This window comes from Coffea arabica, chromosome 10e (genome assembly GCF_036785885.1).
Source record: "Coffea arabica cultivar ET-39 chromosome 10e, Coffea Arabica ET-39 HiFi, whole genome shotgun sequence".
Lineage (NCBI taxonomy): Eukaryota > Viridiplantae > Streptophyta > Magnoliopsida > Gentianales > Rubiaceae > Coffea > Coffea arabica.
The window spans coordinates 32,196,422-32,268,510 of record NC_092328.1 but is presented as its reverse complement, the minus strand read 5'-3'; positions in this window follow the sequence as shown (position 1 = coordinate 32,268,510).

The window sequence follows — 72,089 nt, the reverse complement described above, 5'->3', positions numbered from 1 at the left end:
CGTTTTTTGTTGTTATAGAGTAAGGAGAGACAAAACACGCAAATAATCTGATTAGGGCTGCATTTCCTTTAGCTTTACATGATGGCTGTCTCTATTTTTCTATCCTTCCCCTTCGCTGTTGCATTCTGTCCAAAGGTTTGTCTTTTTTATTATCCGTGAGTGGAGCGCCCAGATGATGCTTGGCAATCTTGTTAGTAGATTGTATAGCTTTTAGGTTCAGTGCGTTTGTAGGAGCTTTAACCAGAAACTAAGAAGGAACTTGAGATTTTGATGTCTTCCTTGTGTTTCTGAGCTTATATTCTGCTATACTTTCGGGTTGGGATTCATCTTGATTCAAGTTGAAGATGCATGCCTTTGGTTTGTGTTTAGATTTGGTCTTCAACCTCATTAGAATGATTGGATTAGGCGCTTAAATTACTTGGCTTCTAACAAAATGGATAACGCTGATTTTTCTGTGCTTGATCAAGAAACCGAGAATTGCAGAAATTTTATTTCCAGTTTTGCACGCTTTCTCTTCCTGAATTTTGTGTTTCAAATCCAAAAGTTTTATGTTGAAAAAATAGGAGAAATGTTTGATAATCCTGTTGCCTGGATTCAGTTTGCATTGCGCTTAAATTTTCGCATACAAACCTGCTGCAACAAGCCACGCTTGAAGCTCTTGGTCCTGTTGCAGCAGCGTGCGCAGCCCCTTTTCCTTTTCCTTAGAGTGCCACAAGTTTCACCTTCTCTTTTGCTGCATTTCATGCCCTGCTGTTTCAATCAGTTTATGGGGGGTTAGATGATTATGCTTGGGGATGTTACATGACAATAAGTTGAAGCTGCAAAAATTTGCAGCAGAACAGAAAAAAAAAAAGAGCTCTCGCATTCTCTTTGCTGTTTTCTTACCTGCACTTGCTCACCAAAGTTTCGGCCATCCAGTTTGCTGGTTGACCTTATGTTGGAAAGAGGAATTAGATAAGGGGTGTTGGGTTTGCATTTTTGGGGGCTGGAATGCTTGAATCATGTTCGAATGCTTACCAAAAGAGTGAATTTCAGGTTGCCAAACCATTTTACATGAATGTTTTGTCCAGAATTTTTTTTTGCATCAGTTCCTTTACTGTTTCTTGCTTGTTTGGAGTTTGAAGTTATGTTGGTGTTGTTTAGTTTGAAGTTGTGATGTTGGTTGAAAGAATTTGGATCAAATGCTTGCATGTTGGGTCGGAAATATGCATCCGAAAAGTGAAAGCACAGCAATTTGTTGCAGAAGGTGTCTTCATAGTGGTTTGCATGGCATTTGCATGAAAATCTTTCAATAATTTCACTTTGACCCCTTGGCTTCTAACTAATGCTGCTATGACCCAATCAACTGAATAATCTCCTCAATTTGGTCCTTGGTAGTTTTAATTTTACAACTTCATTGCTTGTTTGCTTCAATTAACTACTATGCTTTGTTTCAATTGCAGTTAAGTCATGACTTTAGGGGCTTCATGATCAAGTGAGCTTTGTATTTGCACATTTCTTTTAATTTTTCTTAATTAAAGTGGTACCTTGACCCTTTTATTGTCTTGAAGCCATTTTGTCCTTCCTTTGGTTACCATTGCGAGGGAGGTACACTCTATCCTTCATTTCTTGACTTTATTTGACCCTACATGCATATATGTGTCTTATGTGTGCAATTGCATGACTTTAAGTGTTTATTTCATTTTTACCTTATTTATTTCTTTAGTTGCTTAGTTTTGCTTCAATTTTAGTTCAATTTCGTCATTTGGGAGGCATTCGAATGCCAAAATTGTAATAGTTAGGGATTTAATTGTTTTATTCCTTCTATTTTCCCTTTTAGATTGTAGTAGGCCTTCCCCAAAAAAATGTAATAGTTAGGGCCTTAATTACCTTGTGTGTTTTGCATGTCTACGTGCTATGTGTTTAATCGCTTTCTTAGGTTTTGGCATCTAGATATGCATGCTTATGTGTTATGTGAATTACGTGCTCACATGTCTACTTGCTTTAATTATGCACATTACTTATATATGTGTATGATGGATGCAAATACACGTAGTCGTGGCTAGTCCAATGCTAGTCATGATTGTCCCCTCGAGCTCTTGCAAGTCTAATGCTTGTGAGAGAGCGTTAGTGAAGGACTAGTCCAACGCTAGACCATTAGGAGCCCTTCGCGCGTTAGATCATGATTGCATGATAAAAACACTTCATTTCACGCATATTTGCACTTTTTAGGGCCTTTTATCATTTTGTATGATATTCCCCTTATACGTATAACCCTTATCCCTAATTTCCCTATATATATACCCCTATGTATGATACATGACATTAGAATTGTATTTCATTCTAGAAATAGGATTAGGGTAGTGCATTTGCTTGATTAGATTAGGGAATAACCCCTTGAGTATGGGATATGGACGAGTTTGGCTTTTCTAGCCTTAGCACGCTCGTATTCCCTCTATTAAAAGGAAAAATTGAGTCACGAACATTAGTCCCCCGTACCCGACATGATGCATTCCTTTAAGACATGTATATTTGTATAATTATTTTATTTCTTTTCTTTTCTTAGAGTCTCATATTTTTTGCATTATTCGTGACTTCTCCAAAGGGTCATTATTGGGCATCACAATTAATGTGATTGGCACCATTCAAACTTTGAAGAGAAATTTTGCCCCCCAATGCCCCCTAGGTCTAGGGTTTGCATTCATATAGTACATCCAAATGTGATGAACCTTAAGGTTAAAATGAGAAAATCTTTGACTAAATCACGAAACTAGGCTTGGCTAGGTCGAAGGGGTGCCTTGGATTTTTATCCTTGCCTTCCCTTTCGTCAAATGTGACTCCCGAACCTTTCCTTTGATTTTCGTAGACTAGGAGTCGTTTAAAAGGGGTTTCTTCTACTTTTTCCTTCGAAAACTCATTTTTGGTGACTTGGTACACCTTAACTCAATACCAAGTGGCGACTCCGATTTTTATTTCAAAAACCCTTTTTAAACTATATTTTGGATCAAATCGTCGCATTTTCAAGTCCCATTTAGGCCCATTTCATTTTCTTTACCCATTTTCTGTTTAAATAAAAAATTCATTTTTTTAAATCAAAATTCACTTTTCTAAACTATTCATTTATTTATTTTTCTTATAAAAAAATGGGGCGCGACAAGTATCACTGAAGGATCTGTAGTAGCACAATCAATTTGCAGAAATACAAAGTTGAATAATGTGTTGATCGAAGTATCATCATCGACGAATGGAATGTTCATTGAATTTGGTATTTGAATTTGATCTGCATCAACTGTTTCTTCAGTTCCTTTCCCAACTCTGAGCAAGAATTTGGAAACATCTGGATCATATTTCGCTATCATATTTTGCTGTAGGTGTATCTTTTGAAATTCCTTCCATAATGGTGACATTGTAAGAGATGTTTTTATGACTTCATCTCTTGTACCATGTGTAATAATTGGTAGTGTATGGTGAAAATCACCATTGAAAACAACTACCTTTCGACCAAATAAAGCAAGATTAGTCATGATATCTTGCAACATTTTGCTAAACACTTCAATTGAATTTCTTTTCACCATTGTTGCCTCATCCCATATATTGAGTTTTGCATCTCTAATCAATTGAGCAAGTGTAATTTGTTTACTAATGTTGCAAGATATGTTTTTATTATCATGAATAAGAATTTTGAACCTTGAATGGGCTGTACGGCTACCTGGCAAAATAGATGCTGCTACACCTGATGTAGTAGTAGCTAAAGCTGTGAGGACCCGAAATTTTTTTTATTTTATCTCATATTACTGGCTTATCTAAATGTTTATTCACCTGTTTTCTCCGAACAATTTATTTCAACCCTCTTAAATTCATTTTTATGGAACCATGTCTTATTTATACTTTTAAAACATCTCGCTAACAAATTTAAATTTTTGGAAGGCTCGTTTATTAAGGAATAACAAATACACACCTTCGAAACGATAGTCGATCTGAGAGTACAATGATTTTGGAGAATTAAGGATGATCAATAGGGGACTAAGAAGAGTTAATTGAGAGATTAGATGTGATTAAGTTAAATAAAGTTTTTATTACGCGTACGTTGATAATTTCTCGAAAGTTGTACCGCACGACAAATTGGAGACTTGAGAAATTAATACTAGACTCGTATGAGGACTCGCAAATTTACTTATTTTAAATTTCTATTACTAGCTTATTTAAATATTTAATTACCCGTTTGCTCCGAATATTATATTCCAATCTTTTTAGACCCAATTACATGGCACTATGACTTGCATATATTTTTAAAATGACTTGTTACAAAATTTAATTTTGGAAGCTCGTCTAGTGAGAATAGTGGACATGCGTTTGGAGGCAATAATCGATTTGAGGGTACAGTGAGTTTGGAGATTGAAGACCCATACATTAGTCTTAAAATAGGTATTTTTATGTTTAAGTACTCAAGTATTAGTTAGTAATACTATCGTTGCAAGAATTCCCTAGAAATTTCGCTCTATCGCGCACAAATCGGAAGTACGCGTTTTCGCGCGTGCGATTAAGCGAGGGACTTTAGACGTTTATTTTTAGACTATTAAGAGTGAATAATAATAGTATCAATGGAAGTGCATTAGAGGTTTAGTGCACAAGTGAATCAAACCTGAGAAGAATCGAGCACGAAACGCGCGCGTACGCACACTTTTCCTAGTTGACTTTTGGAGCATTGTTGGCCACACATTCTTAAGCTTCCTCAAGAAGCTTTTGCAGCTGCAACAACTCTCTCTTTCTCACTCAAACAACCGTGCACCACCTTGGAGAAGAAGACCAAAAATTTTCTTCATTTCACCTCACTTTCTTGCACCACATCACCTCAAATTCACACTACATCTTACAAACAACTTGGAGATCAACTTAAGCTAGGAAAGGTGTGAGACCCCGTAAATTTTCTCATTTTCTTGGTTTTATTCTATTTAATTGCATGCTTTTCCGCATTTTCTTTATTAGGAAAATTTTCTAGAAAATTTTTATGACTAAATAGAGTTTTTAGATGATTTTTCTAGTATCGGTTAGTTTTTGAGAAATTAAGAGCAAATACCGGAGGTGGGACCCGCTAGTGCGGAAAGTTCGGTAAAATTCGGCCATTTAGGTTAAGTGTTGGATACCGGGTTTATTTTAGCAGGTGTTAAGAGATAACTAGAGACTATTAAATGAGTTGGTGTGAGAGGAACAAAAGGATAGCCATGCATTAAATGGAGTGACAAGTGTCACTTGGAGATTCAATCTTGGATTTTGACCACTATTCACCATTTTACCAAATAAACCAAAAATTGACCAAAAATCACCTTCATTTCAAGCTCCTTGTGGCCGGCCCTCTTAAGGAAGAAATGAAAAGAAAAGCTCTCAAATTTCTTGTACCAATCTTGCTCAATCCAACAAACCAACCGTTTAATCTTGAATTTTCTCCATAAAAACCCTTAGTTTAGTGATTGTGAGGTGATTAGTGAAGTGGTTTGGAAGGCTAAGATGCTAAATGGTCTCCTTTCTTGAGTTGATAAGGTAAGTAGCTAAGGAACTCCTCTTTTGTTCTTGATGATGTTTAATTAGTGGCTTATGGTAGTCTAAGAGGTGATTTTGTGGGCTATTTCATGATTTTGGTTGAGATTGGTGAATTTTTCTATTTATTCATGATTTTTCTGTTTTTATATGTTTAATATTGATTGGCCATGGATGATGGTTGGGAATGATCTAGAATGAAGCTATGGTGCATAAATTGTGGCTATTTGCGGAAAATTTCCGCTTTGAAAGGAAATTTCGGAGTTAGGGTTTCAATTAACCCCATTCTGCCCGGTACTGTTTTCCCTTGTTAGAGGCCGAATTTGCCTTGGGTTAAAACATTAAAGTTGTATAGAATTATGTTTTAGAGTTGTCTGCAAAATTTTAACCCAATCGGAACAACGTAGCCTGTGAAAAGACCGAAATACCCCTGCTGCCCTGTGTTTGTGAAGAAGAAGGACGGGGTTCTGCGGATGTGTATAGACTATTGGGGGCTAAACAATGTGACGATTAAAAATAAGTATCCACTGCCCCATATTGATGAGTTGTTCGACCAGTTGCAAGGAGCAGTGGTCTTCTCGAAACTAGATCTTCAACAGGGGTATTACCAGTTATTGATTAGGAAAGAAGATATTCCGAAAACAGCTTTCAATTTGAGATATGGGCACTACGAATTCGCAGTGATGCCCTTTGGACTGACCAATGCCCCTGCCGCCTTTATGGATATAATGCATAGAGTTTTTAAACCCTACTTGGACCGATTTGTCGTTGTCTTCATTGATGACATCTTGGTCTACTCCAAGACTCGTGAGGAGCATGAACAACACCTAAGAATTGTTTTGCAAACCCTAAGAGAGCGTCGGTTATACGCCAAGTTCAGTAAGTGCGAGTTTTGGCTGGAGAAAATCTTTTTCCTTGGGCACGTAATTTCGCAAGAAGGCATCTCAGTTGACCCGGCGAAAGTAGAGGCCGTGACCAATTGGAAACGGCCAGAAAACCCCACGGAGATTCGTAGTTTTCTAGGGCTGGCTGGGTACTACCGGCGTTTCATTAAAGATTTTTCCAAACTAGCTGGTCCTTTAACCGACTTGACAAAAAAGCATGGTCGGTTTGTGTGGGATACCAAATGCGAAATGAGTTTTCAAGAGCTAAAGAAAAGATTAACTATGGCTCCAGTTCTAGTCTTGCCTAACGGAGTAGACGGGTTTGCCGTTTATACCGATGCATCGCGAGAAGGCCTGGGATGCGTTTTAATGTAGAACCGGAATGTGATATCTTTTGCTTCTAGGAAGCTAAAACCCCACGAGCAGAACTTCCCAATTCATGATCTTGAACTAGCCGCGGTTGTCTTCGCTTTGAAAAAGTGGAGACACTACTTATACGGGATAACGTTCGAGGTGTACTCAGACCATAAAAGTCTTAGATACCTCTTTTCACAAAAGGAATTGAATATGAGGCACGAGAAAAAGTCAAGTTGATACGAGACAAAGGCTCCAAACAGCTCAAAGCCGACAAAAGAGCTATGCGGACAATCGAAGAAAGACTTGGAGTTCGAAGTCGGGGACCGTGTTTTCCTCAAGATCACACCGTTACGGAGCGTCATAGCGGGAAGAGGAAAGAAGCTCCAATCGAGGTTCGTTGGACCTTTCAAGATTCTCCAAAGGATTGGTAAGGTAGCGTATCGCCTTGAGCTATCGTCCAGTCTCTCTCGAATTCACGACGTCTTCCACGTCTCGATACTTAAGAAGTACTATCCCGACCCATCCCATATTTTACAGTCAGAGGCAATCGAAATAGATGAATCACTCGCTTACGAAAAGAAACCTGTACAATTGCTTGACCGGAAAGTTAAAGAACTGAGAAACAAGCAGATTCCGTTGGTTAAGATACTGTGGAGAAACCATGGGGTTGAGGAAGCTACCTGGGAAGTGGAAGAAGAAATGCAAAAGAAATATCCTGAACTTTTCATAAGTCAAGGTGAGAAATTTCGAGGACGAAATTCTTTTAAGGGGGAGAGGGTGTGAGACCCCGTAAATTTTCTAATTTTCTAGGTTTTATTCTATTTAATTGAATGCTTTTCCGCATTTTCTTTATTAGGAAAATTTTCTAGAAAATTTTTATGACTAAATAGAGTTTTTAGATGATTTTTCTAGTATCGGTTAATTTTTGAGAAATTAAGAGCGCATACCGGACGTGGGACCCGCTAGTGCGGAAAGTTCGGTAAAATTCGGCCATTTAGGTTAAGTGTTGGATACCGGGTTTATTTTAGCAGGTGTTAAGAGATAACTAGAGGCTATTAAATGAGTTGGTGTGAGAGGAACAAAAGGATAGCCATGCATTAAATGGAGTGACAAGTGTCACTTGGAGATTCAATCTTGGATTTTGACCACTATTCACCATTTTACCAAATAAACCAAAAATTGACCAAAAATCACCTTCATTTCAAGCTCCTTGTGGCCGGCCCTCTTAAGGAAGAAAAGAAAAGAAAAGCTCTCAAATTTCTTGCACCAATCTTGCTCAATCCAACAAACCAACCGTTTAATCTTGAATTTTCTCCATAAAAACCCTTAGTTTAGTGATTGTGAGGTGATTAGTGAAGTGGTTTGGAAGGCTAAGATGCTAAATGGTCTCCTTTCTTGAGTTGATAAGGTAAGTAGCTAAGGAACTCCTCTTTTGTTCTTGATGATGTTTAATTAGTGGCTTATGGTAGTCTAAGAGGTGATTTTGTGGGCTATTTCATGATTTTGGTTGAGATTGGTGAATTTTTCTATTTATTCATGAATTTTCTATTTTTATATGTTTAATATTGATTGGCCATGGATGATGGTTGGGAATGATCTAGAATGAAGCTATGGTGCATAAATTGTGGCTATTTGCGGAAAATTTCCGCTTTGAAAGGAAATTTCGGAGTTAGGGTTTCAATTAACCCCATTCTGCCCGGTACTGTTTTCCCTTGTTAGAGGCCGAATTTGCCTTGGGTTAAAACATTAAAGTTGTATATAATTATGTTTTAGAGTTGTCTGCAAAATTTTAACCCAATCGGAACAACGTAGCCTGTGAAAAGACCAAAATACCCCTGCTGCCCTGTTTCTGTCCGAAACTGATAATCTGCTTCTGTAATTGGTTAGTTTGACCAGGAATACTACTGATTTGGTTGTCGATGTCTTCTTAAGAAATATAGCCTGGTATCTGAGCTTTCGGATGGCTTTGGAATCACTTGAATTGGACTTTGGTAGCCTGAATTATGGTTATTTAACCAGAATACAGTTCGCTAACCTGTTTATGCGGTTCTGGTTTGGTACATTGAAATTTTGACTTAGTTGCACTACAAACAGGACTGAGTGGCCTTCTTCAACATTGTAGCCCTTTCTTTTAGCTTCGAAATGGTGCATATTTTACTTCCATCCGATAATCATGGTGCCGGTTGTGTCCAATACGCTAAACGACATCAAAACTATTTTTGGGTTTTAGGGCTTAACTTTCATTTCCGGACTTTCCCTAGCTTACTTTGGTACTTATACGTTCTAATGGCTCCTTATTTTTGGTTGTATGTGGAATTGGTTTATGACTCGTATTCGAGTCTCATTGTGCTTGTTTGAATGTTTTAGGGCGTGACGGTGATTCAAGACGCTCTTTGGGCGGAAGTTTATGAAATTTCATTTGCTTGCTTGGTGAGTGTACTACTCACTTGCTTGTTACTATGTGGCTTTGTTACACTTGAACTTGATGCCTTGAATGCTTATTTGCACCGTTGAAACTGATTAAAGTGAGGGTGTACTTGATCACTCTCACCCTTTTGTCTTATATATGACTGTTTACTGTGGTACTTGAATGGTACATGAAATACCGGATTTGGTGTCGTTTGGACGAGTATCCAACAGCCATTATAGTTACTACTGAGCTCAACCCCATTGGTAGTCGATTGAATCGAGCCGGCGAGAGCTTGGTCGTGAAAATTGACGAGCCATGGGGACTGTTATATGGAATCTTGTAGTATGAGACTCTTGATTCCGGTATACTCGAGTATTACCAAATTTAAACTGTTTGGAGTTCGGGCCCGGTAGGGGTATGTTGGGTGGAAGAATTGGAAGTAAAGTGGAGCCTACATTTTGTTACACTTTGTACATTGATGGAGGATCAATGAGATACGATCAAGTATGGCGAGCGAGGAAAGGGGCTCTTGAGAGCCGTCCGTATCCTTTTACCATTGTTATTGATATGTGACTTTATTTAGCTTTCTTCTTAAATGATTTGAGATTGATCAACTTCATGCATAATTGAACTTCCTTGCTTGAGTGAAAGTATCTCACTGGGCGTAAGCTCACTCCTTTAAATTTTGTTTTCCTTACAGGGAACCACTTTTGGGAAATATGATGTTTTGAAGCATGAGTTGAGCTCGTTTTAATATTTTTTTGCAAAGATCCTCGATAGTTGGAAAACCCTAAATGTATTTGGATCTAATTAGCTTCCTTTTGTTCTGTAAATTACAAACGTATGTGTATAACACCGTTTGACCCTATTCATGTATCATATTTGGTTTGGAAATGTTTTTCCGAGTTATGCGACAAGGCACCCGCTATTCATTGGCAGTTTTGATTTTTGTGTTGTTATTTTACCATTTTGTATAGTTTGAGCGCGCGTTTATGTTCCCGGAACATTTTAGATCATGTTTGCCTGTACCGTTAGTCCTGGCGAGAGTTGGGCAAGCAGTCCGCTAACCTCTTTGGTTCGCCTAAGGGAAAGGTGGGGCTGTCACAAAAGGAGCTTCAACCTCATGGTTATCTTGAGCTTCAAAGGACCGAAAATTTCTGCTCTAGCAACATCTAGGAGGTAATGACGATCAAACCTTTGAATCTTAGTTTTTGTAAGTTATATTGCACTTAGAAGCTTGTAGCTTCATGTGGGTAGTCTTGGATTGTTGTAGATCTTGTGAGTGGGCTCTATGAAATCCCACAATGGACTTGATGAACTGATGTGATGATATTGGGTGTTGTTTATGTTGAATTAGTGGTTAAACTAGTGATTATAAGTTGAAAAGTGGAAAGAAAACTCAACGGAAACAAAAGGAAGAAAAGTGCCGGTTCTGCCCCTGCTTTGCCGCACCTGTTGGTGCAAATTTTGTGGTCCAATTGACTTGATTTTGATGAAGATATGTTGTATAGGTTGTTTGGAAAGTTTCCACCAAAAATCACTTGATTTGGTTGGCCAAAAGTTGAAATTTCAAAATTTCTTTACAACTGGAAAACGTGTCCAGAGTTGTTCTGGCAGCGATTTTGAATTGACCATAACTCTTTGCTCTGATGTAGAAATCGAGTGCCGCTTGTTGCATTAGAAATTAGACACTTCCATTTCTCCAACTGTATAATATGCATCCCCTAATTCCACTTGAGTGAACCGTACCAGCCTTTCAAAGTCACCTACCCTGTTTCTCAACTGTGTTGAAAAATCTGTTATGAGCTGCAATTTGATGCTCGAATATGAGTTAGTTATGGACAGAATTTTAAAATGATTTCTTCTGTGAAATTGTAACCTAATAAATATAGTTTTCAACGCCACCAACGACACTCAATTCCAAGTTGAATTGGGTGAGTTATGGCCGAATTACGAAACTGTCTCAGTGATGGGAAACCCTCTTTTTGGCTAGTTGAATGCCTTAATTTGAATTGGGACTTGTTATTTCAAAATTTTTGGTGGTGACCACCTACCAAAAGTATTTTGGATGTTCCTTAGATCTTGTCTTCATAATGAACCATGTTTGAGATGATTTTATTGACCCAAAAGTTAGAAAAGGGAAAACGGAAGTACAAAGCAGATTTGCCTTGGAAATTCTTGGAACTTTAGTGGCTTTGTTAACTGAATTCCCGTACGAATTTTTATATGAAATTTGACAGAGGAATAACCCTTATATGGTAGGGTAATACTACCAAATTTGGTGCCATTCCAAGTGTCACGGCCCCACCTCCCCCTAAGGCGAACCAGAGGGTTCGGCGGGCCGCCTGCCCGGCTCTCGCCGGGACTCAGTCGTTCACTACAAACCTCAATTAAATACAAGATACGATCTCAAATAAAAATCAAATATCCCAAAACTTTACATATCAAAAGCGAAGCGTCCACGCTTCCACTGCGCCACTCTGATCCTTGATACCAACTATTATACAGGAGGAAGTCCAAAACTAGACTATTACACAACCAATCAATTCTAAACGTTCAATACAATCCCAATATGAACCATTACGCAAAAAGGAAATCCAAATTCAAGCCATACATGAGATAATCCATGAATAAACACTACAAGCCACTCCTTCGCCTTGAGCCCTGTGGAGGGGAATAAAACATTTTTGGGGTGAGCTAGAAGCTCAGCGAGTCACCAATAAAATCAGTTATCAAATCTGTTTAACAATGGTTCATTTCAATGATGTTGTAAATCAAAGGATAAGTCTAGAAACAATTACAACGTTTACAAAATATTAAATATGGAGTATCAATAATTCAAAAAACATTTACAATGGAAAGCGATAGTAACATTCATGAAAAGGATACGTTCGTTCTCCTGTCATTTTATTGCATTTTTGGTTTCATTCGTGCATTCATTCACCCCGTCCCTGGCTTTTGGCCAGGCTCCACCAACCTACAAGGTAATACTCGAGTATACCGAAACGTTCACCCAAGTTCCTAGTCGCCCGACCTAGTCCGCTTCTGGCTCGAGACGACCGGTAACAAGGGGCAATGGCCATTTCAGCCCAAAAGGCTTACATTCATGCGCAAGTAGCATTTAATCATTAATCATTGAAAATTTCATATTTATTTAGGTCGAGTGCGATAAAGTACACACTCGCCTAGAAAACTCGTTTTAACAATCATTGAAAGCAAAATCAATAATAACAAGACACTGATATGCAAGCACGCATGATATGTAAGAAAACAGTTCCAACATTAAATTTGGAAACAGTTCAAAAGTAAATAATGCAAGAAACGGTTCATGATCGTGCTTAAGGTGGCCGGCCAACAAGGAGAAAGAAAGAGTGAATTTTTAGTCAATTTTTTGAGATATTTAATCCAAGGGTAAGAAAGGTCAAAAAGGTGAATAGTTGTCTTAGGCTTCAACCACTCACAAAGTGACACGTGTCACTTCATTAAATGCATTCCTATCCTTCTTTTTCCCTCTCACATCAATCACTCCACCTCCTCTACTTATCTTTTAACACCCGATAAATTTCACCCAGTATCCGGAACTTAACCTAATTGGCCGAATTTTTCCGAACTTTCGTACTAGTGGGTCCCACGTCCGATATATATATCCTTAATTTCTCAAAAACTAACCGATACTAGAAAATCATTTTAAAACTATTTTTGCTCATAAACTTTATCTGGGGAATTTTTCTAATAAAGAAAATATAGAAAAGGCGGGCGTTTAAAAAAATAAACCCTAGAAAATTAGAAAATTTCCGGGTTCTCAAACTCATTTTTTTTTCGGGGCGTCACACCAAGTCCATTTAGATGCCCAACTAAAGTCCCAAAGTTCAAGTTTCAAATCCGGAAAATCTTTGTCTAGTGAAAATTTTCAGCAACTTCGAGCTGCTATATGTTGGCGCTCAAAACTCCGATTCTTGTTCCATTTATTGTGTTTTAAACTTTGATTGTAACTCTAATTGAGTTCCAAATTTCAGAGCCTAGTTCGCATTCTGTGAATTTTTCCGAATTTCCAAAGTTGGCCATAAACCAACTTTGAAACTGTCTTGGTATTCCAAAACAGCAACTTTGAGCCGGATTTTGAATGTCATCCATTTTGAATCATGGAAAAGTGTCTTCTAGGAACTTTTATTCTTTGGAATTAGTTTCCAATGGTACCGAGTTTACCAACTTTGGACCTACAGAGAGTGAGATACGATTTTTCAAAGATTGCTTGCCAAATCTGAAATTTCCAAACTTAAAGGAAATCGAGTCCTTTGCACTCTCTATTTTCCTTCGAGATTGCTTGACCGTTTTACACTCGATTTCAAGATGAAAATCAGATTTTCCCTTGTATATTTAAACCCACTTTTGAGTCTTGATTTACGAGTAATTAAGTCTCATTTTCGTGATATCTTCTTAGATTGTACACTAGTCGAAAGGCGATTGTACACCATTTATCTTCTTAGGCGAACTAGAAAGGCGATTCTATGGAACTTCATATGATCTGTTCGGGTGTGGTTAAGCGTGATCAACCTTGATTAAGATATAAATGGTGTTGTTCTCGTGGATGTTGGATAGAGCCCTGGGGGGGAAAGAAAGTTTTTCGTGAGTTCTTTTGTACTCGTGACCTAGTCTGTCTATAGTACTTTTGGAGGACCCTTTTGTTTTATGGGATGACTTTGTATGTACCTGACTGACTGTTCTGTACAATTGTTGATCCTGTTATGTGTTCTCTGTATATGTGTTATGTGTTTACATGCTCTACGAGGGAGTTGTTTAGTTAATTGTTCTTGTTTACTGGTTCCTGTTTAGTGCTACGAAAAGGAGGGTTAGGTGCCCTTTAACAGTATATTTATTTTGTGATCTAGATCGACTTAGATTTAATGGAAGGCACACGTAGTTGCCGGGGACGTGGGCGCGGGAATAGGCAACCTACGCCTGAAAGGGGTACTGGGGAAACCTCCTCTGGACCTAACCCTGAACCGAGAGTTGACCCCAACGTGCAGATAGCTGCCGCTATGCAGCAAATGACCAACCTGCTGGCACAAGTGGTGCAGCAACAAGGCCAAACCCCAAACCCTAATCCTGGAAACCCGGGCAATCATGTCGAAAGCGACGATAGGGCACTTGAGAGGTTCCAGAAGTTCGCCCCACCGAAATTTATTAGGGAACCCGATCCGGATGTCGCCGAAAGGTGGCTCGAGAAAATGGTAGACATTTTCGCTGCCCTGAACTACACCGAAGAACGGCAGGTGACTTTCACCATTTTCCTGTTGGAAGGGGCGGCCCCTTCCTGGTGGAACGTCATACGGTAAAAATGGGAAGGGGAACAGAAGCCCAGGACTTGGGTGAATTTTATGCGGGAGTTCAACGCGAAATTCTTCCCTCCTCAAGTCCAGGAGCGGAAGGAAGATGAGTTTATCCGACTTCGCCAAGGGGCCCAGTCTGTCGCGGAATACGAGAGCCAGTTCACCCGCCTATCCAAATTTTCCCCTGAACTGATCATGACCGAGCAGCGGCGAGTAAGGCGTTTTATCCAGGGTTTGAACGTAGAAATTCAGAAGGACCTCGTGGTGGCCCAGATTAATGTTTTTAGCGAGGCCGTAGAGAAGGCGCAACGAGTAGAAAATGCTAGGCTGCAGGTGAAAAACTTTCAAGCCAAGAAAAGGGGCTTTCCTGGGAGTAGCTCTGAGCAAGAAGGTACAAGTACGCCCCCTAAGATGGGAAAGGGAAACGGAGGAGTACGACAACCAGGGGTGTCGCGTGATGTCCCTCGGGGAGGACCGGTCTCTGTTACTCGTGGTCCCTGTGGATATTGCGGAGGGCCAAATCATACGGAGGCAAATTGTTGGAAGAAAGAGGGAAAATGTCTGCGCTGCGGAGTGCCGATCATCGGATTGCTGACTGCCCAATTCGATTGCGAAAAGGAAAATGGACCCCGCAACCAACTAAGACTAACCCTGGACAGTCGGAAAAGGAAGGGACTGGATCCAAGGCACCGGCTCAGGTGTATTCTTTAGAACACCATCAGGATCCTGACTCGTCTGAGGACGTAGAAGGTATGGTCCGTTGGGTACCATAGATTTTGATAGATTCCGTTGATCAGAAAATTTTGAGGGCGAAATTTCTTTAAGGGGGAGAGAGTGTGAGAACCCGTAACTTTTCCATTTTCTAGGTTTTATTATCTTTCTAGGTTTTCTTATCTTCAATGGCTTGTTTTCTGCACTTTCTGTATCCGGAAATTTTTCTAGATAATTTTTATGAGTAAATATAGTTTTTAGATGATTTTTCTAGTATCGAATAGTTTTTGAGAAATTAAGAGCGTATACCGGACGTGGGACCCATAGTGCGAAAAGTTCGGAAAAATTCGGCCAACTAGGTTAAGTTTCGGATACTGGGTTTAATTTACCGGGTGTTAAGAGATAATTAGAGGAAGCTATTTGGATTGATGTGAGAGGGAACAAAGTGATAGACTTGCATTAAATAAGTGACAAGTGTCACCATTTGATTGGAGGAACTTGTAAGACCACTATTCATTTTCTTACCATTGACCAAATAAATCAAAAATTCACCAAAAATTCCTCATTTTTGTCTTCCTCTTGGCCGAACCTCTTCCTACAAGAAAAGAAAGAAAAGCTTCCAAGTTTCTTGCTCCAATCATGCCCAATCTCACAAACTAACCGTTTCATCTTGAATTCCTTCCATAAAACCTCTTCAATTAGTGTTAGTGAGTTGATTTGTGGAGTTATTTGGAAAGCTAAGAGGACCTATTGCTCTCTCTCTCTTGTTTCTAAGGTGAGTTGTGAAGAACCACCCTCCTCCCTTAATTGATGCTTAAACCATGATTAGTGGTAGTATGAGATGCAGTATTATGGGTTATTTCTTGATTTGTGGTTGAAGTGATGAAGTTTTATTATTTTTGGGGATTTTTCTGTTTTAATATAAGCATGGTTGTGTGGCTATCTATGATGATTGGAAATGGTATATAATGATTCTAGAAGGTGGAAAAAGTGGACAATTGCAATCAATTTCTGTTTTGGAAGAAATTTCAGAAAATTAGGTTTTGTGAAGGAACATTCTGCCCGAATTTTTAGCTCCTAGTTAGAGGCCGAATTGGACTTGGATTAAAAAATTAAATTTGTAGGGAATGACATTTTCGAGGTGCCTACAAAATTTCAGGTCAATCGGAGTAGCGTAGAGTGAGAAAAGTCGAAATTACTATTGCTCTTCTGGTTTTACCCGAATGTAAGAATTGCGCCTGTAATTGGTTCTTTTGGCTGGAATTGCTTCCGAATTGGTTGTTGAGGCCTTCTGATAAAATTTATCCCTGTTTCTTAGCTTTCAGATGGTTTTGGAATTTCTGGATTTGGACTTGGAGAGCCTGAGTTATGATGTTTCCGCTAGAATGCGTTCTGTGAATCTGTTTTTGTGATTCTGGTATGGTATCTTGCATTTTTGACCTGGTTACACTCGAAACTGGGTTGAGTGACCTTCTGTAATGTTGTAGTCCTATCTCTTAGTTTCGAAATGGTGGGTCTTGTACCTTCATCCGATAATCGTAGTGCCTTTGGCACCATTACCGTAAAATGAGGACAAAAACTATTTTTTTCAGGGCTAAAGCTAAATCATTTCCGGATTTTTCTGGTTTCCTCTATTGTTTGTGTATGCTTAGGGAACCCTGTTTTGGTAGTATGTAGAATTGGTTTATGACTTGTAATCGAGTCTTATTGTGTTTATTTGAATAGTTTAGGACTTGACTTTCATATCCGGTCATTTCCTAACTAAATTTTGTACTTGAATGCCATTAAGCCTAGTGAACGGCTTTTGGGAATGAGATTATTTTTGTACGAGATGTTGGGACTGATTTGAGGAAATAATGAAGCCATGATGGCTGGAAATTAGGTAAACACAAGGGATATGCTGCCGAAATTTTACTTGAAGGCTAGTTGGATTTACTTGTGATTTGAGCGAAGGACTTTTGGGTTGTTTGAGCCTAGGTCTTCATTTTACCTTTTCGTTTCCAAAAATTCATGTTTTGCACCCTTGCTTTAATCATTATTTGGCGAGGCATACGACTGGTAGTCGAGCCTCACATGTGCATTCTGTATACTCGATTTTGAAAGTGGAACCTTCAATTGTTTTCTTTGGATTATCTTAGGGTTTCTTGGTGATTAAAGCTCTGTTTTGTGAGGTATCTGTACTGACCCCGGTGAGTGTTCCACTACCTGCTACCCGTTATGTGAAATATCTGAATATCTGAATACTTGATTTATGACTGTTGGAGCCAAATACTGTTTTGATAAAAGGGAGGCGAGGGTGTACTTTATCACACTCGTTCTCTGGTCTGTTCAAATGCCAATTTTGAACGCATATCTGAATCTGCTATCTGTATCTGTATCTGTTATCTGTATCTGGATCTGTATCTGTTATGACGTCATTTGGAAGCTTGTGTCCAACGACCTTTCTGTGACCTCTAAGCTCAACACCTGTGGCCAGTTACTCGAGTCGGGCCGGCAAGGGCCTGGTCGATTAGATAACGAACCACGGTAGTCTGTTTTGGGATCTTTGGGTATTGAGACCCTTGATTCCGGGTATACTCGAGTATTACCATTTCTGATCTGATTGGATTTCGGGCCCGGTGGGGTTTGTGAGGTGGAAGGAATCGAAGAAACTGGAGTCTACGGTATTGGTTACTCCTTTAGCGTTGACGGAGTGTCAACTATTATTTCGATCAAGCTTCGATGATGCTAATGGGAATTTGGCTCCTGAGAGCCACCTGTATCCTTCTGATTTGAATCATTGGTTCATTTACTTTACATCTGGCATGTGTACCTGATTTGTTAAATGTGAAATGCCATAATTTTACTGCTATATGTCTGGTACCTCATTGAGCGCAAGCTCACCCCTTTCTGTTCCTTTTTGTTTTCCTTACAGGAAAATAAATACTTTTGGACTGAATTTGACAATTGGCTGCCAAATTGAGCTAGTTGAACATATCTTTTGTATAGCTCATGTATTGAAACCCTAAATGTACTTTTGGGACCGTTTTCCTTTTGATTTGGCAAACCAGACATGTATCCACTTTTGAATACTTTTGTATGTCACTTTGGCTTGTAAATGCTAAGTTTCAAGATGTGAATGTTTGCTTGATATTTGGTTGGGTTCTGACGGGTCGGTTACTATTCATAGCCGACTTCGGTTTCGTTTTTTTTTTTATTTTAACATTTTGATTTGTTTACCCGCGTTGGTAAGCTCCGGAATGTATTAGCTCGTTCTATACCGAACCGTTAGTCCTGGCAAGAGCTGGGCAGGCAGTTCGCTAACCCCTTTGGTTCGCCTTAGGGGAAGGTGGGGCTGTCACAACTTTCCCTAGGGGTACAAATTCGGCTAGATTCTAACGTATAACCCTCGATAACCAAAGTAGCAAAAGTCCTAGATGGTTCAAGTGATATTCGTTTGTCAACCTTACCCAAGTCGTAAGTGTAATTCCCTAGTTCTCGAGCAAAAATTTGGGCAGCATGCCCTTTGTGTTTACCTAATTTTCCAGCCATTTTGGCTTCATATTTTTCTCATTCAAGCCCAAGTTAATACACAACACAAATGCATTTCAATAGCCATTCCATAGGCTCAAGACAAAACAAGGACATAAATTAACTAATAACAAATGCGGAATGAAGTTTACAAAAGACAGATTTGATGGATTTTTGCGAAAAGAACACATCGGAGGCTACGCTTATCGGATTGGTGTGAAACTTATACCATTTCGAAGCTAAGATGAAGTCCTACAACTTTCATGAAGGTCACTTAGTCAAATTGCCAGTGTAACCTGGTCAAATTCCCAATTTACAGAGCCAACTTCCAACTATACGGTTAATTAATCACACTGCACTAGAATGGTCATATCTCTGTCTACCAAGGTCCGTTTAAGGTGTTCTTGTAGGTGTTGTAAAGCTAAGACAGAGTACTAAAACTTTCATGTTTTGGAAAATGGCTAAATCAGCACGGATCCTAGTGAATAAACATGATAAACTGGATGAACTGACTAAAACGGAACACTGGAAACATCCTAAAATAGTGAGGGTATTTTGGTCTTTTCACAGGCTACGTTGCTCCGATTGAGCTGAAATTTTGTAGGCCCTATAAAATACCATTCTCTACAACTTTAATGTTTTATACCAAGCCTAATTCGGCCTCTAACATGGTGCAATAAAATCGGACAGAATAGAGCTGAAATTTTCCACAAACCTGCAATTTTGGGATTCAATGCAACTTTTCTTGATTTTCTTGCTCCAATCATCACCACAACCACTTATATAAGCTTAAATACAACATATATCATCCATATAGCAAGGATAGGCAACAAATACCTCAAACCCTAACTCACATAAACCACCTTTAAATCATCATAACAACTTGTATCACCACTAATCCAACCAAAACAAGTATTATATAACAACTTAAACCAAAATAAAAGAACCAAAGCCATGGTTTAGCCTTATACCTCAACAAATGAAGCTTGTAAGAGTGATACTTCACCTCCTCTTGGAATTCTTGGTTCCCCTAGCTTCTCAAGCTCACAACTCACTCTGTAATCGGTTTAGAATTTTAGTTCCTCACTTAACACTCACAAACTCAAGATAAAAATGGCAGCTCTCACTTGGGTTTTTCTCTCCCTCTCTCTAGGCCAAACAGCAGAAAAAATGAAGAAGAAATGCAACTCCAAGGTGATAAGAAGGTTGGACAATTGGTCTTGGTCAAGACCCTTAATGGTGTGACACTTGTCACTACCAATTACCAAGCAAAATTTTCTTTTTCTTTCTTGCAATTCAGCCCCAAAATTCGGTCAAGGCTAGCTGGAAATTAAGGAGATATTTTTCTCAAATATTAATGAGCTTGTATGGTAAGAAAGTGGTGATCAAGTGGTGTGTTAAATCGGTAGTGCACGGTACCCGTCGGTTCGCACCGTTTTTCCTTATATCACACATACTAGGGTTTTTACTTCCTATTCACTAACTTTTTATCATTACTTCTAATCACATATTATTTCTCACCTAAAAGTCACTCTTAAGCACCAAATTTGATCCTCGCACCGTACCAGATAATTACACTACGAAAAAACGTGAAAACCCTAACTTGTTCCAATCTTGAAAACAAAAAGTGAAACCTTGCTTTCTAGGTTCATTTGCACTTATTGTGGAATGATTGGGTAGTAGGGCTATAATAAATGAATAATTTCCAAATAAAAGGGTATTTTTGAGAAAAATATAAGAAATTTGCGAGTCCTCACAAGATCGAATTGTTGTCAGAAGCACTTTTTATAGAAAGTTTTTCCGGTTTCACTAGGTCCATCAATGAAGAAACACTTTGACTCATTATTATCAATACAAGAGAGGATTTGATGATAGGTTACTTGCTGTTCAATATTTATTGTTGATACTGATGACAAATCTTCTTTTGAAATGATTATATTTCTCTCTGCTTTAGCTTCTCTTTTTCTTTGTCATTGGTGTTGTTTTTTTGGTAAACTGATACTAATCCAATGGCACTAATAGTCTTTCCTATTGATTGTAAATGGCTTTCAATTAGCTAGAGAGCTTTATTGTCTACCATTTGTTGAGACAAACTGCTATTGAGTCGAATTCTAAGAAAAAGTGCTTGAATTTTTGCCATAACTCTGTTGGCTCGTTGGGAGCATAAAATACCAAAATTGTTGCAAATAACTATCAAAGTGCTGAAGGCATCTGATAGACAATTGCTTCAGACATACATTCTTCTGCAATATTCTCTCCATGTGTTAAATCCAGTAGTTGTGTAGTTTGTTTAAAGGAATTAGCATGTTGGCCATTGACTATCTTCAAATCTTCAAAAGAAGTGGGCATTTTCTAGTATTTTAACAAAAGTCTTAGGTAGTATGTGAGGACTTGTAAATTTCTTATATATTTCTTAAAAGTTTCCTTTTATTTGAAAATTATTTGGCAATTATTATTCTACACTATCCAACTACTCAATCACACTAGAAAAGTGCCAATGATCATAGGAAATTAGGGTTTTCCTTTTCGATTTCAATTCGAAGTGAAATAGAATTTTTCGTGTATCCGTAGTGTAATTATCCAGTATAGAGTAAGGATCAAATTTGGTGCTTAAGAGTGACTTTTAGGTGAGAAATAATATGTGATTAGAAGCAATGATAAAAAGTTAGTGAATAGGAAGTAAAAACCCTAGTATGTGTGATTTAAGGAAAAATGGTGCGAACCGACTTGTACCGTGCACTACCGATTGAACACAACTTGATCACCACTTTCTTACCATATAAGCTCATTAAAATTTGAGCAAAATATCCCCTCATTTCCAGCTGTCTTTGGCCGAAAATTTTGACCAAATTGGCAAGGAAAAGAAACAAAAAAATGAGTGGAAATTGGTAGTGACACGTGTTTCCCATCTAGAGCCTTGACCAAGACCAAATTGTCTTGCCTTATTATCACCATTTTGCTTCCTTTCTTCATCATTTCTGCTTGATTTGGCTGAGAGAGAGGGAGAGAAAAACCAAGGGAGAGATACACCATTTCATCTTGAGTTTGAACCATCCAAGTGAGGAAACAAGAAACTAAACCGATTAAAACCTTCTTTGAGTGTTTAGCTAGTGGTGTGTTGGTGAAAGTTTGGAAGAAAAAGCTAGGGCTGCTCTTGGTAGTAACTTTAATAAGGTAATAAGGATGATTTACCATTTCTTACTCTTGATCTTGTTTAATTTGGCATAGCACCTTAAATTTGTGGTGGATGATACCTATTATAATGATTTGGATGGATATAGTGTATGTTCTTGAGTTACATGAGTTAGGGTTTGATGATTTTCTACCTATACTTGCTATATGGATAGTATATGTTGTATCTAAGCTTATATAAGAGGTTGTGGTGGTGATTGAGGCAAGAAATGAAGAAAGTTTCCTTTGAAAACGAAAAATTTCAGATTTCTGGAAAACTGTAGCTCAGTTCTGTCCGGTTCCAGTTCGTGATGTTAGAGGCTGAATTAGGCTTAGCCTAAAACATGAAAGTTGTAGAGAATGATATTTTATAGATTCCTACAAAATTTCAACCCAATCGGAGCAACGTAACCTGTGAAAAGACCAAAATACCCTCACTGCCCTAGGATGCATCCAGTGATCCGTTTTAGACAGTTCATCCAGTTGACCGTGGCTATTCTCTATGATCCGTGCTGATTTAGCCATTTCCCAAAACATGAAAGTTTTAGTACTTTGTCTTAGCTTTTCAACACCTCTAAGAACGCCTTAAACGGACTTTGGTAGCCTGAGATATGGCCATTTAAATGTAGTACCGCTAACTAGCTGGTTAGTTGGAAGTTGGTTCTGTGAATTGGGAATTTGATTGGGTTACACTGGAAATTTTGTGACGGCCCCACCTCCCCCTAGGGCTTTCCCCAAGGTTCGGCGAGTCGCCTGCCCAGCTCTCGCCGGGACTCACTCCCTCACTACAAACCTCAAACAAATTGCAATATAAATCTCAAATATACATCAAATCATACATACCCCGAGTACCAGAAAGTAAACCCTAGAAAAGTTGATAATTATAACCACCACAACATCTATATACATCTTGCCAGTTAACTTATAACAAGTACAAGCTCCCTCATCTAAAATCGAAACACTAAACACTTTCCCGAGCGATCCCCAGCGTCGGCCCCCTGCTAAGGAAAACAAATGGAATGGAGTAAGCTATATGCTTAGTGAGCAATCAGGGGGAAAAATAAAACTCACATAATTAAACAAGTAAATCAGGATATTTCACATCAATAATAGAAAAGTAACATCACAAGTGTAGGATACGGGTGGCTCCAAAGCCAGTTCAATTCCCCGAACTTTAACGCCTGTTGATACTCCGTCAACCAAGTACTCATGGTCCGTAGACTCCACTTAAACGTTCCCCGTTCACCTTATCAACCCCTGCTGGCCAGTCAACAGCACACAGCAGCTCGAGCGAAATAAAGTAACTTAGCTTTCGTCAAAGCTATAACAAGAAACTAAATCCCAAGTTTAGCATGGAACTATCTTCGACCAAGCCCCGGCTGGCTCGAATAGTTCGTCTAACCCTTGGAACCGGGCTGGAACCAAGCCCTGAGATATCCGATCTCTCAATAGATGGTATCTCTCAACAAGTGCACAACAAGATACTTACCCCAAATAGCACACAACAAATGGGGTTTAATTCAAGTCACGAGATCACCCCTATCAGCACACAGCAAAAGGGTGATACTCGAGTCATGTAATTCCCCTCTCAGCACACAACAAGAGCGTGATACTCCACATAAAGCATGTAGTCTCACATAGAAAATCAAAACAAATGATGGGCTTAGGTCGAGTGAGATAAAGTACACCCTCGCCTACGTACCCATTTAACATGTACAAAGCACTTTAACAGTTTCACATCAATAACCACCCAATTACTCACTTGATACAACTTGGCACGAAAATGATACAATTCACGGAGCTTGACCGTCACCGTCAAAAGCCTCAAGATCTGTATGGGCAGATTATATACACACATGAATGAAACGGCCATACAACAGCAATTTATAACTGAAACGATCGAATACAGTTGAAAACGGTCAAAATAATCAAAACGGTTACACGATCTTGTCCATAACGGGAGCTAGGGTTATCCGATCAAAATGTACTAGATAGTGTCTCGAACCTTAGACAAAAGTTGGGGTGTCACAATCTCCCCTCCTTAAAAGAATTTCGTCCTCGAAATTCCAATCAACGAACTAAAGGGTTGGAATACTCAAATACCTCAATACGATGGAAAATAGGAAAGGTACCTTCGGTGATTGTTAATGGGTCTGTCACCTCTTGGCTTCCTATTGCATAGGTCCTTGCCGGCACTTTCGGTCGATTACCCGTGGCATTAGTCTTCTTAGACGTGTTCCCTTCTGCCCTTGGCAAATTTTCTTCTTTTGGTAGGTGAGGGCACTGAGCAATCAGATGCTCAGCACTTCCACGTCGATAGCATTTCCGTACTTGTCCTTTCTTCCAACAATTATCTTCTATGTGATTAGCAGCTCCACAAAATCCGCATGTCATTCTAGGTCCTGACGTCGGACCTCCTCGTGAGGTACCCCTTTGGGTCTCTCTTCCTACCTGATTTTTCTCAACATTTCCTTGATTTGGGATCCCAGTGGATCGTGGTCCACCTATTCCTCGACTCTTCTTAAGTGGTGGCTCGCTCCCCGAGCTTTGTCCCTCAATATTACTGCTTGTATCTAGGTGCCTTCTTTTCTTATCATGAAAGGCCTTTACTTGACTCTTAGTACTTTCAATTCTTTGTGCCTTTTCAATCGCTTGACTATAAGTCTCCAATTGAGCAGCTGCCAATGCCTCTTGAATTTCCACGTTCAAACCCTGAACAAACCGACGAATTCTCCTTTGGTCTGTCAGTATTAATTCTGGAGCAAAACGAGAGAGTTTGGTAAACTGTGTCTCGTACTCCGCCACACTCATAGTCCCTTGACGTGGGCGTATGAACTCATCCTCTCTCCCTTCCTGAACAGGTGGCGGTAAGTACTTCTCATTAAACTCACGAGTAAAATTCACCCATGTCCATGGGATTTGCTCTCTATCCCATTTGGCTCGAATCACATTCCACCAGGCACGAGCCGCTCCCTCAAATTGAAAATTGGCGAAAGCTATCTGTCGTTCCTCTGAGTATCCTAACGCAGCAAAAATGTCTAACATTCGCTCCAACCAACTCTCCGCTATATCAGGGCTAGGTCCACCCAAGAAATTTGGCGGTAGAAATTTTTGGAACCGTTCTAAAGCACGGTCCTCTCCTTCATGATTGCCAGGATGCTGTACTTGGCCTTGACCTTGTTGGTTGACCATTCGTTCTAGTAAATCAGCCATTCGCTGTATGGCTATAGCTACCTGGGTTTCGGCTTGCGTATTCGCATTTGCATTAGTTACCCCTTCGGTTCCTTGTCCTCGTCCTCTACCCCCACCACGAGTCTCCATTTAATGGTTTTATAGTTTCTATAATTGGGACAAAATATGGTTCAAGATCAAAGTGTGTACGTATATATACAAGTCACGCAAAATATACATAATATAATGCACCATATACACCAAGGGACATCTCAGGTTAGACAAAGTCAAGTACAGTAAGTACTATATATGTAGGCATTAACATACCATAAGTAAATGACATGTAGAAACAATACAAGGGCAAAATGAAAGAAACACGACTTGTCATCCCACACTCAGTGAAAATCACCCTCGTCCGATTTCTTACTCCACTTCCCAAGGTGCCCGTTAATTTCTTGTACTCACTCTAGCCAGACAAAGCCTGTTCATGTTCTCAAAATGCAAGTCTCAAATAAAAAATTTCTCAAGTCAAAAATTTTACCCCTGGCGGTGCTTGGAAACACAACAAGCTAGCACAACGGCTATACTTCACCAGTGAGTCTTAATTCATGAAATTCATCCCTGGCGGTGTTTGGAAACACAACAAGCAATGCCTCACCAGAGAGTTTTAGTTCAACCGCTACAGAGGAATAATAGCCGGTCTACAACCACACGAGTACAAATAAGTTCAAAAACAAGGTCGAAGCAGGGTTCAAACATATAAGTTCAAAAATAGAGTCAATTACTTCAAGTTCAAGGAGCACAGGTACGAATAAGAACTCACTCGGCTAGCCTATACCCAGCAATTCACATTCTCAAACAGTCACCAAATTCAAGTCCAAATATAGGTCACATTACTCATGCGTAATATCAAATCAGGTCCATTACATGTACGTAAGAGCACACTATATGGTACCCAAGTACAAGAATTCACAATAAGACAATTCACAACTCGAGCCGGCCGGTCCCAAGAGTAAATCATCCATATTAGAGATTCCTACCTGGCATACCTAACCATTGTCCCCAAAGTACCATGATAAGGGTTCAAACCTAGAATGTTTGATGATTCGTAACTTAAGCTTCAAAAAAAAAGTCCTTAGTCCTTAATACCCATTCAAGAAATTAGGACCATAACACCACTTGGCCCAATCTCACTCCGCGCAGAGACCACGCGAAGCTGGCTCTATCTTTTATCTCTCAATCACTTAACTTTTGAATCAAATCGAATTCCACAGTCCGGCATCCTAAACTTTAGCCTAGGATACACTACAGAGATCTGAAGCCTAAGCTCTGATACCACCTGTGACGGCCCCACCTCCCCCTAGGGCGTACCCCAGGGTTCGACGAGTCGCCTGCCCAGCTCTCGCCGGGACTCACTCCCTCACTACAAACCTCAAACAAATTGCAATATAAATCTCAAATATACATCAAATCATACATACCCCGAGTACCAGAAAGTAAACCCTAGAAAAGTTGATAATTATAACCACCACAACAACTATATACATCTTGCCAGTTAACTTATAACAAGTACAAGCTCCCTCATCTAAAATCGAAACACTAAACACTTTCCCGAGCGATCCCCCGCGTCGGCCCCCTGCTAAGGAAAACAAATGGAATGGGGTAAGCTATATGCTTTGTGAGCAATCAGGGGGGAAAATAAAACTCACATAATTAAACAAGTAAATCAGGATATTTCACATCAATAATAGAAAAGTAACATCACAAGTGTAGGATACGGGTGGCTCCAAAGCCAGTTCAATTCCCCGAACTTTAACGCCTGTTGATACTCCGTCAACCAAGTACTCATGGTCCGTAGACTCCACTTAAACGTTCCCCGTTCACCTTATCAACCCCTGCTGGCCAGTCAACAGCACACAGCAGCTCGAGCGAAATAAAGTAACTTAGCTTTCGTCAAAGCTATAACAAGAAACTAAATCCCAAGTTTAGCATGGAACTATCTTCGACCAAGCCCCGGCTGGCTCGAATAGTTCGTCTAACCCTTGGAACCGGGCTGGAACCAAGCCCTGAGATATCCGATCTCTCAATAGATGGTATCTCTCAACAAGTGCACAACAAGATACTTACCCCAAATAGCACACAACAAATGGGGTTTAATTCAAGTCACGAGATCACCCCTATCAGCACACAGCAAAAGGGTGATACTCGAGTCATGTAATTCCCCTCTCAGCACACAACAAGAGCGTGATACTCCACATAAAGCATGTAGTCTCACATAGAAAATCAAAACAAATGATGGGCTTAGGTCGAGTGAGATAAAGTACACCCTCGCCTACGTACCCATTTAACATGTACAAAGCACTTTAACAGTTTCACATCAATAACCACCCAATTACTCACTTGATACAACTTGGCACGAAAATGATACAATTCACGGAGCTTGACCGTCACCGTCAAAAGCCTCAAGATCTGTATGGGCAGATTATATACACACATGAATGAAACGGCCATACAACAGCAATTTATAACTGAAACGATCGAATACAGTTGAAAACGGTCAAAATAATCAAAACGGTTACACGATCTTGTCCATAACGGGAGCTAGGGTTATCCGATCAAAATGTACTAGATAGTGTCTCGAACCTTAGACAAAAGTTGGGGTGTCACAATCTCCCCTCCTTAAAAGAATTTCGTCCTCGAAATTCCAATCAACGAACTAAAGGGTTGGAATACTCAAATACCTCAATACGATGGAAAATAGGAAAGGTACCTTCGGTGATTGTTAATGGGTCTGTCACCTCTTGGCTTCCTATTGCATAGGTCCTTGCCGGCACTTTCGGTCGATTACCCGTGGCATTAGTCTTCTTAGACGTGTTCCCTTCTGCCCTTGGCAAATTTTCTTCTTTTGGTAGGTGAGGGCACTGAGCAATCAGATGCTCAGCACTTCCACGTCGATAGCATTTCCGTACTTGTCCTTTCTTCCAACAATTATCTTCTATGTGATTAGCAGCTCCACAAAATCCGCATGTCATTCTAGGTCCTGACGTCGGACCTCCTCGTGAGGTACCCCTTTGGGTCTCTCTTCCTACCTGATTTTTCTCAACATTTCCTTGATTTGGGATCCCAGTGGATCGTGGTCCACCTATTCCTCGACTCTTCTTAAGTGGTGGCTCGCTCCCCGAGCTTTGTCCCTCAATATTACTGCTTGTATCTAGGTGCCTTCTTTTCTTATCATGAAAGGCCTTTACTTGACTCTTAGTACTTTCAATTCTTTGTGCCTTTTCAATCGCTTGACTATAAGTCTCCAATTGAGCAGCTGCCAATGCCTCTTGAATTTCCACGTTCAAACCCTGAACAAACCGACGAATTCTCCTTTGGTCTGTCAGTATTAATTCTGGAGCAAAACGAGAGAGTTTGGTAAACTGTGTCTCGTACTCCGCCACACTCATAGTCCCTTGACGTGGGCGTATGAACTCATCCTCTCTCCCTTCCTGAACAGGTGGCGGTAAGTACTTCTCATTAAACTCACGAGTAAAATTCACCCATGTCCATGGGATTTGCTCTCTATCCCATTTGGCTCGAATCACATTCCACCAGGCACGAGCCGCTCCCTCAAATTGAAAATTGGCGAAAGCTATCTGTCGTTCCTCTGAGTATCCTAACGCAGCAAAAATGTCTAACATTCGCTCCAACCAACTCTCCGCTATATCAGGGCTAGGTCCACCCAAGAAATTTGGCGGTAGAAATTTTTGGAACCGTTCTAAAGCACGGTCCTCTCCTTCATGATTGCCAGGATGCTGTACTTGGCCTTGACCTTGTTGGTTGACCATTCGTTCTAGTAAATCAGCCATTCGCTGTATGGCTATAGCTACCTGGGTTTCGGCTTGCGTATTCGCATTTGCATTAGTTACCCCTTCGGTTCCTTGTCCTCGTCCTCTACCCCCACCACGAGTCTCCATTTAATGGTTTTATAGTTTCTATAATTGGGACAAAATATGGTTCAAGATCAAAGTGTGTACGTATATATACAAGTCACGCAAAATATACATAATATAATGCACCATATACACCAAGGGACATCTCAGGTTAGACAAAGTCAAGTACAGTAAGTACTATATATGTAGGCATTAACATACCATAAGTAAATGACATGTAGAAACAATACAAGGGCAAAATGAAAGAAACACGACTTGTCATCCCACACTCAGTGAAAATCACCCTCGTCCGATTTCTTACTCCACTTCCCAAGGTGCCCGTTAATTTCTTGTACTCACTCTAGCCAGACAAAGCCTGTTCATGTTCTCAAAATGCAAGTCTCAAATCAAAAATTTCTCAAGTCAAAAATTTTACCCCTGGCGGTGCTTGGAAACACAACAAGCTAGCACAACGGCTATACTTCACCAGTGAGTCTTAATTCATGAAATTCATCCCTGGCGGTGTTTGGAAACACAACAAGCAATGCCTCACCAGAGAGTTTTAGTTCAACCGCTACAGAGGAATAATAGCCGGTCTACAACCACACGAGTACAAATAAGTTCAAAAACAAGGTCGAAGCAGGGTTCAAACATATAAGTTCAAAAATAGAGTCAATTACTTCAAGTTCAAGGAGCACAGGTACGAATAAGAACTCACTCGGCTAGCCTATACCCAGCAATTCACATTCTCAAACAGTCACCAAATTCAAGTCCAAATATAGGTCACATTACTCATGCGTAATATCAAATCAGGTCCATTACATGTACGTAAGAGCACACTATATGGTACCCAAGTACAAGAATTCACAATAAGACAATTCACAACTCGAGCCGGCCGGTCCCAAGAGTAAATCATCCATATTAGAGATTCCTACCTGGCATACCTAACCATTGTCCCCAAAGTACCATGATAAGGGTTCAAACCTAGAATGTTTGATGATTCGTAACTTAAGCTTCAAAAAAAAAGTCCTTAGTCCTTAATACCCATTCAAGAAATTAGGACCATAACACCACTTGGCCCAATCTCACTCCGCGCAGAGACCACGCGAAGCTGGCTCTATCTTTTATCTCTCAATCACTTAACTTTTGAATCAAATCGAATTCCACAGTCCGGCATCCTAAACTTTAGCCTAGGATACACTACAGAGATCTGAAGCCTAAGCTCTGATACCACCTGTGACGGCCCCACCTCCCCCTAGGGCGTACCCCAGGGTTCGACGAGTCGCCTGCCCAGCTCTCGCCGGGACTCACTCCCTCACTACAAACCTCAAACAAATTGCAATATAAATCTCAAATATACATCAAATCATACATACCCCGAGTACCAGAAAGTAAACCCTAGAAAAGTTGATAATTATAACCACCACAACAACTATATACATCTTGCCAGTTAACTTATAACAAGTACAAGCTCCCTCATCTAAAATCGAAACACTAAACACTTTCCCGAGCGATCCCCCGCGTCGGCCCCCTGCTAAGGAAAACAAATGGAATGGGGTAAGCTATATGCTTTGTGAGCAATCAGGGGGGAAAATAAAACTCACATAATTAAACAAGTAAATCAGGATATTTCACATCAATAATAGAAAAGTAACATCACAAGTGTAGGATACGGGTGGCTCCAAAGCCAGTTCAATTCCCCGAACATGAACGCCTGTTGATACTCCGTCAACCTAGTACTCATGGTCCGTAGACTCCACTTAAACGTTCCCCGTTCACCTTATCAACCCCCGCTGGCCAGTCAACAGCACACAGCAGCTCGAGCGAAATAAAGTAACTTAGCTTTCATCAAAGCTATAACAAGAAACTAAATCCCAAGTTTAGCATGGAACTATCTTCGACCAAGCCCCGGCTGGCTCGAATAGTTCGTCTAACCCTTGGAACCGGGCTGGAACCAAGCCCTGAGATATCCGATCTCTCAATAGATGGTATCTCTCAACAAGTGCACAACAAGATACTTACCCCAAACAGCACACAACAAATGGGGTTTAATTCAAGTCACGAGATCACCCCTATCAGCACACAGCAAAAGGGTGATACTCAAGTCATGTAATTCCCCTCTCAGCACACAGCAAGAGGGTGATACTCCACATAAAGCATGTATTCTCACATAGAAAATCAAAACAAATGATGGGCTTAGGTCGAGTGAGATAAAGTACACCCTCGCCTACGTACCCATTTAACATGTACAAAGCACTTTAACAGTTTCACTTCAATAACCACCCAATTACTCACTTGATACAACTTGGCACGAAAATAATACAATTCACGGAGCTTGACCGTCACCGTCAAAAGCCTCAAGATTTGTATGGGCAGATTATATACACACATGAATGAAACGGCCATACAACAGCAATTTATAACTGAAACGATCGAATACAGTTGAAAACGGTCAAAATAATCAAAACAGTTACACGATCTTGTCCATAACGGGAGCTAGGGTTATCGGATCAAAATGTACTAGATAGTGTCTCGAACCTTAGACAAAAGGTTACAACTTCCATGAAGATAACTCAATCCATTTTTCAGTGTATCCAAGTTAAATTTAAAAAATATAAAACTAGGACTCCGAAGACTAGTTTATCTTTCTCGTGAAAATTTGGCGGCATGCCCCTTGTGTTTACCCATTTTCCAGCCATTTATGGCTTCAATATTTTACTCAATCCAACCCAAAGTTATCCATAACACAATTCCATTTCAATAGCCATTCCATAGGCTCCAAAACAATACGAGAACAACAATTGAGCTAATATCAAGTGCGGAAACAACGTTTACAAAAAAACAGTTTTGACGGGTTTCTGCGGACCGGGCATATCTGAGGCTACGCTTATCGGATTGAAATGAAACTCATACCATTTCGAAGCTAAAACGAAGGCCTACAATTTTCATGAAGAGCACTTAGTCTAATTTTCAGTGTAACCTAATCATATTTCCAATTCATATAACCTGGGTCCAACTATTTGGCTAATCAACCGTACGGAATTCAAATGGTCATATCTCAGTCTACCAAGGTCCATTTAAGGCATTCTTTGTGGCGTTGAAAAGCTAAGACAGGCTAATAAAACTTTCATGTTTCGGAAAATGGCTAAATCCGAACGGAGTATAGTGAATAAACACAGCCAAAAAGTCTGAACTGTCCACACGGAACACTGGAATTTAACCTATAGCAGCGAGGGTATTTTGGTCTTTTCATATCCTACGTTGCTTCGATTGAGCTGAAATTTTGTAGGAAACTATAAAATACCATTATATACAACTTTCATGTTTTATTCCAAGCATAATTCGGCCTCTAACTATACGAACTAGAACCGGACAGAACAGGGTGAAATTTTTCCAGAAATCTGTAATTTTTGGTATTTCAAGCCAAACTTCACATTTATCTTGAATCTACCACTACCATCACCTATACAAGATCATATACTATATATATACATCATATAACACCTAACCCACAAGAATTATAAGCAACTAAATCAAAACCCTAGCTCAAAATACAATCCTCTAATCATCACAACCACTTGAAAATAGGTATCACTAGCTCAATTCTAAGCTTAACAACCAACTTGATTATGATTAATGGAGAAGAAAAGGGTGATCAGACAATATACCTTAAGTCAAAGCCTTGCAAGAGTGATCCTCCACCATTTCTTGAAAGTTTTGGTTCCCTTAGCTTCCCAAGCTTCCAAACTAACAATCAATCGGTTTAGTTTTTCTTGGTTGCACTCAAATGATTCAAACTCAAGATGGATTGAAGTTGTTTCTTTTGCTCTCTCTCTCTCCCTCTTAAGCTCGGCCAAAACCAGAAAAGAAATGAAGGAAATGAAGCTGAAATGAAGGATAAAAGGCAAGAAAAAAAAATAAGCAAAGAGCCATAGGGTGGTGACACTTGGCACCACCAAAGCCATGCAAATTTCTCTCACTATCCCTTGCATTTTTGGCCACCAATTTCGGTCAAAGCTAGCTGGAAATAAGGAGATATTTTGCTCAAGTATTAATGAGCTCATGTAGTAAGAAAGTGGCGGTCAAGTGGTGCGGTCAATCGGTAGTGCACAGTACCCGTCGGTTTGCGCCGTTTTTCTTAAAAACACATGTACTAGGGTTTTTACTTCCTATTTGCTACCCTTGTATCATTGCTCCTAATCACATATTATTTCTCACTTAAAAGTCACTTTTAATCACCAAATTTGATCCTTGCTCCGTACCAAAAAAATCATCCGGCGAAAAATCACGAAAACCCTAATTTGCTCCAATCTTGAAAACGAAAAGTGAAACCCTACTTTCTAAGTTCATTTGCACTTATTGTGGGGTGCTTGAGTAGTAGGGCCATAATAAATGAATAATTTCCAAATAAAAGGAATTTTAAGAAAAATGTGATGAATTTTACAATTCCATAGAATAAAATTAGGGTTTTGAGTCAAATATGAGGGATTTAAACATAGTCACAAGTAAACTAGGGTTTTTGATTAAAATTTTAGGGTTTCTAGTCTTTTAAAACAAAATAAGGTTTTAAATCCAACCCAAAGAAATAACTTTAGTATCTTCCCTGAAACAAAATAATGTTTTAAAATAAAATGAACTAAAGAAACCGTAAAACAATAGCATCTTAAAAGTTGGGGTGTCACAAATTTGACTATGTGATCTTCATGAAAGTTGTAGACCCTCGTCTTAGCTTCGAAACGGTATAAGTTGTATCCAAATCCGATAAGCGTAGCTTCGGTTGTGTCCGTTACGCAGAACTTTATCGAATCTGTCTCTTGTTAACCTTCATTTCCGCACTTGTTGTTAACTTGATTTTGTCCTTGTATTGTCTTGAGCCTATTGAACGACTATTGAAATTAGATTGTTGTGTGTGTACCTTTGGGTTTGAATGAGGAAAATAATGAAGCCATAAGTGGCTGAAAATAGGAAAATACAAAGGGCATGCTGCCCAAATTTACGCTCGAGGACTAGAGAAATACACTTGCGACTTGGGTAAAATTGATAAATGAATATCACTCGAACCATCTAGGACTTTTGCTACTTTGGTTATCGAGGGTTATACGTTAGAACCTAGCCGAACTTGTACCCTTAGGAAAAGCGGTAATAATCACGATAAATCCGTTTTCCTTGCACTTTCGACTCAAAAGTTATTTCCAAGTATACATCTTACAAAATTTTTCAGTTTGAAAAGCGAGCAACCGTTTCACGACTATTCTCCAAGTGAATTTCAATTTCTTGATTCTTATTGAACGAAACGTCTAAGTTTCGAACCTTAGTTGATTTTCAAAGTTCTTAAATCAAGTTTTATCGCAGATTTGGATTCTAAACCCGGAGTACCACCCAGACGCGAACATTAGAGGCACTACTTTTGGTGACTGCTTCCAAATATCTGATTGAACTTGATGTTTGTGATTTATCTTTGATCAATGTGATTACATGATATATAAGTGATTTGATCGAGCAAGGGTATACTTTATCGCACTTGCCCTAACGAGAATTGTTCTTGTTTATCGATTTCACTTGACTTGCTCTACATGCATATGAATTGTATCTTGTCTGGAATTCCAGAAACCCTGTGGCTAGTTAATCGAGTCGAGCCGGCAAGGGTTTGGTCGATTAGATAACGAACCCTGGGTAACTAGTAATGTCGAGTGGAGTGTTATCTCCTCGGCTAATCAGTATACTCGAGTATTACCACCCGTGTTTCATGTGACGTGCGGGCTCGGATAAGGGGGTTGATCGGTAGACGGAGACTGGTGTGAAGTGGGGTTTTCTTTCTGGACTAGTTATTACTTGAAAGTTGACGGAGTGTCAACTACCAATCGATCAAGCTGGGATGGAGCCGAGACATGAGCCACTGTATCCTTACATGTGAATATGATCCATATATTCTTGATTACCTGAAGTATTATCTCTTTGATTGGACTTGTTTGCTCGCTATTTCACTATTACACTGTTATTACTTTGTTTTATGGCCAATTTGATATTTGGAATTTCACTGAGTTTTGGCTCACTTCATTAGTTTTATTTTCCTTACAGGGGTACGAGCGAGGCGTGAGACGTGTAAAGACTAGCGTAGTCTAGTTGTTTTGACTTTTGACTTGTACTCGCGCTATTACTCGAATAGAATATTTTGTATCTGGATTGTATACACTTTGAACCAGTTTGGATATATTGAGGTTTTGTATCTTGATTGTGTATCAATGTAAATTATAAGATTGAATTGCGATGTTATTTATGGTCCACGGATGTATGCACGTGATACGAGTGAGTGAGTCCTGACGAGAGCTGGGCAGGCGGTCCGCCGAACCGTTTGGTACGCCTTAGGGGAATGTGGGGTCGTCACAGGTGGTATCAGAGCTTAGGTTGTGAATTGATTTGGATAGATTGAGTGCTTGATACGATAGGCTAGGGTTTTATTCTTGAGCTTAGCCTTTAGGCTTGTTTTCTACGTCTCCTATACTTATTTTGTAATGTTATTTGCAAACCTAGGTGATGGCAGGTACTGTGTAAGGATCGCAGACAACCAATCGAAAAGCCAATCGATAAGCAATTAAAAGATCACAAATGTAACAGTAAGTAAAAGGAAAGAATTGCAAACCAATTAACTACCCAGCTCCTCTTGAGCTTCAAACAAGCTACTTCAAATTGATGAATTACAATCACTCTTGTGTACAAAGGAAGGTTCACCTCCTCCTTGCCCCGAACTCCACTCGGTCAAGCCAGGACGTTTTACTATCCCTCAGGACAACCCTCACAGAGCTACACTCATGAAAGATTCACTCACAAATGAAAAGCTTACAAAGAACCTCACACCACTAAGACTACAAATCTTCTTTTTGGAGTATTTTCTCACTAAAATCTCTCTAGATCTTTTGTATCTTCAGTGTGCCAAAGTTGTTTTTAGTGTCTGACCAACCACTATTTATATAGGACCAAGAAAGTGCCTCATTAATGCTTCCAACGGATAGAAAATAGCTGAACAGTCAACTAGCCGTTGGTAGTGTCGGACATCCGATAGCCCTGTTTTATGCATCCGACAGCAGGCAGTGAGTTTCAGAGATTTTCTTCAATTCTTTCGGACGTCCGGTGGAAGCTCTTTGTGCGTCCGACAGCAAACAAACAGATTTGAGAAATTATCTTGTTTCTATCGGACGTCCGGTAGAGACATATTCAGCGTCCGATAGTATCGTTGACTTCGAAGGATCCTATCGGACGTCCGAAGCATGCGTCCGAAGTTGTGCAATGATTATCGGACGTCCGATCCTGACTTCTTGAGCGTCCGACAGTTTCAGCATACTTTGTCATCTTTCAATTGTACTTGATCTTTGGAACTAATTTGCTTCATAACTGAATAGATCTTTTAAGAGACATTAGTAACATCCATTTGTTTTGTAAACATCAAAAGATAGGGATCAAGATCAAAATACTGCATCTGGGAGTACTGGGCCATCTCAGCCCGTACCTACTGACATACCTACTGACGCTCCTATTGACGAGCCACATCTGGAGGGGCCCGTCTGTCGCGTGATCACGTATCAGGAGAGCCTCGGTGGGCCAGTGCAGCGGTGGTCCCCAGCGCGCAAGATCCGACGCTGCGACTGCTGGAAGACCTACTCCTACCCTGATCGGGTAGTGCTTGCAGTGGACGACGAGCGGAGACGATTGGGTAGCGCTAATCGTAGGTGCCATTCGGAGATAGAGCGTCTCCAGGCTACTCTCTGAGACCAGGGAGTCCGGATCCGAGAGCTGGAGGCCTCGATTTTGGAGGAGCAGCAGCGGACTGATGCCTTTCGCGAGTAGGCTCAGGCGACTATTGGACGTCTTATACGAGTGGTTGAAGACATCCGAGACCGGACTGGCCATATCCTGACCGAGTGCGAGGCATTGGTAGAGGATGTGATACAGGACTTGGCCGAGGAGGGTCAAGTGCCTGTAGCCCCTGACGTTCCTGGTGCTCCTGAGGAGGATCCGGAGGAGGATCCTGAGGAGGACCCGGAGGAGGAGCCGAGTGCATCCTCAGAGTCTGTTGGGTCGGCGTCTAGCCAGACGACTTGTTAGGATCGAGGGTTGAGGAAACTTTTGTGGGATAGTTAGGAACATAGTAGGACGACATGTTTTCTTTTATTTTGGACTTTGACGTGTCATGGTGGATGTAAATAGGGTATCTTTTGTCCTATGTTCCTTGGCTAGTATAGCCTTTGACTTGTCTAGGGTGGCATGTATATGTGACTTGTTTGCTATGTATATAAAGAACTTGTTTATTATGTGTTTTATTGTCTCTGTTTATCCTTTTGCAACGTGCGATACGAGCCATACCTTACTTTGTTTATATGTCCATAGTTGGTTAAATCCAAAACATGGGGGGTAGAAGAAGTCAAGTCAGGGGAACTAACCGAGGACGCGGTCCTAGTCGGGGCTGTGGGGGTAGACAAGCATAGGAGCCAGTGCAAGAACCGAGAGAGGAGAGAGAGGCAACGATTGAGCCACAACCTGAACCCCAGGCTGTAGGGGGAGATCAAGTGGCAACCGCAATCCAACAAATGACTAATATTTTGGCCTGTCTAGTGGAACAACAGGGTCAAGCCCCTATAAATCAACCTAGGGACCCCGATATGGGGCAAGATAGGGTCTTAGAGAGATTTTAGAAGTTCTCTCCACCTAAGTTCCTGGGAGGACCAGACCCGGAAGGAGCTGAGAAATGGCTAGAAGCCATGATCAACATCTTTGCCGCTTTAAACTATACAGAGAATAGGCAAGTACAATTTGCTATTTTCCAGTTCGAAGGTCCAACCAGGGCTTGGTGGAATGTAATTAGGGCCAAATGGGAGAGAGAGGGAACTGCATGGACCTGGTTAGACTTTGTACGGGAATTTAATGAGAAATACCTTCCACCTATCGTCCAGGAAAAGAGAGAGGACGATTTTATTAAGCTCCGGCAGGAAACTTCTAGTGTAGCTGAGTATGAGACTTAGTTTACAAAATTATCAAGATTTGCTCCTGAACTGATAGTTACGGAGTAAAGAAGAGTATGAAGATTTGTACAAGGGCTCAATGTGGAGATACAAGAGGCCTTGGCGGCGGCCCAAATTAATACATTTACGGAGGTTTTGGAGAAGGCCCAAAAGATAGAGACTGCCAGGGCACAAGTGAGAAATTTCCACGCAAAACGGAAAGGGGTACCTAGTGGAGCCCAAGGGTCAGCACGGAGTGATCGGAACATGTCACCTGCTAAATCCGGTCGTGGGGCTGGAGGTGGACGGTTTTCGAGTGCATCTAAGGGAGGTGCTCAGAGAGGAAGTGGCCAGAGAGGAGGCCAAAGTGCTAGGGGACAAGGCAGAGGCATTCCACAGGGAGGCCAAACCTCCACTTCCCGAATAACGTGCGGATATTGCGGGAAACTGAACCATACAGAGGATGAATGCTGGAGAAAGGCTCGGAAGTGCCTAAGGTGTGGAAGTACGGAGCACCAGATAGTCAACTGCCCGTTGATCAGTGATACTCAGTCGACTGCCAAGTCAAACCCAAAGCCGACCAATGTCGGAGGGACTAGGTCGAGAGTTTCGGCCAGAGTGTATTCGCTGGACCAACAATCGGTGCCTGAACCAATGGAGGTGGTAGAAGGTACGATCCCTGTCTTTTGTTAACCCTACATTTATGCTTGGAATTGACATGAAAGTTGAAAGGCTACCTTATGATTTAGAAGTAAGAACACCTACGGGTAACCAAACTTTACTTGCGAATGAGGTGTACAGAAATTGTGATATTTGGGTTGGTGAGCGGAAATTGATTAGTCTAGCCATTAAGGGGTACGATGTCATTCTAGGTATGGATTGGCTAGCTCATTACCATGCTCGGGTGGATTGTAGGATGAAGGTGGTAGAGTTTTGCATACCAGGTGAGGCAACTTTAAAGTTAGACGTAAGGGGTATGTTAGCCTCATCTGCGCTCATTTCGGGAATAAGGGCTAGGAAATTGCTTAGTCGTGGGACACGTGGTTATTTAGCTTTTCTAGTTAACACTCCGGGAGAAAAGATTAAGTTGGACGACATGCCAATAATTAGTGAATATCCGGACGTATTTCCGGAGGAGTTGGGGTCACTGCCACCCGCAAGGGGGATTGAATTTAAAGTTGATCTAGTACCCGGAACAACTCCCATTTCAAAAACCCCTTATCGAATGGCACCTGCTGAGCTTAAGGAGTTAAAGGTGCAATTGCAAGACTTGCTAGAACGGGAATTCATACATGAGAGCGAGTCACTATGGGGAGCTCCAGTCCTATTTGTTAAAAAGAAGGACGGGAGTTTAAGGTTATGCATTGATTATTGAGGACTGAATGCAGTAACTGTTAAGAATAAATATCCTTTGCCCCACATCGATGAACTGTTTGATCAATTACAAGGGGCTGCGGTGTTTTCTAAGTTGGATCTTCGACAGGGGTACTATCAATTGAGAATTAGAAAGGAAGATGTGCCAAAAACGGCGTTTAACACTCGATATGGGCATTTTGAATTTGCAGTAATGCCTTTTGGCTTAACCAAACCCTAGCAGCATTCATGGATTTAATGCATCAAGTGTTTAAACCTTACTTGGATAGGTTTGTAATGGTGTTTATTGATAATATCCTGGTATATTCGAAGTCAAGGGAGGAGCATGAACAACACTTGCGAATAGTGTTACAAACCCTAAGAGAGCACCAATTATTCGCTAAATTCAACAAGTGTGAATTTTGGCTGGGAAAAGTGGCGTTCCTAGGTCATATAATTTCAAAGGATGGGCTTGCTGTAGACCCAGCGAAAGTGGAAGCCATAGCCAAATGGAAGCGGCCAGAGAATCCCACAGAGGTGCGAAGTTTTCTAGGATTAGCAGGGTACTACCGCCGATTTATAAAGAACATCTCGAGAATTGTGGGACTCTTGACTAACTTGACAAAGAAACAAGGAAAGTACAGTTGTGATGTTAAGTGTGAGAGTAGTTTCCAAGAGCTTAAGAAGCAATTGACCATGGCTCCCGTATTAGCTTTGCCCAATGGGAAAGATAGTTACACGGTTTACACCGATGCTTCGAGAGAGGGGCTAGGGTGCGTGTTGATGCAAAATAGGAATGTGGTTGTCTTTGCATCTCGAAAGTTAAAACCTCATGAGCAGAACTATCCAACCCATGACTTGGAGCTTGCAACTGTTGTGTTTGCCTTGAAAAAATGGCGACATTATCTATACGGTGTGACTTTCGAGATATATACGGATCACAAGAGCCTTAAGTATCTGTTTTCTCAGAAGGAGCTAAATCTAAGACAACGTCGGTGGGTGGAGTTCTTAGAAGATTATGATTGTACGATTAACTATCATCCCGGAAAGGCCAATGTTGTAGCAGATGCTTTAAGTCGAAAGGCTCAACTAGCAAGTTCCATGGTGAGAGAGTGGAGCTTGTTAGAAGATGTATGTGAGTGGAAACCTCGTCTGGAACTGAAGAAGGTGATTCTTGGAAATATTGAGGTGAAGTCGATACTGTTGGATCGAATTAAAGAGGGCCAAGTAAAGGGCCCAATGGTGCAAAAGTGGGTGGAAAAAGTGAAGAAAGGGGAGTTGCCTAACTTTAACCTAGGTCCTGATGGAATCTTAAAGTTCCGAAATCATGTTGTTGTACCTAGGGATGAGGAGTTAAAGAGGGAGATTTTGGAGGAATCTCACCGCTCTAGGTATACGGTGCACCCAGGGAACAATAAGAGGTACCAAGATCTAAAAAGTCTGTATTGGTGGGATAATATGAAGACGGAGATTGCCCAATTTGTGCAAAAGTATCTTACGTGCCAACAAGTGAAAGATGAGCATAAAAAACCGCCAGGTCTGTTACAGCCTTTAGAGATCCCTGAATGAAAATGAGAGCACATAATGATGGATTTTGTATCAGGGTTGTCACGAACACAAAAGGGGCATGATGCGATTTTGGTAATAGTGGATCGATTAACTAAGACCGCACATTTCCTGCCAGTAAATATGAAATATTCTTTGGAGAAACTTGCCAAACTTTATATGGATGAAGTGGTAAGACCACACGGGGTACCAGTAAGCATTGTATCCGATAGAGACCCTAGGTTTGTATCCCGATTTTGGCAGAAATTGCAAGAGGCTCTAGGAACTAAGTTGAATTATAGTACAGTATATCACCCACAAACTGATGGACAATCTGAGAGAACCATTCAAACTCTTGAGGATATGCTGAGAGCCTGTATGGTGGACTTTGGAGGAAGTTGGAGCCGATACTTAACCTTGGTTGAATTTGCATATAACAATAGTTATCATTCCTCTATTCAAATGGCCCCATATGAAGCCTTGTATGGACGACGATGTCGATCCCCAATCCATTGGGATGAAGTAGGAGAGAGAAATATTATAGATCCGGCTACAATACCATGGGTTGAGGAAGCCTACAAACGGGTAAAGGTGATCCGCCAAAGACTTCAAACAGCCCAAAGCCGACAGAAAAGTTATGCCAATCATCGGAGGAAGGATTTGGAGTTCGAGATAGGAGATAAGGTGTTTCTTCGAATTATCCCGTTGAAAGGAAAGATTAGAGCAGGAAAAGGGAAAAAGTTGCAACCACGGTACCTAGGACCTTTCAATATACTCCAGCGAATAGGAAATGTGGCTTATCGACTTGTATTACCAGCTAGTTTGTCTCAGATCCATGACGTTTTCCACGTTTCTTTACTTAAGAAATACCATCCGGATCCGACTCACATTTTGCCACCAGAAGATATTGAACTCGACGAGTCCTTAACCTATGAAGAACGACCCATTCAAATATTGGATCGGAAGGTGAAGGACCTGAGAAACAAGCAGATTCCATTAGTAAAGGTTCTATGGAAGCATCATGAAGTGGAAGAAGCAGCTTGGGAACTAGAAAAGGACATACAAGAGAAATATCCCGACCTGTTCACGACGAAAGGTATGAATTTCGAGGTCGAAATTCTCTGAAGGGGGAGAGAGTGTGAGGACTTGCAAATTCCTTATATATTTCTTGAAAATTCCCTTTTATTAGAAAATTATTTGGCAATTATTATTCTACACTATCCTACTACTCAATCACCCTAGAAAAGTGCCAATGATCATAGGAAATTAGGGTTTTTCTTTCCGATTGCAATTCTAAGTGAAATAGGATTTTTCGTATATCCATAGTGTAATTATCCGGTATGGAGTAAGGATCAAATTTGGTGCTTAAAAGTGACTTTTAGGTGAGAAATAATATGTGATTAGAAGCAATGATAAAAAGTTAGTGAATAGGAAATAAAAACCCTAGTACGTGTGATTTAAGGAAAAACGGTGCGAACCGACGTGTACCGTGCACTACCGATTGAACACCACTTGATCACCACTTTCTTACCATATAAGCTCATTAAAATTTGAGTAAAATATCCCCTCATTTCCAGCTGGCTTTGGCAAAAAATTTTGACCAAATTGGCAAGGAAAAGAAACAAAAAAATGAGTGGAAATTGGTAATGACACTTGTTGGCCATCTAGGGCCTTGACCAAGACCAAATTGTCTTGCCTTATTATCACCATTTTGGTTCCTTTCTTCATCATTTCTACTTGCTTTGGCCGAGAGAGAGGGAGAGAAAAACCAAGGGAGAGATACACCATTTCATCTTGAGTTTGAGCCATCCAAGTGAGGAAACAAGAAACTAAACCGATTAAAACCTTCTTTGAGTGTTTAGCTAGTGGTGTGTTGGTGAAAATTTGGAAGGAAAAGCCAGGGCTGCTCTTGGTAGTAACTTTAATAAGGTAATAAGGATGATTTACCATTTCTTACTCTTGATCTTGTTTAATTTGGCATAGCACCTTAAATTTGTGATGGATGATACCTATTATAATGATTTGGATGGATTTAGTGTATGTTCTTGAGTTACATGAGTTAGGGTTTGATGGATAGTATATGTTGTATCTAAACTTATATAAGAGGTTGTGGTGGTGATTGAGGCAAGAAATGAAGAAAGTTTCCTTTGAAAACGAAAAATTTCAGATTTCTGGAAAACTGTAGCTCAGTTCTGTCCGGTTCCAGTTTGTGATGTTAGAGGCCGAATTAGGATTAGCATAAAACATGAAAGTTGTAGAGAATGATATTTTATAGATTCCTACAAAATTTCAGTCCAATCGGAGCAATGTAACCAGTGAAAAGACTAAAATACCCTCACTGCCCTAGGATGCATCCAGTGATCCGTTTTAGACAGTTCATCCAGTTGACCGTGTCTATTCACTATGATCCGTGCTGATTTAGCCATTTGTCAAAACATGAAAGTTTTAGTACTCTGTCTTATCTTTTCAACACCTCCAAGAACGCCTTAAACGGACTTTGGTAGCCTGAGATATGGCCATTTAAATATAGTACAGTTAACTAGCCGGTTAGTTGGAAGTTGGTTCTGTGAATTGGGAATTTGACTGGGTTACACTGGAAATTTGACTAAGTGATCTTCATGAAAGTTGTATACCCTCATCTTAGCTTCGAAACGGTATATGTTGCACCCGAATCTGATAAGCGTAGCTTCGGTTGTGTCCATTACACAAAACTCTATCAAATCTGTCTCTTGTTAACCTTCATTTCCGCACTTGTTGTTAGCTTGATTTTGTCCTTGTATTGTCTTGAGCCTATTGAACGGCTATTGAAATTAGATTGTTGTGTGTGTACCTTTGGGTTTGAATGAGGAAAATAATGAAGCCATAAATGGCTGGAAATAGGAAAATACAAAGGGCATGCTGCCCAAATTTACGCTCGAGGACTGGAGAAATACACTTGCGACTTGGGTAAAATTGATAAATGAATATCACTCGAACCATCTAGGACTTTTGCTACTTTGGTTATCGAGGGTTATACGTTAGAACCTAGCCGAACTTGTACCCTTAGGAAAAGCGGTAATAATCACGATAAATCCGTATTCCTTGCATTTTCGACTCAAAAGTTATTTCCAAGTATACATCTTACAAAATTTTTCAATTTGAAAAGCGAGCAACCGTTTCATGACTATTCTCCAAGTGAATTTCAATTTCTTGATTCTTATTGAACAAAACGTCTAAGTTTCGAACCTTAGTTGATTTTCAAAGTTCTTAAATCAAGTTTTATCGTAGATTTGGACTCTAAACCCGGAGTACCACCCAGACGCGAACATTAGAGGCACTACTTTTGGTGAGTGCTTCCAAATATCTGATTGAACTTGATGTTTGTGATTTATCTTTGACCAATGTGATTACATGATATATAAGTGATTTGATCGGGTAAGGGTGTACTTTATCGCACTTGCCCTAACGAGAATTGTTCTTGTTTATCGATTTCACTTGACTTGCTCTACATGCATATGAATTGTATCTTGTCTGGAATTCCAGAAACCCTATGGCTAGTTAATCGAGTCGAGCCGGCAAGGGCTTGGTCGATTAGATAACGAACCCTGGGTAACTAGTAATGTCGAGTGGAGTGTTATCTCCTTGGCTAATCGGTATACTCGAGTATTACCACCCGTGTTTCGTGTGGTGTGGGGGCCCAGATAAGGGGGTTGATCTGTGGGCGGAGACTGGCGTGAAGTGGGGTTTTCTTTCTGGACTAGTTATTACTTGAAAGTTGATGGAGTGTCAACTACCAATCGATCAAGCTGGGATGGAGCCGAGACATGAGCCACTGTATCCTTACATGTGAATATGATCCATATATTCCTGATTACCTGAAGTATTATCTCTTTGATTGGACTTGTTTGCTCGCTATTTCACTATTACACTGTTATTACTTTGTTTGATGGCCAATTTGATATTTGGAACTTCACTGAGTTTTGGCTCACTTCGTTAGTTTTGTTTTCCTTACAGGGGTACGAGCGAGGCGTGAGACGTGTAAAGACTAGCGTAGTCTAGTTGTTTTGACTTTTGACTTGTACTCGCGCTATTACTCGAATAGAATGTTTTGTATCTGGATTGTTTACACTTTGAACCAGTTTGGGTATATTGAGGTTTTGTTTCTTAATTGTGCATCAATGTAAATTATAAGCTTGAATTGCGATGTTATTTATGGTCCACGGATGTATGCACGTGATACGAGTGAGTGAGTCCTGGCGAGAGTTGGGTAGGCGGTCCTCCGAACCCTTTGGTATGCCTTAGGGGAAGGTGGGGTCGTCACATAGTACCATTCACCTTTTGATGGGTGGACTCCAGAAGTCTTCTAACAACATTTCTTCTTTTTCTTAAGGACCAGAATTTTGCTTGGCTATACCAAAAAAAATATTGTGGAAAATCAGTATACACACATTTTAATGCCTGTGCATCAGAATTGTACTTGTTCATATAAAAAAATTCTGTTAGTTTTGTTTTTTTGACAATGGGATTACTTGCTATATTCTCAAGTGAATGACTCTCTAGAAAAGTTAGTGGCTGTTGATCTTTTAGATGAACTGGAAGTGTCATGACTGAAGGATGCATCTCATTCAAGTTGAAGCCATAAATCCTCCACATTGCTTCAGGAGGTGAAATCCATCTTGCTGTTTGAAATGATTTAATTTTGTCCATCATTTGATCTTCTGCTATAAAGCCTCTCAAGGCCCAAAGCAACTTAAGGGGGGGTGAATTAGGTTGATTAAAAACTTAACTTTGTTTGTGGCAAATAAGACACAATTTAAATTTACCAAGTATATCTAAGTAATTAATCACTTGAATAAATCATAACAATGAAGAACAAATAGGAAATAGTAATGAGAGATCAAGTAAATAAATAAGAGACAATAGACAAACCAAATGGACTACCAAGATCCACAAGATTTGAAGTCCAATTCTTCAATGAAGAGTTTCTTCAATTTGATGAAGTTACACCAAGATTCTATAAGGAGAGATCACCTTTTGTTTACCTCAAGCACAGTATGGTCAAGTCAAAAGATTCTACTACAAACTTAGTAAATTCTCACTAAACTATTCACTTGAGAACTCACTCACAATTGAAAGGTTTCAACAATCACCTCACACTAAGCTACAAGTATGTAAAGTAGACACCAATTCTTCAATGAAAATTGCTCTAGAAAGCTTGTACAAAGTGTTGGCAAAAGTTCTTATTCCTTCTAGTTACTGTAGTATTTATAGGGTTCAAGAAATTGTTTCCAAACCACTTCCAATGGTCAAATATTAAATGTAGGAGTAACTAGCTGTTAAAGAGTTCGAACGTCCAAAGTCAGCAGAGTGTTCGAAATGATCGTTCGATAGCCTGAAGAAAGAACTTATCTCAGCGGATATTGGATAGTCGAAGTGTGAGGACTTGCAAAAATTTACCTATTTTAAACTCCTATTACCAACTTATTTAAATATTTTATTGCCCGTTTGCTCTGAATATTTTATTTCAATCTTTTTAGACCTAATTACATGGAACTATGACTTACTTATATTTTTAAAATGACTCGTTTCAAAATTTAATTTTTGAAAGCTCATTAAGTGAGAATAGTGAATACGCGTTTGGAGTCAATAATCGATTCGAGGATACAATAAACTTGAAAAATTGGAGACTTGTACATTTGTCTTGAAATAGATATTTTTATGTTTAAGTGTTCAAGTATTAGTTAGTGATACTATCGTTATAAGAATTTCTTGGAATTTCCACTTTATCGCGCACAAATCGGAAGTATGCGTTTTCGCGCGCGCGATTAATTGGGGGACTTAAGACCTTTATTTTGGAGCTATTAAGAATGAATAATAATAGTATGAATGGAAGTGCATTAGAGGTTTAGTGCACAAATGAAACAAACTCGAGAGAAATCGAGCACGAAATACGCGCGTGCGCGCACGGAGGGAGAGTTGACTTTTGGAGTATTTTGAGCCACACACTTAAGCTTCTCAAGGAAGCTTCATTTTTTAGCAAACACACTCTCTCTCTTAGCTCTTGTTGGCTGGCCATCCAAGGAGGAGAAGAACCAAATATTTCCTCTTCATTTCACCACTCAATTCTCACCCAAATCACCTCAAAATTTACACACACCTTGCAAACCACTTGGAGATCAACTCAAGCTAGGAAAGGGGCTTCTTTTGAACGGTTTTCTTGAGCTTCAAAGGACCGAAATTTTCTGCTTTAGTCATCTAAGAAGGTAATCAACGATCAACCTCTTGAATCTTAGTTTATGGAAGTTGTATTGCACTTGTGAGCTCATAGATTCATATGGATAGTTTTATATGGTTGGAAATCTTGTGAGTGGGCTCTATGAAATCCCACAATGGCTTGATGAACTGATTCGATGACATTTGATGTTATTTATGTTGGATTAGTGCTTAATCTAGTGAAAATAAGTTGTTTTGTGGAAGAAAACTCAAAGGAAGTGAAATGGGAAAAAAAGACCGGTTCTGCCCCTGCTATTGCCGTGCCCTTTAGTGCAATTTTTGTGGTCCAATTGACTTGATTTTGATGTAAATATGTTGTGTGGGTTGTGTGGAAATTTTCCACCAAAAATCATCCAATTTGGTTGGCCAAAAGTTGAGATTTCGAAAATGTAGCAAAACTGGAAACGTAACCAGAGCCTATCTGGCAGTGATTTTGTTTCGGCCATAACTCTTTAGTCCGATGTCGAAATTGAGTTCAGTTTGTGGAATTAGAAACTAGAAACTTCTAGTTTTCCAACGGTATAAAATTTATGCCCTGATTCCACATGAGTGAGCCGTACCAACCTTATAAAGTTGCCTATTCTGTTTCTCGTCTGTATTGGAAGCCCTGTTTTGAGCTGCGAATTGATGCTCAAATATGAGCTAGTTGTGGATAGAATTTTAAAATGATTCCTTCTAAGAAATTGTAGCCTTATGAATGTAGTTTTTAACGCCACTGACCATGCTCAATTATGAGTTGAATTGAGTGAGTTGTGGCCGGATTTCAGAGCTGTCTTTGTGAAAGAAAACCCTAATTCTGGACTGATTTATAGCTAATCTTGATTTGGGACTTGTTATTCGAATCCTTGGTATTAATCACCTACCAAATGTGTTTTGGATGTTTCCTAGACTTTGTTTTCATAAATGAATCATGTTCGAGGAATTTTCATTGGCCAAATGTTTGAGAAAAGGAAAATGAAAGTACAAGGCAGATTTGCCTTGGAAATTCTTGGAACTTCAATGGTTTTGTTAACTGAGTTCCCGTGCGAGTTTTTACATGAAAATTTATAAATAAATAGCCATTATATGGTAGTGTAATACTGCCAACTTTGGTGCCGTTCCGAGTCCATTTCGATGCCCAACTAAAGTACCAAAGCTCAAGCTTTAAACCTGAAAAATCTTTGTTCAATGAAGAAATTCAGCAAATTTGAGCCGCCATGTCTTGGTGTTCGAAACTCCAAATCTTGTTCCGCTTGTTGAGTTGAAAACTTTGATTGTAACTCTAATTGAGTTCCGAATTTCAGAGGCTAGTTCGCATTGTGTGAATTTTGCCGAATTTCCAAACTTTGCCGAAAATCAACCCAAATCTGTCTTGGCATTCCAAAACAGCAAATTTGGGCCGAATTTTGAATATCTTCCATTTGGAATCATAGAATAGTATCTTCTAAAAACTTTTACTACTTTGGAAGTAATTTTCAATGGTATCAAGTTTTCCAATTTTGGACTTGTAGGGAGTGAGATACGATTTTTCAAAGTAACAAATCTAAAAATTCCTAACTTAAAGGAAATGGAGTTTTTCAAACTCTCTCTTTTCCTTTGATATCACTTAATCGTTTTACACTTGATTTCAAAGACGAAAACCAGATTTCTCTTGTATTTTAAAACCCCACCTTTGAGTCTCGATTTACGATTAATTAAGGCTCACTTTCATGAGATTTTCTTAGATTGTACTCTAGTACAATCTTCTTCAATAAATGGGGTTTCTAAGTAGTAGTTCATTATTACTTGCTCAGGCGCACAAGAGGACCTTCAAGAGGATCCCACGGTGGATGCCTGAACCTTCAGGTGACAATTTCTCCTTTGTTTACTTGATGAGTGTCAAGTGCAGGTAAACTTGATATGTGCTTAATTGCTATTAGTGATTGGAGATTTTGAAAATACTGAGTCGAGTGTGTACCTTACCACACCCGATCTCATTTGAATGAATCATGAATGACTTGATTGAATTGAAATGATTGAATCATGAATGACTTGATTGAAATGAAATGAATGATTGAATGAAATGAAATGAATGATTGAATGAAATGATAAATTATGCTATGGCTGCATAAGTCGATTGGAGCGATGCCTCATCGACCACTGAACGATTGTAAGTACCACACCGATTTGGTGGGAGGTATCTCTTGAATCGTCTCAGTATCCTAAACCATGCTAAGTTGATTGGAGCGATGCCTCATCGACCATTGAACGATAGCAAGTACTACACCGATTCGGGTGGGAGGTACCTCTCGAGTCGTCTTAGTAGCCTAAACCTCAGAACGATAGCAAGTACCACACCGATTCGGGTGGGAGGTACCTCTCGAATCGTCTCAGAACCATTAAGCATTCTAAGTCGATTGGAGCGGTGTCTCATCGACCTCTGAACAATAGCAAGTACCACACCGATTTGGTGGGAGGTACCTCTCGAATCGTCTCAGACCTATAAGCTGAGCGATAGTAAGTACCACACCGATTTGGGTGAGAGGTGCCTCTCGAGTCGTCTCAGTAACATAAATAGAATACGTAAAGTGCTATGAATTAAATTATCTACCCGGATAACGGGGTGTCGTCACGAGAAGGTATTGAATCGAACTTGGGGCAAAGTAAACAAAGATTTAGCTCCTGAGAGCTCCTACATGCTACTCAAGGGGGTTTATTATAAATTGTGAATTTCTTGAATGTTATAGTTTTCACTATTGTGTAAGTGCTATTGCTATTGAATTACTTGTCTTGCATGTTTTCTTGGCCTCACGAGCATCTGCTCACCCTGTTAGATTTGTTTTCCTTAACAAGAGCTGAAATGGGAGGAATTCTGGAGAAGCTTATTTGATGCTTCATTTGATTAGAATTGTGAATGTATTTGTTTAGAATTTGATTTTGGAAGCTGTATATTTTGGGAATGTAAAGTAATTGGGTAGATTATGATGTAAGACTTCAACATTTATAAAGGAATTGACCTTCCTTTATCTCTTCGATTCTTAGTATCGATTGGTTGTTATTGAGTTTAAATTGAATTAGTACCGAGTCCTGGCGAGAGCTGGGCAGGCGTTCTGCCGATACCCTTGGGTTCGCCCTTGGGAGAAGTGGGGGCGTCACATGAAGCAATTAGGAGGCCTCCGATCCTCTATGTCTGATAGCAAGCAAAATGTTGTCAATTTCAACTTGAATTTTTCGGACAGCCGAAGAGGCAGTTTTTCATCCGAACGAAACGTTCGATAGCAACGGACGTCCAAGTGTGCAATTTCCTTCTGTCCAGCGTTCAAAGCATTCTTTTCGGAAGTGTTATCATCATCTGTTGGATGTCCGAGAGATAAAACAGCGTCCGATCCTTTAAAACAACTTCATGTGTACTTGACTTCATTCAACCTTGATTAAATGATTTATAAACCTGTTTTCTATCAAGACGCTTGAAAAGATATTAGTAGAAAATTAACACTATGGTTTGCTATCATAAAAAATAAAGGATCAAAAACTAATGAAGCCAAGTTGGTATAAGATTCGGTCATGACCCTTATAGATATATTTATATATATATTTAACTGCATGAATAGTTGAGCAAATCTCAAAATTCATGTGACAATTAAATCTTGATAATAGATATGGATTATAAGGGACGATCCAATGATTGTCGAGCAAGAATCTACGAACCTTGACAGTTTTTTATCATCTCGTCGCTGATAAACTGGATATGAATTTTGGCCATGCTTGGTTGATTCTATGAATTCTTTTGGGTAGCCATGCTTACATCCAGTTTCTTTTTGCATACATGGACTATTTGGATTCATTTCTCTACAAGGTCCATGCATCATGTGTTGTGCCACTAGGAAATGTAAGTGTTGTTGAGTTGCTGGATCTGGAAGCTCTGCCCTAACAATTTGATCATATGCATTAGGATTATATAGCTTCGAACATTGCTTCAAAATGAGCAAAAATTGTGCACATGGAAGGCCATGCTTTTGGAACTCTATGACATATGCGTATGCAGCAACCTTGCCGAAAATCTCCTTCTTGAAAATTCTTCTTTTAGCATCTGCAATTTAGCTCGGAAAACTTGTGAAGTTAAATCTGGCCTATTTTCAACTTTTTCAGAAGGAAGTAATTCATTTTTTATTTCTGCCCAATTCTTGTTATAGGTGATTGTCAAGAATAAATCCAACTTTCCATGGCATTGAACTAAAGTCATTGCATCTAAGTATCGGCGGCACATGTCTCTTGGTTCACCAATAAAACTGCGAGGCAAAATTATTCGCTTGCCTATATTTGAAGTTGAAGCTTCTCCTTGTGACAAACTATCCAACAATCCTTGATAGATTTCAATTTGAAGTCGATTTTGATTCTCATTATTTCAGTAGAAATCCAATCTAGATGTTTCGATATTGATGTACATGTCAACTACATATTGTCGAAGCAATTTGCCAATATGTAGCAGCATTGATTTGTCCCCTGGCCTCATCTTTAATTTGTAGCAATAATATCGTGACAAGAGACATTCATCCTTTTTTTATGTTCTGGCTAACCACTGTTTAAAGGAATCAAGTTTGACAAAAATTTAAAAGGAATTATATATATGTGTGTGTTATTTCATAAACATATACTCTAGAAGAAATGGAAATTAAATAAGTGAATAGTAGAATACTTGCATTTTCTGCTTCAATGATCTCTTCTGCAGTCATAAACATGTGAGCAGATGTAATTCTTTCTCCATGGCAAGTTTTGTCGATTGAGCTTAAAAAAGATGGTCGTTCTAATCTTTCAATACCAGGGTGCCATCCTAACTCACCATTTGGAAATATTAATGGACATTGCATGGGATCATAGCATCCATGTCACGACCCCACCTCCCCCTAAGGCGAACCAGAGGGTTCGGCGGGCCGTCTGCCCAGCTCTCGCCGGGACTCAGTCGTTCACTAAAGTCCTCAATTGAATTTCAAGATATATATATCAAATATACATCAAAGGTTCCCAAACTTTACATATAAACAGCGAAGCGTCCACGCTTCCACTGCGCCACTCTGATCCTTGATCACAATTATTATACAGGAGGAAGTCCAAAACTAGACTATTACACATCCAATCAATTCTAAACGTTCAATACAATCCCAATATGAATGATTACACAAAAGGAAATCCAAGTTGAAGCCACACATGAGATAATCCATGAATAAACACTACAAGCCACTCCTTCGCCTTGAGCCCTGTGGAGGGGAATAAAATAGTTTTTGGGGTGAGCTAGAAGCTCAGCGAGTAACCAGTAAAATCAGTTATCAAATCAGTTTCACAATCGTTCATTTCAATAATGTCATTTCAATATGGAGTATCAATAATTCAAGAAACATTTACAATGGAAAGCGATAGTAACATTCATGAAAAGGATACGTTCGTTCTCCTGTCATTTCATTGCATTTTGGTTTCATTCGTGCATTCATTCACCCCGTCCCTGGCTTTTGGCCAGGCTCCACCAACCTACAAGGTAATACTCGAGTATACCGAAACGTTCACCCAAGTTCCTAGTCGCCCGACCGAGTCCGCTTCTGGCTCGAGACGACCGGTAACAAGGGGCAATGGCCAGTTCATCCCAAAAGGCTTACATTTATGCGCAAGTAGCATTCAATCATTAATCATTGAAAATTTCATATTTATTTAGGTCGAGTGCGATAAAGTACACACTCGCCTAGAAAACTCGTTTTAACAATCATTGAAAGCAAAATCAATAATAACAAGACACTGATATGCAAGCACGCATGATATGTAAGAAAACAGTTTCAAAAGTAACTTTGAAAACAGTTCAAAAGTAAATAATGCAAGAAACGGTTCATAAATAATTTTAGAAATAGTTTGAGGTCACTCACCTCCATGGCTCAGAAACCATCCATCATATTGCATTACTTCACTCAAGTCCAAGCCCTAAAGCACAAACGCAAAGCAATCAAGCCCATTCAAAATTCGGACAGCATTTCCCCTGAATTTGCTAACTTTTCCAGCCATCATGGCTTCATTATTTCCTCATTCGAACCCAAGGGTACACACACAACAAAAAGTTCATCCAATAGCCATTCAGCAAGCTCCAAGTAGTACAAAGACAAGTCAAGCTAGGGAAAAGTCCGGAAATGAAAGTTAAGCTCAAAACCAGAAAAACAGTTTTGACGTCATTTTGCGGTAATGGTGCCAAAAGCACTACGATGGTCGGATGAAGGTACAAGACCCACCGTTTCGAAGCTAAGAGATAGGGCTACAACAATGTAGAAGGTCACTCAGTCCAAATCCCAGCACAACGAAGTCAAATATGCCAAATACCAAACCAGAACCGTAATTGCAGTTTACAAATCACACTATGCTGTAATCAGTACAACTCAGTCTGTACAGGTCCAAATGCATTGATTCCAAAGGCATGCGGTAGCTAAGACATCAAGATACATTTCATCAGAAGACACCAACATCCAAATCTAAAACAATTCCAGTCAAAACAGACGATTACAAGCGCAGTTCGCACATTCTGATCAACCCAGAACAGCAACACTAAAATCGACATATCTCATTCTACACTACTCCAATTGACATGAAATTTTACAGGCACCCTTAAAATGTCATTCCCTACAACTTTCATGTTTTAAGCCAAGGCAAATTCGGCCTATATCTAGGACCAAAAATTTCGGACAGAATGAAGAACCAAGAACCCTAATTTCCAGATTTCTTCCAAAACAGAATTTACTTGCAATCTTCCACTTTTTCCACCTCCTAGCTTCCTCAACTATCATTTCCAATCATCATACATAACCACATAATAACAATCATATGAGAACAGAAAAATCCTAATTAAATATAAAACTTCACTAATTTCAACCAAAATCATGAAATCATCCATAAAATCACTTATTCAACCACCACCAATCACTAATTGAACATTATCAAGATCAAAGGAAAGGTTCCTTAGTCACTTACCATGCAAACCCAAGGAAAGACCCAACTTAGCACCTTTGCTTCTCAAACCACTTCACCACACACCTTAATACCACCAAGAGAAAGGTTTTTATGGAGCAAATCACGGTTTTAACGGTTGGTTTGTGAGATTGGGCAAGAAATAGAAGGAAGAAATTGGAAGCTTTTCTCTCTTTTTGTCTCCAAGAGGTTCGGCCAAAGAGCTTATGAAGAAGATGAATTTTGGGTCAAGTTTTTAATCAATTAGTAAAGGTAGTAAAATGGTCAAAGTCCACCCTTGAGTAAGAAAGTGACACTTGTCACCTTTAGGTTTAAAACTTATCTTTTTGTCTCTCCAATACAAATATCTTAACACTTTGTAAAATAATATCACTTAATACAAAATTCCAACAAGTTGTCAAAAATAAATGCATTTACCGCACTTGCGGGTCCCACGTCCAAAATACGCTTTTAATTTCTCAAAAACTAACCGATACTAGAAAAATCATTTGAAAATGATTTTTGCTCATAAACTTTATCTGGGGAATTTTTCTAATCAAGAAAATGTAGAAAAGGCGGGCGTTTAAAAATAAACCCTAGAAAATTAGAAAATTTCCGGGTTCTCAAACTCATTTTTTTTTCGGGGCGTCACAATCTCCCCTCCTTAAAAGAATGTCATCCTCGACATTCCCTCTTGTACCAATCAAGTCAAGACATCCCGCAAGAATCACTAATATTGCAAACCAAACCCACAGGCCGGCATCCTAAACTTCAAGCCTAGGATACACTACAGAGATCTGAAGCCTAAGCTCTGATACCAATTGTCACGACCCCACCTCCCCCTAAGGCGAACCAGAGGGTTCGGCGGGCCGCCTTCCCAGCTCTCGCCGGGACTCAGTCGTTCACTAAAGTCCTCAATTGAATTTCAAGATATATATATCAAATATACATCAAAGGTTCCCAAACTTTACATATAAACAGCGAAGCGTCCACGCTTCCACTGCGCCACTCTGATCCTTGATCACAATTATTATACAGGAGGAAGTCCAAAACTAGACTATTACACATCCAATCAATTCTAAACGTTCAATACAATCCCAATATGAATGATTACACAAAAGGAAATCCAAGTTCAAGCCACACATGAGATAATCCATGAATAAACACTACAAGCCACTCCTTCGCCTTGAGCCCTGTGGAGGGGAATAAAATAGTTTTTGGGGTGAGCTAGAAGCTCAGCGAGTAACCAGTAAAATCAGTTATCAAATCAATTTCACAATCGTTCATTTCAATAATGTCATTTCAATATGGAGTATCAATAATTCATGAAACATTTACAATGGAAAGCGATAGTAACATTCATGAAAAGGATACGTTCGTTCTCCTGTCATTTCATTGCATTTTGGTTTCATTCGTGCATTCATTCACCCCGTCCCTGGCTTTTGGCCAGGCTCCACCAACCTACAAGGTAATACTCGAGTATACCGAAACGTTCACCCAAGTTCCTAGTCGCCCGACCGAGTCCGCTTCTGGCTCGAGACGACCGGTAACAAGGGGCAATGGCCAGTTCAGCCCAAAAGGCTTACATTCATGCGCAAGTAGCATTCAATCATTAATCATTGAAAATTTCGTATTTATTTAGGTCGAGTGCGATAAAGTACACACTCGCCTAGAAAACTCGTTTTAACAATCATTGAAAGCAAAATCAATAATAACAAGACACTGATATGCAAGCACACATGATATGTAAGAAAACAGTTTCAAAAGTAACTTTGAAAACAGTTCAAAAGTAAATAATGCAAGAAACGGTTCATAAATAATTTTAGAAATAGTTTGAGGTCACTCACCTCCATGGCTCAGAAACCATCCATCATATTGCATTACTTCACTCAAGTCCAAGCCCTAAAGCACAAACGCAAAGCAATCAAGCCCATTCAAAATTCGGACAGCATTTCCCCTGAATTTGCTAACTTTTCCAGCCATCATGGCTTCATTATTTCCTCATTCGAACCCAAGGGTACACACACAACAAAAAGTTCATCCAATAGCCATTCAGCAAGCTCCAAGTAGTACAAAGACAAGTCAAGCTAGGGAAAAGTCCGGAAATGAAAGTTAAGCTCAAAACCAGAAAAATAGTTTTGACGTCATTTTGCGGTAATGGTGCCAAAAGCACTACGATGGTCGGATGAAGGTGCAAGACCCACCGTTTCGAAGCTAAGAGATAGGGCTACAACAATGTAGAAGGTCACTCAGTCCAAATCCCAGTACAACGAAGTCAAATATGCCAAATACCAAACCAGAACCGTAATTGCAGTTTACAAATCACACTATGCTGTAATCAGTACAACTCAGTCTGTACATGTCCAAATGCATTGATTCCAAAGGCATGCGGTAGCTAAGACATCAAGATACATTTCATCAGAAGACACCAACATCCAAATCTAAAACAATTCCAGTCAAAACAGACGATTACAAGCGCAGTTCGCACATTCTGATCAACCCAGAACAGCAACAGTAAAATCGACATATCTCATTCTACACTACTCCAATTGACATGAAATTTTACAGGCACCCTTAAAATGTCATTCCCTACAACTTTCATGTTTTAAGCCAAGGCAAATTCGGCCTATATCTAGGACCAAAAATTTCGGACAGAATGAAGAACCAAGAACCCTAATTTCCAGATTTCTTCCAAAACAGAATTTACTTGCAATCTTCCACTTTTTCCACCTCCTAGCTTCCTCAACTATCATTTCCAATCATCATACATAACCACATAATAACAATCATATGAGAACAGAAAAATCCTAATTAAATATAAAACTTCACTAATTTCAACCAAAATCATGAAATCATCCATAAAATCACTTATTCAACCACCACCAATCACTAATTGAACATTATCAAGATCAAAGGAAAGGTTCCTTAGTCACTTACCATGCAAACCCAAGGAAAGACCCAACTTAGCACCTTTGCTTCTCAAACCACTTCACCACACACCTTAATACCACCAAGAGAAAGGTTTTTATGGAGCAAATCACGGTTTTAACGGTTGGTTTGTGAGATTGGGCAAGAAATAGAAGGAAGAAATTGGAAGCTTTTCTCTCTTTTTGTCTCCAAGAGGTTCGGCCAAAGAGCTTATGAAGAAGATGAATTTTGGGTCAAGTTTTTAATCAATTAGTAAAGGTAGTAAAATGGTCAAAGTCCACCCTTGAGTAAGAAAGTGACACTTGTCACCTTTAGGTTTAAAACTTATCTTTTTGTCTCTCCAATACAAATATCTTAACACTTTGTAAAATAATATCATTTAATACAAAATTCCAACAAGTTGTCAAAAATAAATGCATTTACCGCACTTGCGGGTCCCACGTCCAAAATACGCTTTTAATTTCTCAAAAACTAACCGATACTAGAAAAATCATTTGAAAATGATTTTTGCTCATAAACTTTATCTGGGGAATTTTTCTAATCAAGAAAATGTAGAAAAGGCGGGCGTTTAAAAATAAACCCTAGAAAATTAGAAAATTTCCGGGTTCTCAAACTCATTTTTTTTTCGGGGCGTCACAATCTCCCCTCCTTAAAAGAATGTCATCCTCGACATTCCCTCTTGTACCAATCAAGTCAAGACATCCCGCAAGAATCACTAATATTGCAAACCAAACCCACAGGCCGGCATCCTAAACTTCAAGCCTAGGATACACTACAGAGATCTGAAGCCTAAGCTCTGATACCAATTGTCACGACCCCACCTCCCCCTAAGGCGAACCAGAGGGTTCGGCGGGCCGCCTGCCCAGCTCTCGCCGGGACTCAGTCGTTCACTAAAGTCCTCAATTGAATTTCAAGATATATATATCAAATATACATCAAAGGTTCCCAAACTTTACATATAAACAGCGAAGCGTCCACGCTTCCACTGCGGCACTCTGATCCTTGATCACAATTATTATACAGGAGGAAGTCCAAAACTAGACTATTACACATCCAATCAATTCTAAACGTTCAATACAATCCCAATATGAATGATTACACAAAAGGAAATCCAAGTTCAAGCCACACATGAGATAATCCATGAATAAACACTACAAGCCACTCCTTCGCCTTGAGCCCTGTGGAGGGGAATAAAATAGTTTTTGGGGTGAGTTAGAAGCTCAGCGAGTAACCAGTAAAATCAGTTATCAAATCAATTTCACAATCGTTCATTTCAATAATGTCATTTCAATATGGAGTATCAATAATTCAAGAAACATTTACAATGGAAAGCGATAGTAACATTCATGAAAAGGATACGTTCGTTCTCCTGTCATTTCATTGCATTTTGGTTTCATTCGTGCATTCATTCACCCCGTCCCTGGCTTTTGGCCAGGCTCCACCAACCTACAAGGTAATACTCGAGTATACCGAAACGTTCACCCAAGTTCCTAGTCGCCCGACCGAGTCCGCTTCTGGCTCGAGACGACCGGTAACAAGGGGCAATGGCCAGTTCAGCCCAAAAGGCTTACATTCATGCGCAAGTAGCATTCAATCATTAATCATTGAAAATTTCGTATTTATTTAGGTCGAGTGCGATAAAGTACACACTCGCCTAGAAAACTCGTTTTAACAATCATTGAAAGCAAAATCAATAATAACAAGACACTGATATGCAAGCACACATGATATGTAAGAAAACAGTTTCAAAAGTAACTTTGAAAACAGTTCAAAAGTAAATAATGCAAGAAACGGTTCATAAATAATTTTAGAAATAGTTTGAGGTCACTCACCTCCATGGCTCAGAAACCATCCATCATATTGCATTACTTCACTCAAGTCCAAGCCCTAAAGCACAAACGCAAAGCAATCAAGCCCATTCAAAATTCGGACAGCATTTCCCCTGAATTTGCTAACTTTTCCAGCCATCATGGCTTCATTATTTCCTCATTCGAACCCAAGGGTACACACACAACAAAAAGTTCATCCAATAGCCATTCAGCAAGCTCCAAGTAGTACAAAGACAAGTCAAGCTAGGGAAAAGTCCGGAAATGAAAGTTAAGCTCAAAACCAGAAAAATAGTTTTGACGTCATTTTGCGGTAATGGTGCCAAAAGCACTACGATGGTCGGATGAAGGTGCAAGACCCACCGTTTCGAAGCTAAGAGATAGGGCTACAACAATGTAGAAGGTCACTCAGTCCAAATCCCAGCACAACGAAGTCAAATATGCCAAATACCAAACCAGAACCGTAATTGCAGTTTACAAATCACACTATGCTGTAATCAGTACAACTCAGTCTGTACAGGTCCAAATGCATTGATTCCAAAGGCATACGGTAGCTAAGACATCAAGATACATTTCATCAGAAGACACCAACATCCAAATCCGAAACAATTCCAGTCAAAACAGACGATTACAAGCGCAGTTCGCACATTCTGATCAACCCAGAACAGCAACAGTAAAATCGACATATCTCATTCTACACTACTCCAATTGACCTGAAATTTTACAGGCACCCTTAAAATGTCATTCCCTACAACTTTCATGTTTTAAGCCAAGGCAAATTCGGCCTATATCTAGGACCAAAAATTTCGGACAGAATGAAGAACCAAGAACCCTAATTTCCAGATTTCTTCCAAAACAGAATTTACTTGCAATCTTCCACTTTTTCCACCTCCTAGCTTCCTCAACAATCATTTCCAATCATCATACATAACCACATAATAACAATCATATGAGAACAGAAAAATCCTAATTAAATATAAAACTTCACTAATTTCAACCAAAATCATGAAATCATCCATAAAATCACTTATTCAACCACCACCAATCACTAATTGAACATTATCAAGATCAAAGGAAAGGTTCCTTAGTCACTTACCATGCAAACCCAAGGAAAGACCCAACTTAGCACCTTTGCTTCTCAAACCACTTCACCACACACCTTAATACCACCAAGAGAAAGGTTTTTATGGAGCAAATCACGGTTTTAACGGTTGGTTTGTGAGATTGGGCAAGAAATAGAAGGAAGAAATTGGAAGCTTTTCTCTCTTTTTGTCTCCAAGAGGTTCGGCCAAGGAGCTTATGAAGAAGATGAATTTTGGGTCAAGTTTTTAATCAATTAGTAAAGGTAGTAAAATGGTCAAAGTCCACCCTTGAGTAAGAAAGTGACACTTGTCACCTTTAGGTTTAAAACTTATCTTTTTGTCTCTCCAATACAAATATCTTAACACTTTGTAAAATAATATCACTTAATACAAAATTCCAACAAGTTGTCAAAAATATAATGCATTTACCGCACTTGCGGGTCCCACGTCCAAAATACGCTTTTAATTTCTCAAAAACTAACCGATACTAGAAAAATCATTTGAAAATGATTTTTGCTCATAAACTTTATCTGGGGAATTTTTCTAATCAAGAAAATGTAGAAAAGGCGGGCGTTTAAAAATAAACCCTAGAAAATTAGAAAATTTCCGGGTTCTCAAACTCATTTTTTTCGGGGCGTCACAATCCATAATAATGCCTCACTTGACAATGAATGCAAGACTTTTACTAGTTAATACCAAATGAAATCAAAGGGTCACATATAATACATGCTATTTGTATTATTAGGTGAAATCAAAGACTTTAGGTCTTGATGGGGTAGGAAATCAAGGAGTCAAACCTTGTCTCCCATCAATGTGCCACTATATGTGGCTTATCCTAGATCCATACGGGTGCATAGTGCATCCATCTGATCCGATGGTGGTTCAGTCCCCGTTAATTTCTCTAGATCCCATTGGGCCTCCCTGCCCCTATAGTATAAGCTAGAGTAAGAGTAGGAGTACAAGTAGATTAGATTAACTATTGCCATCTGATAAAAAAAAAAGTTATCTTCCACCTTGTGTATGTATGCTTTTGTCAAAGATTATATAACAATTATGGAAAATGGTTCAAAATGTCGGTCACATTTTACAAAATAACTTTTTTCATCTCTCATTTTTAAAAGTATAATTTTATATTCCTTACAAACTCACATCGGTTAAATTTGGTTTCTACCTAAGTTTTTGACTAGTTTTTTGCTGGGATCGACTACGTACCTTGCACGTGATCATTTTTTAGGGGTAAATTTATCAAATCACATTTCACATAAGTTAATTCATAATCTCCCACATTTCACAAAATAAATTTTTTTTGTTCCTCACTTTCACAAAATGAATTTTTCATCCCTCTCTAATCGTGTGTGTGAATGCATTTTTTTTTAAAAAAAATGTATATATCTATTTGATTTCACCTAATAATATGAATAGCATGTATTATATATGATCATTTGATTTCATCTAATATTAACTGGTAAAAAGTCTTGCATTCATTGTCAAGTTGGCTAATAAATCTATTCCTGGTCAAAATACAATAAGAATATGCAAATTAAGGATCTTCAAAAAACCCAATCAACAGTCCTATTCACAATCATTACTGTAGACACCAAATTTTTGGTGTAATTTCGTTTACTGTTTATTTTTAGTTTATTTATTTGTTGTGTTAGTTTTATTCGATTTTTAGTTTTTAGTTTCTAGTTTTAGTTTTATTTTTATTTTTATTTTTATTTTTAAGTTTTTAGCATAGAATTGCTTGGGGAAAAGAAAAGAAAAGAGAAATGATGAAAAATTGAAAAATGAAAAAGGAAAAAGAAGAAAAGAAAGAAAGAAAATTAGCATGTCATTTTATCTTAATTAGCTTTTCTGCATTTATTTGTTATTATTTATCATTAGGAAATTAGCTATTTATATTATACTTTTACAAAAAAAAAAAAAAAAAAAAAAAGGGGACCACGCGACAGCAAGCTGCGTATTTTCGCAGCTTGCAAGAGAGGACCTGGGCGGTCCCTTGGGCTGCAAAATATGAGAGAAAGGACTGAGGTTTAGGGCGGAGGGTCTGATATAAATAGAAAAGAAGAAGGCAGCCGCAAAAAAAAAAAGAGGTTTCGGTGGGGCTAAGAGCCGGAAAGAAAACAGCAAAACAGGGGAAGTGAAGGGGAGGCTTTGGGAGTTTGGGAATAGAACAAGAAGAAGAGAGATTCGGAGCAGGGAAAGGGGCGACGGGCTAGGCTTAGACAGAGAGAAAATTATCGGCGAAAGGAGAAACGAGAGCCAGGAGCAAAAAGAGAGCAACACAGAAAAACAGAACAACAAGAGAAAACAGGAGGAAGAAACCGAACAAAGAAATAAGCTCGGCTGGGGAAGAAAGGAGAGCTAGGGGAAGGAATCTGAAGACAAAGAAAAAGCAGAGGGAAAAGCTTCGGCATGCAGCAACAAAGGAGACAACAAAAACAGAAAAACTGGGCAAATGAAGGGAAATTGAAAAGGGTTGGACTCAGTCTAGGGGGTTACGGGCGAAACAGAAAATGGGAATTTGAGGGAGACGACGAAGATGCAAAAAGAAAAACACAAAAAAGGGAGCCGTAGGTGAGAAACAGGGGAGGCTTACGGCCGGGAAAAGTAGAGAGCAAAGAGGGAGCTTCGGCTGGAAATCTCAAAGGGAAAACAGAGGGGCACCGGGGAGAAAGGATGAAGCTTGGTCTGAGAGAAAAGAGAAAGGAAAACAGAGGAGGAAAGAAAAGATGGCCGACGAAGAAATGAAACAGAGTGACGGGGAGAGAGCCGCGCGCAAAGCTGCGATAAAAATCGAGCAAGGAAGGTTAGTCCGAAGAGTTTCCGGAACCACCAGTCTGCATCCGCTGCTGCTCGCCGCCACAACGTCGGACTCCACCACTGCCGCCCGCGAATTACCACCGTGAGAGGCCATTGTTCGGTAATTTCTTCATCTACGCTTCAGTTTTCATTTAAGGTGTGACTTCCGTGAAAACTTCCGTGGAATTGGTATTCCATTTTTCACACTGATTGTTCATGAATTGCTGAATACATGTGCTTTATATGATTGGGATTCTTTTGGTTCTGTTAATTTTGAGGCCGATTATAACGTAAATTGGACAAAAGGTTTGCTGGAATTTTAATGCCCCTAATTTGCTCGATGGAATGCCTGAACGAAAATTCTAATTTAAAAATGATTTATCTGCATTTGCGGGTGACACAAAAGGGTCAGGGAGTTCTATGCCTGTCCGAATGGTTGATTGCCATAAAAAGCAGAATTTGAAGGGTTTTGTTTTTCTTAATTTCCCTTTTGCATTAGCTCGATTTAATTACTTGAATTTGAATGAACCCAAACTTCAACATTCTGATGTTCTGTCTGCGAAAAGTTGAATGGAAGCTGGTGTGTTTTTTGATCTTCAATGATTTAACATTCATGATTGGGGTTGTGTTAGTTAAAGGGGTTTGAATTTATAAAAGGGGTTTCATTTGATAGATTCACAGGCTTCAGTTTGAGTTGGTGCACGAATAAGCTTTCAATAGCACTAACCCAGAAATTAGCAATGAAGAAGAAAGCCTCTGCGAAGCATGAGAATAAATGTCTAAAAATTGCAATTTAATCCCTCATTTTCTGTCTAATTTCATTGTGGCCCAAAATCTGGAAAAATCGAACTAATTTCACCCTTTTGAGTTTAATCCTCTGTTTGCATATTTTATGTGATTTTGTTGGGATAGATTAATTCTTGTTTGTAGGTTATAATTGAGGTTTATTACTTTTATTTGATTTCATCATGTTGGGTTCAATAAAATAAGTGATGTGGGCTAAGAGTTTTTTTGTTGTTTGGGTTTAAGAAAGTGGGCTTAGTTCATGATGTTGGGGTTTTGGTTTGGGCCAAAGGGGTAGAAGCCCATCGGTTTTGTTGGTTAATTTTTTGGGGCCAAAATAGCAGATTGGCCTACTTCTCTTACCTTGGGTTTCCCATTGGGCTGGGAAGTTTTTGGTCCAAGCAAATAAAGGAAATGGCCCAATGTTTTGGTCCATTAAGAAACCAGAAAATGTTTTTGCAAATCAGTCCCTAAATTTCTCCTTAACTGTATTGTGGCCCTGGACATTTTCAACTTCTTTCAATTCGGTCCTTAATTTAATTTCAATTAGGTCCCGGAACTTTATTTGTCTTTAATTTTGACCCCAAAACTTTGTTCATTTTTGCAATTAAGTCCCTTCTTCTTTTGACTTCTTAAATGTGGGTTGTTGACATGATTCAATTGATGCAATTCATGCTTATTTTTTATCCTTTGTGATTATTTGCCAAATAAATTGGTGCCTTGACCTTTTTATTGTTTTGAAGCTAATATCTCATTTACTCGATTTCCATTTCAAGGGAGGTACACCCTAATCCCTTCTTTGCACTTCATTTTTTCTTACGTGCTCCTACGTGTTATGTGAATATGCCTGTCTACTTCGCTTTCCTTACCTCCTTGCATGCATTTACTTGCTCTTTACTTTTATTTAAGTTTTATGGGGTATGTGTACACCTCTTGGCTTGTAATAGATAGGGCTCGGAGAGCATCTGGTCCATTTCCCCTTCCCCTTTATGCTTTTATGGGGTATGTGTACACCTCTTGGCTTGTAATAGATAGTGCTCGGAGAGCATCCGGTCCATTTCCCCTTCCCCTTGGTTGCTTGTTCTTGTTGCTACATGTTTAATTGCTTTATTAGGCTCTTGCATCTAGTCGAGCATGCTAAATGCTATGTGCTATGTGTTTACGAGTATTTTGGCATGTCTACTTGCTTTCATAGCCATGAATGAATGGAATGGATGAATGTACGTTTCCGCTAGTCCAACGCTAGTCGGAATTCATAGAATGGGCTAGTCCAACGCTAGACCCTTAGGGATTTCCCCTCATTAGCATATCATTTGCTTGTTCACCACATATCATGCATTTTTCTTAGTTTTATCACTTGGCATGCTCCTCGAACCTCTTTCCCCTCACTTTAGGACTTGCATCTCATGCTAGTTAGGGTTCATTTGCGTGAAAGTCCCCTTCTGATGAGGGAAACGAGCGAGTGTGGCTACTCGATGGCCTTAGCACGCTAGTTTTGCCTTCTATCAAAAGGGAAAATTGAGTCACAATTTAGGTCTCCCCGTACCCGTCTTGCTTGCATTCCCTAGGCTCATGCATTCTCAATCCACTCTATCATCACACTTTCACTTTTGTCTCATTTGCACACATGCACCTTTTTATCACTTTCACCTGCACACGAACACTCTTTTATCTCCACTTGCACACGAACACTTTTTTATCTTCACTTGCACACGAGCATTTTTATCTTCACTCGCACACGAGTACTTTCATCTACATTTGCACACCTTCACTCTTATCTTATTACTTTTATCATTTTTCTCACTTCACACAAACTCACACTTTCACATGGCATGCATTCCACTCATTTTTCACGTCATTTAGGTTTAGGTGTGACCTCTCCAAAAGGATCATTGTTGGGCTTCACAATTAATGTGATTGGCACCGCTCAACCTTTGAAGAGAAATTTCCCCCATGTCCCCCTAGGTCTAGGTTTTTGCATTCATATAGACATATCCAATACGCGATACATACCTTGGGTAGAAAAATTAGGAAAAATTGGTTTAAGTCACGCAACTAGCCTTGGCTAGGTCGAAGGGGTGCCTTGGATTTTTTATCCTTGCCTTCCCCTTCGTCAAATGTGACCCCCGATCCCTCTTTTGGTTACGTAGACCCAAAAGTTCTCAAAAAGGGTTTATTTACTTTTTTTTATTATTCAAAAACAAAAATCATTTTTGGGTGACTTGGTACACCCTAACTCTATACCAAGTGGCGACTCCATTTTTGATACAAAAAACCCTTTTGAACTTCACTTGGCCAAATCGTCGCATTCTAAGTCCCATGGCCTTTTACTTTTCACTTTGCACACGTTCACACATTACACACCACACAACACACAGCATCATTCGAAAAGTGGGGTGCGACAATTACAAAGCCCATATGTGCTAACATGTAATGATTAACCAATTTACCACCAAAAAAAGAGAAAAAGAGAAACTTTCAAAAAAATTTTCTTAATTTGCATATTCTTATTGTATTTTGACCAGAATAGCTTTATTGGCCAACTTGACAGTGAATGCATGTCTTTTTACTAGTTAATACCAAATGAAATCATATGGTCACGTATAATACATGCTATTTGTATTGTTAGGTGAAATCAAATGGATCTGTACACGTATTTTTAAAAAGAAAAAGGTATTCGCACACTTGATTAGTAAGGGATGAAAAATTCATTTTGTGAAATGTGAGAAACAAAAAAATTCATTTTGTAAAATATGGAGGACTATGTATTGGATTATGTGAAATACAATTTGACAATTTTGTCCCTAAAAAATGATACACGTGATGAATTCTGGTAAGAAACTAGTCGACAACCTAGGCCGGGACCGCATTTGACTGATGTGAATTCGTAAGGGATATAAAATTACACTTTTAAAAGTGAGAGACGAAAAAAATCATTTTATAAAATGTGAGGAAGGTTTTGAACGATTTTTCCAAACCAATAATTAGCCTAATTTCAGACGTTTGAATTGACATTTTTTGGGGCTTTTGGGTAAAATTTACTGTAGAATTTTGTTTAGAATGTGATGTATATGAGATAAAAAGATAACTAAAAATTATGTAGAAGGAATATTTACTGAAAAATTAAAAATTTTTCTCAAAAAATCACAATTTAAACCAGGCTAATTGTTGAACTTTACTGAATAACATGCATTCAAATGAAATGTAATATCAACATGCAGGGGAACTCAAGAATTATCTAACCTTCCACGAAAAATCGATAAAAGTCCACAGAAAATGGTAATGGAAGTTCAAATGGGATCTACCAAATAAGAAGAAATTTTCAAAAACACTAGTGATAATATTTGCCCATGAGATACTATTTGTGATGACCACACTTTCCCCTAGGTGTGACGACCCCACTTCCCCCTAAGGCGAACCAAAGGGTTCGGCGGACCGCCTGCCCAACTCTCGCCAGGACTCACTCACTCGTATCACGTGCATACAACCGTCGACAATAAATAATATCGTAATTCAAGCTTATAATTTACATTGATGCACAATCAAGATACAAAACCTCAATATACCCAAACTGGTTCAAAGTGTATACAATCCGGATACAAAACATTCTATTCGAGGAATAGCGCGAGTACAAGTCAAAAGTCAAAAGTCAAAAAAAATAACTAGACTACGCTAGTCTGTACACGTCTCATGCCTCGCTCGTACCCCCTGTAAGGAAAACAAATAGCGTGGTATGAGCTAAAAGCCCAGTGAGGTTCCAAATAGCAAATTGACCATTATTTATAAGTACAAGTTTTCGATATAGCAAAGTAACGAGCATGAAGAGTTCATAAAAGTGAGCAATAACACTTCGAGTAGCAATCTCAAAATGAGCGAGTGTAAAAGTTTTCAGAAGAAACAATAATCCAATAGACAATAATCATTCCAAAGCATAAGGATACGGATGGCTCTCAGGAGCCAACTTCCCATTTCATCATCAGGAGCTTGATCACGTAATAGTTGACACTCCGTCAACTTTCAAGTAAAGGAACCAATCCAGTAGAGCACCACTTACACTACTCTCCGTCCACCATTCACACCCCCTACTGGGCCCAAAATCCTCAATAAACACGGGTGGTAATACTCGAGTATACCGATTAGTCGAGGAGATATCACTCCACTCGACAAAACAAGAGACCCAGGGTTCGTTACCCAATCGACCAAGCCCTTGCCGGCTCGACTAGAGTAACTCGCCACAGGGTTTCTGGAATTCCAGGAAGTGCGCGCATCATAAACAAGTATATCAAGTCAATTGCAACAATAAACAAGTATATCTCACATAAGGGCAAGTGCGATAAAGTACACTCTTGCCCTAACAATTCACTTATATAACATGTAATCATATTGGTCACGTATCAAGTTCAAGTATCAAGTTCAATTCGGTATTTGAAAGCACTCACCAAAAGATATAGTGCCTTTACTGGTCACTTTCAGGTTATACTCCGGGTTCGGAGTCCAAATCTGCGATAAAACTCAATTTGAGAACTTTGAAACATGACTAAGATTCGAAACTTAGACGTTTCGTTCAATAAAAATCAAGAAATTGGAATTCACTTGGAGAGTAGTCGTGAAACACTCGCTCGCTTTTCAAACTATATAACTTTGTAACATTTATACTTGAAAATGCCATTTGAGTGGAAAGTACAAGGAAAACATACTCCGAGCAATCATTATTTCATTTCTCAAGGGTACAAGTTCGGCCAAATCCTTACTTATATACCTCGGAACAAGAAGACTCAAGTACCCTAGATGGTTCAAGTGATATTCATATCAACTCTACCCAAGTCGCAAGTATATTTCTATAGTCCTCGAGCGTAAATTTGGGCAGCACGCCCTTTGTGTTTTCCTAATTTTCCAGCCATTTATGGCTTCATTATTTTTCCTCAGCCAATCCCAAAGTCATACATATCATAGATTCAAGTAAAAATCCGTTCCATAGGCTCATAACAACATAAGAACAAAAATCAAAGTGATAATAAGTGCGGAAATGTAACCTAGCAAAAGACAGATTTGACGTGTGGTTGCGGAAATAACACATCCGAGGCTACGCTTATCGGATTGAGGCGCAACTTATACCGTTTTGAAGCTAAGACACAGGGCTACAATTTTCATGAAGAACACTTAGTCCATTTTCCAATGAAACCTAGTCAAATTCCCAATTTACAGAACCAAAATCCAACTAGTCGGCTAATTAATCGCACTGTACTGGAATGGTCATATCTCAGTTTACCAAGGTCCGATTAAGGTGTTCTTGGAGGCGTTTAAAATATAAGACATAATAATAAAACTTTCATGTTTTGGAAAAAAGCTAAATCCGAACGGATTATAGTGAATAAACACAACCAAATAGACTAAACTGTCCACTAGAAATTCTGGAATGTAACCTAGAACAGCGAGGGTATTTCCATCTTTTCAAAAGCTACGTTGCTCCGATTGAGCTGAAATTTTGTAGGAACCTATAAAATACCATTATATACAACTTTCATGTTTTAGGCCAAGCCTAATTTGGCCTCTAACTATGAGTACCAAAACCGGGCAGAAAGAGGGGGAAATTTTTCAAGAAATCTGGAATTTTTGAAATCTCAAGTCAATCCTTCCATTTTCTTGCTTCCAATTCTACCAAAGCCCCTTATCTACTCTTATATACAACATATACTAAATATAAAACAAGGTTAGGCAGAAATTAATCAAACCCTAGCTTGCCTATCTCATCCAAGAATCATCACAACAACTTGCTTATCTTGTAATCAAGCTAAAACATGATCTAAATAACATCTTAAACCAAAATTTAAAAGACCAAAAACCATAATCAGATCTTATACCTCAAAGACAAGCTTGGAAGAGTGATACTCCACTTCCTTTGGAAATTTTTGTTTGCCCTAGCTTCTTAAGCCCACAACTAGCACTTTAATCGGTTTGGAAGTTTGATTTCTCACTTGGATAGCTAAGATCAAGAAGAAGAAAGTTGTTCTTGTTCTCTCTTTTCTCTCTCTCTTTGGTCGGCCAAGCTGCTGAAATAATGAAGAGGAAAGGTGGAAAAATTGGGATAAGAAGGATGGTTACTCTCTTGGTCAAGAAACTCTTAGGTGGCGACACTTGGCGCCACCACCACCTTTCATTTTTCTCTTTCTTTTCCTTGCTATTTTTAGTCCACATTTTTGGTCAAGCTAGCTGGCAATGAGGGGGGAATATTTTTCTCAAGTATTAATGCTCATGTGATAAGAAAGTGGTGGTCAAGTGGTGCGTTCAATCGGTAGTGCGCGGTACCCGTCGGTTCGCGCCGTTTTTCTTCAAAACACACGTACTAGGGTTTTTACTTCCCATTCACTAACCTTATATCATTGCTCCTAATCACATATTATTTCTTACTTAAAAGTCACTTTTAATCACCAAATTTGATCCTTGCTCCGTACCGAAAAATCATCCGGCGAAAAATCGCGAAAACCCTAATTTTACCCCAATCTTGAAAACGAAGAGTAAAACCCTACTTTCTAGGTTTATTTGCACTTATTATGGAATGACTGGGTGGTAGGGCTTTAATAAATGAATAATTTTCAAATAAAATGAAATTTTTAAGAAAAACGTGAGGGATTTTACAATTCCAGTGATTAAAATTAGGGTTTCAATTAAAATATGAGAGATTTAAGAAAACCGGTTAGTCACAAGTAACTAGGGTTTTTGATTAAAATATTAGGGTTTCTAATCTTTTAAAACAAAATAAGGTTTTAAATCAAACCCAAAGAAATACACTTTAGTATCTTTTTTTTTTTACAAACAACCTCCTAATATTCGGGCTGTCACACTAGGATGTACCCAAGGGTTTGGCGGACCGCGTACCCAACTCTCGCCAGAACTCATTCACACACCACAGTAAGAGCAATTGCAATTCTAACCTTAGATGTATACGATCGGGGACATCAAATGCCTAAACAATTCCTAACCTCTACAGCAATAACCTCTACAGTAAGAGCAATAGCAATTCTAACCTTAGATGTATACAATTGGGGACATCAAATGCCAAACAATTCCTAAATATAGCTAGAGCTCCAAGCATACAAAGTAAAACCAAACAAATCCGATATGGAGCTAAGAAGTGCTCACGTGAGCAACTAACAAAAACTTAAACAAAGATTCTGTCTTCTTCAACTCCCACTCTCATGTTCTCATCCCCTGTAAGGAAAACAACCTAATCGAATGAGCTTTTACCCAGTGAGGTTCCAAGAAAAACATGCAAGTAAACTAGCAAGCATAATACAATTCACAAGATATCAAGAAGCAGGTCATATCCAGATAGATCATGACATAATATACAGTAAAGCGGTAAACCAAATAGATCATGCAATAATATATAGTAAAGAACGCATTCATGTCAAAAGATATAGTCTACTCTCGGGAGCAGATTCCAAGCAGCATGTTCAGGGTCCGTTGATACTCCGTCAACCCATTATAATGTTCATAGACCACCACTTGTCTCCAGTCCTGTTTCTACGATCATCCCCCTGTGTCGAGTCTACACGTCAATCAAGCACCCATGGTTTGTCAATCTCCTCGACCAAGCCCTTGCCAGCTCGATTCGACCAACTGACCATGGGGTTGGGCCTAGAGCCCCAAGTGATCAAGTATTTATGATCTAGGTTTGGACTACCAAGTATTCAAGTGTTCACAAGTGGAGTCGTTGGCTGTCATCCAACACTCAAGCATGTCACGATTGGAGATGTTAGCTGCCACCTAACACTCCGATATTCACATATGTCATGAGTAAATAGGTTAGGAAATTCTTCTTTTACCCAAGGCTGTACAGCTTACCCAACCGCTCTAAGGGTGGTCTCAAGTAAGAGTTTCAACGAAGGGGCCGGTTCAACCGTTATCGGCTTACATTCACGCATACGTATGAGTAACTCAAGGCTGTCTAACTTACCCGACATCTAGGATAAAGGTGCTAGTGAAGTGCCCAATTTAGTCGCTGCAAAAAGATATACAGCCAGCCTACATTCATGCACATATACATTCAAGTTTGCATGCAGGATCATACAATTCAATTTTACAGAGTTCGAGGACAAATAAGTATACATTTACCTAGCCAGGATGAAGTCAAGTAAGTTTAGCATGTTAAGTATTTCAAGGTCAAGTATTTCAAGTCAAACCTCAAGTCACATGTATATCAAGTTACTTGAACATGTATATCCATTCACTTATAAACAAGATAGCCAGAGCCCAGTCAAGTTAGGCCGAGTACGATAAAGTACACACTCGCCTATAAAATAACAATTCAGGATCCCTAGCATTTTTTAGCAACATGTGACGACTGGAAAATTCCTTATATTTTTCTTAAAATTCCCTTTTATTTGGAATTTATTACTTTAGAATAGCCTTACTACTCATTTACCCCCTAATAAGTGCAAATAAACATAGAAGCAAGGGTTTTTCCTTTCGTTTTCAAGTTATCGTAAATTAGGGTTTTTACGCCTTTTTGTAGTGTAATTATTCGGTACGGAGTGTGTATCAAATTTAGTAATTTAGAGTGATTTTTAGATGATATTAAGTGTGTGATTGGAAGTGATAAAAATAAATTAGTGAATTA